The sequence below is a fragment of the Arachis hypogaea genome, chromosome 19, assembly GCF_003086295.3.
Source record: "Arachis hypogaea cultivar Tifrunner chromosome 19, arahy.Tifrunner.gnm2.J5K5, whole genome shotgun sequence".
NCBI classification, from domain to species: domain Eukaryota; kingdom Viridiplantae; phylum Streptophyta; class Magnoliopsida; order Fabales; family Fabaceae; genus Arachis; species Arachis hypogaea.
The window spans coordinates 87,066,405-87,138,493 of record NC_092054.1 but is presented as its reverse complement, the minus strand read 5'-3'; the positions used below and the strand labels follow the sequence as shown (position 1 = coordinate 87,138,493).

General features: G+C 38.4%; 1 protein-coding gene across 2 annotated transcripts; it reads left to right on the top strand.

Annotated features, from left to right (window-relative positions):
• The first annotated feature begins 29,018 nt into the window (after positions 1–29,018).
• On the top strand, positions 29,019–33,705 carry LOC112779735 (uncharacterized). Of its 2 annotated transcripts, XM_072227840.1 has the most exons (3): positions 29,236–31,351; positions 31,475–32,683; positions 33,203–33,705. In XM_072227840.1, exons 1-3 carry the CDS (start codon positions 29,776–29,778, stop codon positions 33,577–33,579), a joined length of 3,162 nt encoding a protein of 1,053 aa, XP_072083941.1. In that variant the 5' UTR covers positions 29,236–29,775; the 3' UTR covers positions 33,580–33,705. The 2 variants fall into 2 exon arrangements, with proteins under 2 accessions (XP_025679856.1, XP_072083941.1); XM_025824071.3 differs by having other exon boundaries at positions 29,019–32,683.
• The last annotated feature ends 38,384 nt before the right edge of the window (positions 33,706–72,089 follow it).

Below are 72,089 nucleotides of genomic sequence, written 5' to 3'. Positions count from 1 at the left end.
CACCAGCTTTGAGTACGAGCCATTTCCCTCTTACTCTTAAAGCCGCAGAGAGCTCTAAGCTGGCCATCTATTTCAAGCAAACCATATTCAAGTGAATAAGTAAAGTTATAGGTTAAGGATTGTACCCACTTGAAGCTTGTATTGAGTGGCAATGGCCTTGGGGTAGGTGTTTCTAGTGGTTTTGTAAGTTCTTCTCCCTTGGGTTCTTCTGTGAATTTCTCCATTTCCTTGCAAGTGTCTTCAAATGTAGTATCACCCTGGTCAAAGTCTTCTATGTTTTCCTCATCACTCGAGTCATAGATTGGAGGTTGAGAGAAATCTACCTCTGCATCATCTTCGTATTCATCTGGGGAAGATTCTTCGATCTCAGAGAATTCACTTGCGGATACAAGTTCATTACTAAGAGAGCTAGACTTGTGACTATCACTATCAAGGGAATTTGCTTCTTGGATTATTCCGTCTGATTCTTCATAAACGACTTGCCTTGGGGGTTGTGCGCTATCCTCCTTAGCATCAACTGTAACGTCCTTGACGGAGTTCTCTTCAGCTCTGCATTCCCATGGAGGTTCAGCATCTCCTAGATCTTCAACCAACTCTTCTTCTTGAACAATGACAGCTTCTTCTACTTGTTCTAGTATGGATTCATGCTCTGTCTTGTCCACTGGAGTCTCTAGTATCTCCTTCATGCTACCCTCTTCATGAAATTGTCCACATGGGCCTGTGGTTGGTCCTTGAATGTTTGAGCGTCTAGAAACCCATTGGATTACTGCTTGCTCCAGTTGTCGAATGGTTGTTTGAAGTTTATTTACTGTTTCCTTCAGGTGAACCTCTGATTCTCGGGGTGATGGATTTGGATATGAAACATGGGGAAGTGGTGGTGCTTGGGAGTGAGTGGATTGGAATTGGGATAGGGACGGATCATACGGTGGCGAATGGTGAAAAGAAGCTTGTGAGTGTGGTGGTTCGAGGTTATCTTGAGAGGATGGTCTATAGGCACGGGGTGGGGCTTGTTGGTAGTTACAAGGTTGTCCACCATTTTTCCCAGCTGGGTATGCATTGTGGAATGGTCCTTGTCCATGATATCTCGGAGGGTGCTGTTGCCTAAAGGGTTGATTATATCCTCTTGGCTCCATCCATCCTTGATTGGTCTGACCTTGATGCATATTCCTGCTGTAACTTCTATTTCCTTCAACAAAGTTAGAACCAAACTCAAAGCGAGAGGGGTGAGAGTTCATGGTAGCAGATAAAATTAAAAAGAAAAAATAAAAATGAATAAACAAGCAAAAGAAAAATATTTACAATAACCAATAATAAGGCACACGTTAGCAGTTCCCCGGCAACGGCGCCATTTTGACGAACAGGATTTTTGCCAGTAAAGAATGTCATAAAAACAGTCGCGTTGTAGATATAGTCTCTAAACCAACAAAAATCCCTTTCGTGCAAACGTTTTGGTTGTCACAAGTAACAAACCCCTTAAAAATTGTTAACCGAGTATTCAAACCTCGGGTCGTCTTCTCAAGGAACTGCAGGGAAGTATGTTCTTATTATTGGCTATAAAGGTTGTAATCGGGGTTTAGAAGATGAGAAGCAAGTGATTTAAATGGCAATAAACATTAATAAATAATTGTAAAGCAACTTTTGGCAGGGTAAGAGAAATTGGAAGTCCAACTTGGTTATCCCTCTCAACAATAATTTAAGTTGAATCTTAATTCCTCTTAGTCAACCTTTAAAGCAAAAGAAAGTCAAGGGACTAATTAGTTTGACCTTCGAATCCTATTTATTTCCTAAGAAAAAGTTGGGATTATTGAAGTTCAGTTCAATTAGTAAGATAACGATTATCAATTATGCTGAGTTTGATAATGTTGAGTTACTGATTTCTTAACCAAGACCAAAAGGGGAAAAAGTAAAATTGCTAGAATAAAAATATCCTTAGATGGGAAGCGAAAATATCTTAATTCAAAGAGAACAATAATAAACTGAAATACCTCAAATAATCATTAATTCAAATCATAACATGGAAACGGTTCATAAGCCAATTTGGCATCATTTATAGATACGAATAAAAGCATTAAAGTAAAAGTAGATAGAAACATAGATTAAAGTAAATATTAAACCTGGATCGAGAGTCACTCTTAAAAACTAAGAGAAGTCCTAAATCCTAATCCTAAGAGAGAGAGGAGAGAACCTCCCTCAAAACTAAATCTAAATCATGGAAAGTGAAAAGTAGCGAGCTCTCTCTGAATGGATGCATTCCCTCACTTTATAACCTCTAATTTGTGTTTTCCGGGCCAAAAACTGGGTCAAAAACAGCCCAGAAATCGCCCCCTGCATATTCTGGTACGTTCAGGTCGCGGACAAGTGACGCGGAGGCGTCGTCCACGCGGCCGCGCGGATTGAAATTCGCAAATGCGACGCGTTCGTGTCGCCTAGCGTCAGAGCAACTATGGCATATTATATATTAAATCGAAGCCCCGGACGTTAGCTTTCCAATGCAACTAGAACTGCGTCATTTGGACCTCTGTAGCTAAAGTTATAGCCGTTTCAGTGCGAAGAGGTCAGGCTGGACAGCTTAGCAATTTCTCCAACTTATTGTATTCCTTCGACTTTTGCATGCTTTCTTTCCATCCTCTGAACCATTCCTGCCCTGTAATCTTTGAGAACACTTAACACACATATCAAGGCATCTAATGGTAATAGGAGAGGATTAATAATAAGTAAATATAAGATCAAAGAAGCATGTTTTCAATCATAGCACAAAATCAGGAAGGAAATATAAAACCATGCAAATATTATGAATAAGTGTGTAAAGAGTTAATGAAATCTACTCAATTGAGCACAAGATAAACCATAAAATAGTGGTTTATCAACCCTTCCCAACTTCCTACTCAAATAGCTACATATTGGTGGCTGTTGATTATGTCTCAAGGTGGGTAGCAGCCATAGCCACTGCAACAAATGACAACAAGGTTGTGATAAGCTTCTTGAGAAGGAACATCTTCAGAAGATTTGGAATCCCCAGAGCTCTCATTAGTGATGGAGGGACACACTTCTGCAACAAACAACTTGAGACACTCCTTCTCATATATGGAGTAAAGCACAAAGTGGCAACTCCATACCACCCACAAACCAACGGGCAAGCTGAAATCTCCAACAGAGAGTTGAAACGAATCCTTGAAAAAACTGTTGGAAGTTCAAGAAAGGATTGGTATAAGAAGCTGGATGATGCACTATGGGCCTACAGAACAGCCTGTAAGACTTCCATTGGGATGTCTCCATACCAACTGGTATATGGTAAGGCTTGTCACTTACCAGTTGAGCTTGAGCATAGAGTATTTTGGGCTCTAAAGATGTTAAACTATGATGAGCAAGCTGTTGGAGAAAAGAGATTAATGCAACTCAATGAGCTGGAGGAGTTTAGAAATCAAGCATATGAGAATGCAAAAATCTACAAAGAGAACACAAAAAGGTGGCATGACCAAAAGATAGCAAGAAGGGAGTTCACTGAAGGACAGAAGGTGTTACTCTACAACTCAAGACTCAAGTTCTTCCCTGGAAAACTGAAGTCTAGATGGTCAGGACCTTTCACCATACTCAAGGTGTTTCCCTATGGTCATGTGGAGCTCTTGGAGGACAAGACTCAGAGAACTTTTACTGTCAATGGCCATAGACTCAAACACTACTTGGGAGGCTTTTTAGAGGAGCAGAGAGTGAGCTACAAGCTCAGCTGAAGATGAAGGAATGTCAAGCTAATGACAATAAAAAAGCGCTAGTTGGGAGGCACCCCAACACTTTATCCTTTTTTGATTTAATTGCTTTTCTTAGAAGTAGTTTAAAATCTATTACTTTAGATAGTTTAATTTTCAGTCTCACTTTGAGGTTACAGTATCAAATTAGGATTAGTTTACAATTGTAGGTTAGAAAGTTTGATATTAACTTTGGTAGCTAGATTTTTTTTACACTCTTTTATTTCTTTCTATTCTGGAATTGCAACTTGATGAAGGCATAAATCATGATGAGTGAATGGGCTGAGAACTAGCTAAACTACTAAGTTTGGTGTGGCCTTCCACCCACTTAATCTAGGCTTACAAACAATTAATAGCCTGATCTTGAAGAGTAAGCCCAAAGATTAAGTTTAGTGTGGCCACCACCAAGAATCACCTAGCAGCCTAAGTCACCTTATTTGAAAGCACTTAATGCTTTGGGTAAGAACATGAATGTGATTTAATGAGTTCAGAGGAATTAGAATCAAAAGAAAATGAAAAGATTGATGTTATTCCACTCTTATAAACACATTAAATACACAATGATGAAACCAATTTATTGAGATGCTAAAGAATTAAGTTTGGTGTCCCAAGGGACACCCATCAGTTGCAATCCAATTAACTCTTGATGAGAAGGATTGTCAAGGGTTCTTTTGTCATTACTAATGGGTTCAGTTTCAATTTCAGGAGAGAAGATGGGGCCCACATGGAAACAAATCACAAAACAAGGAAGTCAAAGTGTACTTGCACTTTGGAACTCAACACACGCAGAAGACATGTGAGAAAAGAGTTGGCGCCTCTTCCCATGCTAGGCGCCACTCCCCAAGTGGGAAAACATTTAACCCTTTTTATTTCCCACCCTTCGTACCACACTATTCACCCATTATAAAAGCCTCACCTCCCCATCTCCTCTTCCACTTCAACAACCCCAATCACACACGAAGAGCATATAACCCTCGCCTTCCTTTCTCTTTTCATCTTTTACCATCTCTTTTCCTACTTTCTTTCTTTCTTTTTCTTGATTGGGACAATGAAGTCCTAAGCTTGGTGTTGGAGAAAAATATTGTTTTGCTCGTTCTTTCTTGCAACCACCACACGTTTTCACAATCCCATACATACTCTCTCAACCTAATGGCACCACCAAAAAGCTCAGCCTCAAAGAAAAGAAAAATCATGGAACCAACCTCTGGATCCTCAAGCTCCTTTAATGACTACAAGTTCCTCTCCGCATTTAAGCAAAATCAATTCTATGGTTGGGTGAGTGAGAGGGAAATCATTTCAGAAGTTAGGTTTCAACTAGGAAGGAACAACAAGAACAATTTGACTGGGGAGAGGTGCGAAGTGCACTGGACAAAATAGTAGAGCAAGGCAAATGGCAACAGAGGAACTTGGCCGAATTCAGACATCACTATGATGCCAGAACCATATCCAGGAGGCAGTATGACATCAATACACAAGCAAAGCTGAATCACTTGTGTAACACCGTGGCCGTTCTAAACCCAGGATACCCAACCTTCATGCAAGGAATGGAAGAGCTAAGTGCAAGACAAGAGGAAATCCTAGCCAAACATAAGAAAGATGAAAGGAATTATATGAGGAGGGTAGGATTTTGAAAGCCCAAGGATGCCAAAGCACAAGAAGGTTCCTCCAAGCCAGATGAAGGTGGCTCCTCCCTTTCCAAGAAGAAGGACAAAGGAAAGGGGCACTAAAGATGAAGCTGCTCAAGGTTGTTGAGTCCCATGGTTGACATTTTCTAAATTCTGAAATCTTGTTTAAGCTTTTGCTTTATTTACTTTTTGAAAAAATAATCATGCTAGGATAGTTTATATTTTATGTTTAGTTTTAATTCTTGTTTGAAGTCTTTATGAGTTTTTTTTCAAGAAAGAAAATGCCATGTATTCTAAGTCTTCATTTCAACATAAATAAAAATAGAGTTTGTCTCCATAAGAGTCACTGTGAGTTGTGCAAAAACAATGAGAGAGACCAAGGCCAAGAGAGATCATCAAACAAACTAAGAAATAAGTAACCAAGTGTAGGACCTTGGATGAACTAAAAAGAAAATGAGTCATGGAAGAGCAACTAGTCCTAGAAGGTACAACAAGGGGAAGGTTAAGGGGTGTTCCTTGAATATCCATAGAACCAAGATGTAGTAAGCAATAAAGGCCCAAGGCTCTGAGCATCAACTACTGGGATAAAAAAAGAAACATTAAAAAGCTCAAAAAGAATTAAAGATCTTAGTTGATGCTTGTGGTGAAGATGTGTCAAGAAGAGACCTAGGCAAGTAAATTCTTAGGGGTGTCTCAACACCTAGTACCCTAAAACCAACTGGTTTGGGAGTGCTAATTGAAAGCTTAATTAAAGGGTTGTCTTGAGACAAAACACTTAGACTCGTGGTCAAGAAAGCAAAACAACCCTTACTACTTCAAGGTGACAATCAATAGAAAGGACCCCTAAAGCCTATACCTGAAAGAACCCTCAAGGATCTAAGAGCTTTTCATGACATTAAAATATTCATACATGTGTTGAACACTTAGTCTTACTCTTAGTTGTATTGCAATCACTCAAAGCCAAGGCCTCAAGTTATAAAGGTTTACTCACATTAATTTGCTTGGGACAAGCAAAACTTAAGTGTGGCGTTGTGATGACTTGCATCATCTACCCTTCTTTCTTGTATAAAGAAGACCATAAAGGAGCATAAATCTCATTTGGTCAGTACAATTCATGCATTATTTGATGAATATTATGGTACACTACTTTGAAATGAGTTGTGCTGAATTTCAGGTGAAGAAGGCATCAAAAATGGGTAGAAGACAAACAAGAAGCTGGGCGTGTGAAACTGGCGTGCCACTTGGGAGCAAACGCCACAAAAATGCACTGGCGTGGCACGCCAGGAGCTAGGCGTAGCACGCCAGTACTAAAGTCCAGAGAAGAATTCCAAGCATGCATCAGGGCGTGGCACGCCAGGAACTGGGCGTGGCACGCTAATGCATTTTTCCAGAGAGCTATAAAGGAGGACACAAAAGGGGCGTGGCACGCCAAGCTGGGCGTGGCACGCCTGTCCCATCAATTACTATGGGCGTGCTACTTGAGCAAAGGGGCGTGGCATGCCAACTCACCATTCCAAGAAGTACCTCCACTATGGCGTGCCACTTGGTATCGAAGGCGTGGCACGCCAGCCCCAAGAAGTCACTTGGGCGTGCCACTTGAGAACCCAGGCGTGGCACGCCAAGCTTGAAGAGTTCACAAATCCATGGGCGTGCCACTTGAGCAGCATGGCGTGGCATGCTGGTACAATGATGGGATATTTTTGTGGAAAAACGAATTTCTCCAAAACACCCTAAACTAACCGGCAAGTGCACCGGGTCGCATCAAGTAATAATAACTCACGGGAGTGAGGTCGATCCCACAGGGATTGAAGGATTGAGCAATTTTAGTTTAGTGGTTGATTTAGTCAAGCGAATCAAGATTTGGTTGAGAGATTTGTGATTTACAGAATTTAAATTGCATAGAAAGTAAAGGGAATGGGTAATTGGCATGAAATTAAAGAGAACTGAAATTTAAAGTGCTGAATCTTAAAGAACAAGAAATTAAATGGCAGAAACTTAGAACGCAAGAAATGTAAATTGCAGAATCTTAAAGTGCAAGAAATGTAAATGGCTTGAATTGTAAAGGAAATTGGAAATTGGATTTGCAGAAATTAAACAAGGAAAAGTAAAATTGCAACAAGCAGAGAAGTAAAGGATGACTGGAATTGAACCGGATCTTAAGACAGAAATGTAAATGAGCTTGAAAACAGTAAACAGAGGATATAAAATTGGAATTCAGATCTCAGGACCCAAGAGACTAGATAACCAAGTCTAGATCTCAATGCCTTCCTAGCTCCAACAAGAACAATTGCAAAGAAATTGTAAATTGCAAAGAAAGTAGATGAAGAAGCAATTAACCGAAACTGAAATTTAATTAAGCAGAGAATTAAACAAGATCCCAAGGTGAGATTGAAACAGAAGTTCTTCAATTCTCCACCCAAGATCTGAAGCAAGAAAATTAAAGAGTGCTAGGCAAGAACAAGGAAGAAGAGAGATCAATTCTCCTCCCCAATTCTCTTGAATTAAAACAACAATGCTAGAATGTAAAAGTGAATTCCCAATCAAAACCAGAAAAGAAAGCTCTATATTAAAACTAAAAAGGGAAGCTCCCCGAAAAACTTAAATCCTATGCTATTTATACACTTTCTTCAAATGGTCTTCAAGCCTTCAATTGGGCCTTTGCTCTTGATGGAATTGGGTTGATAGAGGCCTTGGTTGATTGCTCTTGGAGTTTGGAGAAGAACCGAATTGAACCGGGTTTGGAATCATGAAAGCTTGAGTAAAAGTTTGAGTAAAAGTTTGAGGCTAACTTTTACTCCAACTTTTCACATCAGCCACCCTTCTTTGCTGATACCAACGTTGGGGCAAAAGTTAGGGGTCAAACTTTTGCTCCAACGTTGACCTCCCCTTGCATACTCATGGCGCCAACGTTAGCCAAAAAGTTAGAGGCTAACGTTGGCGCAAACGTTTGCTCTCCAGGGTGTGTTTTTCATGCGCCAACGTTAGCCAAAAAGTTAGGGGCTAACGTTGGCGCAAACTTTTGCTCTCCAGGGTGTTGATTTGTGATGCCAAAAGTTAGCCAAAAAGTTTGAGGCTAACTTTTGCTCCAGCTTTTTGCCCAAAAGTTAGCCAAAAAGTTTGAGGCTAACTTTTGCTCCAGCTTTTTGCCCAAAAGTTTGTACAAAAGTTTGAGGCTAACTTTTGGTCCAGCTTTTTGTTCCCTGGTTCATTTTCAATTAATCCAAAAGTTTGAGCTAAAGTTTGAGGCAAACTTTTGCTCAAACTTTTTGTCCTCTCTTCCTCCTAGCCATTCCTTCTTGCTTCAACCTTTCTCCAAGCTTTCTTCACCTATCATTAATCAACCAAACACATCAAAGTTATGCTCAAAATCATGAGATATTCATTCTTTCATAATATGTGACAATTATAGCATAAAACCTCATGAAATTGCATTAATTCATACATGATTGATTAAATCAAAGGAAACATGAAAATTTACCCAATTGGCTTGCTTATGGCTCAAGAAAGTGCATAATTCAGTTGAAAACAAAAGAAAAAGGCTAGTGAAACTAGGCTTAGATGACTTGTCATCACAACCCCAAGCAAGAAATGATTTATTGAGAAGAAAGAATGAAATGGAAGAGGATGTTCATGCTAGTAGAGTGTTATTGGTAGTTCATGGGGTTTTATGTGGACATGTACACACTCACCTCTTATTGATTCTTAAGCTTAGAAAGCCTCCTTCAAGCTTCAAGTAACATACTGCTATGACCTCTCATTATTCCTTTGGCTATTATCTTGTTCATAAGCTTTATTTGAGTGTCATGTGTAGCAAGTTCATTTCCTTTTCTTTATACTTGACACATTATTCACTATAGACACTTGGCTCACATTCCTTCTTAGAACATTGATGCCCAGCACCTCTTTGGGCTACTAAATGCCTTGTAGTTAGGTTGCTCTTGATAGTGGACTTTCAGCTGATGATCCCGGGTTAGTTAACCCAAGTCACCGAGTGTTGATGCACTCCAAAGAACTTAGTAGTCCAAGCAGATCCTAATACAAAGACACCACAGGCATATATTCTAAGGTTCAAGCTATTGGTGTCCAGCTTTGTTTCTTTTTGTTTTCTTTTGTTCTGCCACTCTTTGGCTATTTCTTTTTCTCCACTTTTTTTCTTTCTTTTTGTTTTTCTTTCTAACCAAGGATTTTTATTTGATTGAGATTCATAGACAGTAGGCCACTTTCTACTTAGAAGGAGACATCCTAGTTCTCTTATTCACTAAAAGTGAGCTATCATACAATCACACATACATACCACCACTTACTTTTTTTTTTGTACTTCTATCTAACAGAGAACTATCTCACTTCACATTCAAACATTTCTTTTATTGAATTGAAAATGCAGGGGACAAAGCATGCGTTTTGTTCAGTGAAAGTAAACATACAAGCACACACATAGACTAGCTTACTTATTCTAAGAGAAATTCTACTTGTATTAGATGAACACTTTATCAAAACACAAGTCAAAACATTTTTCAACAGTAAGAGTTAAGTATAAATACAACCTATTGGTTTGCAATTCCTTTGTCCTTCCTTCTGTTGTGCCCTTTTATGTTATGATGCATAGTGTCTTTAAATGGTGGTGAATTCCCTGCATAATTCTCAAAAGTTGCTTGCTTCTCAAGCCCTTAGATGACCAGTTAGTATGCATGAATTGAGTGTGGCTTGTGGATTTAATTTGGTGTGGGAACACCAAACTTGAGTTCTTGCCACTTCTCTGGATACAGCAGGTTATCTCTAGGCAAAATCTGGTGTCCTTGCTAAAGGTTATGAAGTTAAGACTAAAAAGCAGTTAAGTGGTTGAATAATCTGTTCGATTGCTTGGAACTAACAATGTGCAGGAATTTAGAATGTGCTTTTGAATGAGGTTTTGGTGGAACACCAAACTTAGAATCCTCCATTCTCCCTTAAGTTGTTTTTGGTGTGCAACACCAAACTTAGCTCCTTGCAATACATGTCAATTATTCAACATTTTTATTGAAAAAGCTATGAAAAGAAAACTACCTCAGGTTGGGTTGCCTCCCAACAAGCGCTCTTTTATTGTCACTAGCTTGACATCCTTCAATTCCCTTCAGGAAGGCTGTAGATTCTGGACCTCTTTTTCCTTATCCCATCGTCCTCCCAAGTACAGCTTTGCTCTGTGACCATTTACTGTGAATTGATTTTTTGTTGCTTCATCTAGCAGTTCAATGCTCCCATGAGGAAAAACCTTTGTCACCAAGTATGGGCCAGTCCATTTAGACTTAAGTTTGCCAGGGAAGATCTTAAGCCTTGAGTTATATAGGAGCACTTGCTGCCCTGGCTTGAATTCCTTCTTTGTGATCTTCTTGTCATGCCACCTCTTAGCTCTTTTCTTGTATATCTTAGCATTCTCATAAGCTTCTATCCTGAATTCATCTAACTCATTCAGTTGCAACAACCTTTTTTCTCCTGCAGCTTGGGAATCAAGGTTGAGGAGTTTAGTGGCCCAAAAAGCTCTGTGTTCAAGCTCTACAGGGAGGTGGCAGGATTTGCCATACAATAGCTGAAAGGGTGACTTGCCAATAGGAGTTTTGAAAGCTGTCCTATATGCCCATAATGCATCTTCTAGCTTCCTAGCCCAATCTTTTCTTGTGCTTTCCACTGTTTTCTCTAGGATCTTCTTTAATTCCCTATTTGCTAGTTCAGCCTGGCCATTAGTCTGAGGGTGGTAAGGTGTAGCCACTTTATGGATTACTCCATATTTGTGGAGGAGCTTCTCCATCTGTTTGTTGCAAAAGTGACTACCACCATCACTGACAAGACTCTTGGGCACTCCATATCTTGTGAAAATGTGCTTTTTAAGGAATTGGAGGACAATCTGTGCATCACAGGTGGTCATAGCTATGGCTTCCACCCACTTTGAGACATACTCCACTACGACTAAGATATATTTGAAAGAATAGGAAGGGGGAAAGGGCCCCATGAAATCAATTCCCCATAGATCAAACAATTCCAGTTCCAAGATGAAGTTTTGAGGCATCTCATTCCTTCTTGTTAATCCTCCTGCTTTCTGGCATTCATTACATTGGTGAACATATTCTCTGGCATCCTTGAAGATAGTTGGCCAATAGAAGCCGCTCTGCAATATCTTTGCAGCTGTTTTCTCTGGGCCAAAGTGTCCACCATAAGCTGAACCATGGCAGTGCCACAGGATATCCCTCATTTCACTCTCAGGGACACACCTTCTAATTACTCCATCAGAACATCTCTTGAACAGGAAGGGTTCATCCCATAAGAATTTCTTTCCCTCATTGATTAACTTCTTCACTTGTTGCTTAGAAAAGTCTTGAGGTATCTTTCTTCCCACTTTGTAGTTTGCTATGTCAGCAAACCAAGGTGCTTGCTGGATCTGCAAAAGGTGCTCATCTGGGAAGCTTTCGTTCATGGGCTGAGATGCTTGTTGAATTGTTTCATGTGGTAGCCTCGACAAATGGTCAGCAACCCGGTTTTCAGTGCCCTTCCTGTCTCTTACCTCAATGTTAAACTCTTGTAAGAGCAATATCCACCTGATAAGTCTTGGTTTAGCATCCTGTTTTGACATCAAATACTTAAGTGCAGCATGGTCAGTATAAACCACAACTTTGGATCCTATCAAGTATGATCTAAACTTATCAAAAGCATAAACTACAGCTAGCAACTCCTTCTCCGTTGTTGTGTAATTTCTTTGGGCCTCATTCAACACTTTACTTGCATAATATATGACATGATGTAAGTTTCCCTTCTTTTGCCCAAGTACAGTACCAATTGCAAGGTCACTTGCATCACACATGAGTTCAAAGGGTAACTCCCAATCTGGAGGTGTGATGATTTGTGCTGTTGTGAGTCTGTTTTTTAAAGTTTCAAAGGCTTGCTGGCAGTTTTCATCAAAAACAAAAGGGTTATCAAGCATTAATAGATTACTCAAAGGTTTAGCTATTTTTGAAAAATCCTTGATAAACCTTCTGTAGAATCCGGCATGCCCCAAGAAACTTCTAACAGATTTCACATTAATTGGTGGAGGGAGTTTTTCTATGATTTCAACCTTTGCCTTATCAACCTCTATCCCTTTTCTTGAAACTTTATGGCCAAGAACAATCCCTTCGGGTACCATGAAATGGCATTTCTCCCAGTTCAAAACTAAATTAGTTTCTTGGCACCGTTTCAAAACAAGGGTTAAATGGTTTAGGCAAGCATTGAAATTATCACCAAACACAGAGAAGTCATCCATGAAGACTTCTAAAAACTTTTCGACCATATCAGAGAAAATGGAGAGCATACACCTTTGAAATGTGGCAGGGGCGTTGCAAAGCCCAAAGGGCATCCTCCGGTATGCAAAGACTCCAAATGGACATGTAAAGGCAGTCTTCTCTTGGTCCTTGGGGTCCACCACGATTTGATTATACCCAGAATATCCGTCCAAAAAGCAATAATAGGCATGGCCGGCCAACCTTTCCAGCATCTGATCAATGAATGGGAGAGGGAAATGGTCCTTCCTGGTGGCATCATTCAATCTTCTATAGTCTATGCACATCCTCCACCCAGTCACTGTTCTAGTAGGGATCAACTCATTCTTCTCATTAGTGATGACCGTCATTCCTCCTTTCTTTGGTACAACTTGAACCGGGCTTACCCATGGGCTGTCAGATATTGGGAAGATTATCCCTGCATTCCACAACTTCATTACTTCCTTCTAGACAACTTCCTTCATTGTGGGATTTAGCCTTCTTTGTGGTTGAACCACTGGTTTGGAATTATCTTCCAAGAGGATCTTATGCATACACACTGCAGGGCTGATTCCTTTCAGGTCATCAATGGTCCATCCTAAAGCATCTTTGTGAGCTTTGAGTACATAAAGAAGTTCTCCTTCTTCCTTCTTTGTCAGGGATGAATTAATGATTACTGGGAAGCTCTCCGATGTTCCAAGGAATGCATATTTGAGATGGGTGGGTAATGGTTTCAATTCTTGTTTTCGTACTTCTTCCTTCTTGTCTTGTTTTTCATCTTGCTCAATAGAAGTCTCAGCTACTTGTTCCTCTGTTGCCTTTTGATTTCCTTCTTGCTCTTGAGGACTTTCTTCCAGCATTTCTTCCACCAAACTCTCTATCATGTCCATTCTCACATAATCCTCTTGCTCAGGAATGTGTTGCATTGACTTGAAGACGTTTATGACCATTTGTTCATTGTGGATCCTGAAGATCATTTCTCCTTTTTCTACATCAATAGTGGCTCTTGCTGTGGCTAGAAATGGCCTTCCCAAAATGATTGAATTGTTTCCTTCCTCTTCAGTATCCAAAATCACAAAATCTGCTGGGAAAATAAACTCCCCAACCTTCACCAACAGATTTTCCACAATTCCAGTGGGTGTTTTGATTGATCTGTCAGCCATGACCAATGACATCCTGGTGGGTTTAAGCTCTTCTATAGCAAGTTTTCTCATCATTGAGAGAGGCATTAAGTTGATGCTGGCACCAAGGTCACAGAGAGCTTTGTTGAGAATTATTCTGCCAATGGTGCATGAGACTACAAAGCTTCCTGGATCCTTGAGTTTTGGTGGAATGCCCCTTTGAATCAAAGCACTGCATTCCTCGGTGAGTAACACGGTTTCCTTCTCAAGCCAACTTCTTTTCTTGTTGATAAGCTCCTTCAAAAACTTGGCATACAGAGGCATTTGCTCAAGTGCTTCAGCCAAGGGAATATTGATTTCCAGCTTTTTGAAAATCTCAAGGAACTTAAGAAAATGCTGGTCCTTAGTTTCTTTGTTGAACCTCTGGGGATATGGCAGTGGAGGTGTGATGCTCTTTCCTATTTGCTGCTGTCCCTGAGTTACTTCTTTTGAACCGTGTGGTTGGTTGTCCTTCTCTTTGAGTTTCTCAGTGCTCTTGTTTGGCATCACAACTTGATTCTTGGCTTCATCTTCCTTTGTTTGCTCCTCATCTTCTATTGGTCTTTTGCTGCTCTCTGCTTGCTTCTTTGTAGTGTCATTGTTGCTCACCAATGTTCTCCCACTCCTTAATTGTATTGCCTTGCATTCTTCCTTAGGATTTGGAATTGTGTCACTCGGCAGAGAGCTTGAAGGTCTCTCAATAGAGATCTGCTTGGAGATTTGCCCCATCTGCCTCTCTAGGCTCTTTATGGAGGCTTCATGGTTCTTGGTTGTCATTTCCTGGTGTTTCAACATTTTATCCATCAAGGTCTCCAAGTTAGTGAGTCTTTGAGATTCAGGTGATACTTGAGGTGGGTTATGAGATGTGGGTGGTGGATGGTAGGCATTTTGGTTGGTGGGTTGGTTATTGGATTGGTACTGGTTGGGGTTGGGGTAGTTGTTTTGAGTTTTTCTGTAGGGGTTCTGGTTAGTTTGCTGCTGGTTGTGGTTTTGGTTGTTTCTTGGGTTGTTTTGGTTTGAGTTTCTCTGCCATGGTTGTTGGTTTTGGGTGTGATTATCTCCCCATCTGAGGTTTGGGTGGTTCTTCCAGGATGGATTGTATGTATCACCATACACTTCATTTGGTCCTTGGTTGTGCATATACTGTACTTGCTCTTGTTGTTGTTCTTCTTGAGTTTCTTCATTCTGCCCCCATGTGGATGATGGTTGGCTTGTGTTAACTGCTGCAACTTGGAGGCTATCAATCCTCTTGGCCATTTGCTCAAATTGTTGTTGAATTTGCTGCTGCATCATCTTGTTTTGAGCCAAGATTGAGTCCACTCCTTCTAGCTCCATTGCTCCTCTCCTTTGTGATGGTTGGCGATTTCTTTGGTGAGCAAAGAAATATTGATTGTTGGCCACCATGTCAATAAGATTTTGAGCTTCTTCTGCTGTTTTCATCAGTTGCAATGATCCTCCAGCTGAGTGGTCAAGTGATTCTTGAGCCTTTAGAGTGAGTCCTTCATAGAAGTTCTGTAGCTTGTCCCACTCAGTGAACATTTCTGGTGGACATTTCCTCAGCAGAGCCTTGTATCTCTCCCATGCTTCATACAGATTTTCAGCATCCAATTGTGTGAATGTTTGCACCTCAGTTTTCAGCCTGATGACTCTTTGAGGTGGATAGAATTTGGCTAGAAATTTAGTCACCAAATCATCCCAGCTAGTGATGCTTCCTTGAGGAAAAGTTTCAAGCCACTGTGCGGCCTTGTCCCTTAATGAGAACGGGAACAGCAGAAGCTTGTAGGTCTCAGGATTCACGCCATTGGACTTGACAGTGTCACAAATCCTTAAGAAGGTAGATAGATGTTGATTTGGATCCTCCAATGGTCCTCCCCCAAACGAGCAGTTGTTTTGGACCAATGTAATGAGCTGTGGCTTCAATTCAAAGTTATTTGCATTGACATTAGGGGTGAGAATGCTGCTTCCACAATGTCTAGCATTTGCAAAGGTATATGAGGCCAAAACTCTCCTCTGGGGTGGGTTGTTGTTGTTATTGTCTGCTCCACCAGGTGGATTGGTTGAATGTTCCTCCATATCTTGGAATTCTTCTTCTGATTCCTCTTCTCCAACAATATTTTTCCCTCTTTCAGCTCTTCTTAACCTCCTGAGAGTTCTTTCGTCCTGTTCATGAAAGGTGGGTGTGGTTCTTCTTGTACCTGACATACAAGCAGAACATAAGAAACACACAAACCAGTGACACTTCAATCTACTGCTAGAATGAAGTTTTAGTTAGCTTAAGCAAAAATTCAAACAGTTAGCGGGTTAATTGAAAATTAGAGAAACAGAAAATAAAAATGCTAGATCTAGATCACCACCTCACTTAATCATTGTCAATCTAATCAATCCCCGGCAACAGCGCCAAAAACTTGATGGGATATTTTTGTGGAAAAACGAATTTCTCCAAAACACCCAAAACTAACCGGCAAGTGCACCGGGTCGCATCAAGTAATAATAACTCACGGGAGTGAGTTCGATCCCACAGGGATTGAAGGATTGAGCAATTTTAGTTTAGTCGTTGATTTAGTCAAGCGAATCAAGATTTGGTTGAGAGATTTGTGATTTGCAGAATTTAAATTGCATAGAAAGTAAAGGGAATGGGTAATTGGCATGAAATTAAAGAGAACTGAAATTTAAAGTGCTGAATCTTAAAGAACAAGAAATTAAATGGCAGAAACTTAGAACGCAAGAAATGTAAATTGCAGAATCTTAAAGTGCAAGAAATGTAAATGGCTTGAATTGTAAAGGGAATTGGGAATTGGATTTCCAGAAATTAAACAAGGAAAAGTAAAATTGCAACAAGCAGAAAAGTAAAGGATGACTGGAATTGAACCGGGTCTTAAGACAGAAATGTAAATGAGCTTGAAAACAGTAAACAGATGATGTAAAATTGGAATTCAGATCTCAGGACCCAAGAGACTAGATAACCAAGTCTAGATCTCAATGCCTTCCTAGATCCAACAAGAACAATTGCAAAGAAATTGTAAATTGCAAAAAAAGTAGATGAAGAAGCAATTAACCGAAACTGAAATTTAATTAAGCAGAGAATTAAACAAGATTCCAAGGTGAGATTGAAACAGAAGTTCTTCAATTCTCCACCCAAGATCTGAAGCAAGAAAATTAAAGAGTGCTGGGCAAGAACAAGGAAGAAGAGAGATCAATTCTCCTCCCCAATTCTCTTGAATTAAAACAACAATGCTAGAATGTAAAAGTGAATTCCCAATCAAAACCAGAAAAGAAAGCTCTATATGAAAACTAAAAAGGGAAGCTCCCCGAAAAACTTAAATCCTATGCTATTTATACACTTTCTTCAAATGGTCTTCAAGCCTTCAATTGGGCCTTTGCTCTTGATGGAATTGGGTTGATAGAGGCCTTGGTTGATTGCTCTTGGAGTTTGGAGAAGAACTGAATTGAACGGGTTTGGAATCATGAAAGCTTGAGTAAAAGTTTGAGTAAAAGTTTGAGGCTAACTTTTACTCCAACTTTTCACATCAGCCACCCTTCTTTGCTGATACCAACGTTGGGGCAAAAGTTAGGGATCAAACTTTTGCTCCAACGTTGGCCTCCCCTTGCATACTCATGGCGCCAACGTTAGCCAAAAAGTTAGAGGCTAACGTTGGCGCAAACTTTTGCTCTCCAGGGTGTGTTTTTCATGCGCCAACGTTAGCCAAAAAGTTAGGGGCTAACGTTGGCGCAAACTTTTGCTCTCCAGGGTGTTGATTTGTGATGCCAAAAGTTAGCCAAAAAGTTTGAGGCTAACTTTTGCTCCAGCTTTTTGCCCAAAAGTTAGCCAAAAAGTTTGAGGCTAACTTTTGCTGCAGCTTTTTGCCCAAAAGTTTATACAAAAGTTTGAGGCTAACTTTTGGTCCAGCTTTTTGCTCCCTGGTTCATTTTCAATTAATCCAAAAGTTTGAGCGAAAGTTTGAGGCAAACTTTGGCTCAAACTTTTTGTCCTCTCTTCCTCCTAGCCATTCCTTCTTGCTTCAACCTTTCTCCAAGCTTTCTTCACCTATCATTAATCAACCAAACACATCAAAGCTATGCTCAAAATCATGAGATATTCATTCTTTCATAATATGTGACAATTATAGCATAAAACCTCATGAAATTGCATTAATTCATACATGGTTGATTAAATTAAAGGACACATGAAAATCTACCCAATTGTCTTGCTTATGGCTCAAGAAAGTGCATAATTCAGTTGAAAACAAAAGAAAAAGGCTAGTGAAACTAGGCTAAGATGACTTGTCATCATACAACAATCCAGAGAAAGGGGCTAAAGGCAATTGAAGACTGGGCATGCCACTTGAGCAACCAGGCGTGGCACGCCAATGCACAAAGGACCAAAAGCAAGGATTGGGCGTGCCACTTGGTATCGAAGGCGTGGCACGGCAACTACTGGAACCAAGATAAGATCATGGGCGTGGCACGCCAGCCTTTAGGCGTGGCATGCTGGTATAAGTTTCCAGAGAGGATGAAGGAGGCCAATTACATGGGGCGTGCCACTTGGTATCGAAGGCGTGGCACGCCACTCACCATTCTTCACTTAGGCGTGCCACTTCAGCAACCAGGCGTGGCACGCCAGTGTCATTCAGAGAGCAAAGAAGCATTGGGGCGTGCCACTTGAGTTCATGGTGTGGCACACCAAACAGAGGAACCACTCACTCACAAAATGGGCGTGGCACGCCAGACCCTGGGCGTGCCACGCTAGTGTAACTTTCCAGAGAAGCTTAGCCAAGCATAGAGCAAGTGCGTGGCACGCCAGTTCAAGTTTCTAGAGGCAAAGAGAAGTGAGAAAGGCAAGGGGCGTGCCACTTGAGTTTGAAGGCGTGGCACGCCAAGGTTGTTGTAGGGACAAAGCGTGCCACTTGAAGGGCTGGGTGTGGCACGCCAAGCTAGAAATGAAGGGCACGTGACACGCCAGAAAAGCGCCAGCCACACGCCAGCTGAGAAGTCACTCTTATTGAGTGTTTTCTTTTTCCTCCAAAATGTAATTTTCCCTTTTCACTTTTTTAATTCTTTTATTTTACTAGGAGTAGTATAAATACCCCCAAGGAGTACTGAAGAAGGGGGTTAAGTAGTCAGTTTTAGATCCACTTTTACACTTCACTTTTGAGTACTTTTTGAGCTATGAGTAGCTAACTTCCCTCTCATTGAGAGAGGGAGCTCTGTTGTACTTGATGGATTGATAATAGTGAAATTCTTCTTCTCTTCATTTTCTCTTTGATTTGCTAGAAGGAATTTCGTTCTTAATGCTTAGTATTCAATTATCTTGGGAAAGAAATTGAATGCAATTGGGTTTCATGGGAACCTTGGGAAAGGAAACATGAAACCATGCTTGAAATCCCTTCTCACACTTGAGTAAAATCTGGGTTTTGATGTTTGGATATGTTACATATAATCCTCCCTCTACTTGGACCTATAATGGTGTGTGGTATAATCAGGGACCAAGCATATCTCTCTTCATGAGCAATTAGACCAAGGAATTGGCTATTGATCAAGATCTGAGAGATTGAGTCACCAAGGGATTGGGGTTCAATCAATCATGATTGCCAAGAGGTCAATGAGTTGCATGATTGAAGAGAATATAAGCTAGATTTGATCCAAAGAGACAACATCTCCCAATCTCAATGAATTTCCCCATTCTTATCTATCCATTTCTTTACAGGTTATTTTTACATTCAGCAATTCCCCATTCCAATTTACATTCAAGTCATTTATGATTCTGCACTTTACATTCTGCCATTTATATTCTTGCACTTTATTGCTTTTCTTTATATTCTAGCCATTTACATTTATGTCATTTACAAGTCTGCACTTCACAATCTTATTGATCCGCTTGACTAATTCATCAATTGATTAAAACTGCTCGAATTTGCCAATCTCTGTGGATATGATCCCACTCCACTGTGGGTTATTACTTGACGATAATTTTGGTGCGCTTGCCAAAAGAACTAATTCACCAATTTTGAATGGGGTGTGAATTAGAGACATCAGGAACTCATCAGTTGTAACAACCCATCCACCTTGCTCTTCTTTGCATGCACCAAGGACGGTGCAATCTTTAAGTGTGGGGAGATTGTCCGACCGATCTCCATGGGTAACAATTTCCATTTTCAACACCAGTGTTAGATTAGTTGTTGCATTGCATGATAGGTTGCATGTTAGTTAGAATTTGTACATATTTTTACCACTTCTTTCTCATTAGGACTACTTGGTTATGGTGATGATTTCTTTTTCAAGAAACTATTTTAGGGTAACCTACCAATGTGAAAAAACTTTTTGTTGAACTTGCTTGAAGAATTTATTTTGGAACATGGTTTTTGAGCTAAGAACACAAGCTTGTGAGATTTGAGCCTAATTGTGTGGTTACATCTTATAACCACTTATTTTCCTTCTTGTGTGCATTATTCTCTTTCTATGATTGTAATCTTTGATTTGTTTGATTCTCTATGTCCATTATTTTGTGTATTCATGCATTTATATGATTAAGGCCATCGTTTCACTAGCTCACTTACCCAAATAGCCTTACCTCTTATCATCCATTTTTAACCAACTTTGAGCCTACGATTAACCCACTTGTTCATAATTTTAGAACATTACAAGCCTGAAAGCGGAAAACAATAAATGTCCTTAATTTGGATCTTTGATTAGCTTAGGCTAGTGTGTGTGTGTATCATTCAAGTGTGGAAAAACTTGGGACATTGGTTGGGATAAAAGGGTGTATTGTATTGTTGTTGGTAATATTGGGAATTGGGTACATGCTCATGTGTTAATTAAATGTAAAACCATATGCATTGATACTTTTGTATATACTTTATTGCAAAAAGAAAAAAATGAGAAAATAAAAAGAAAAAAAAGAAAGAAAAAATATATGTAGATATCAAAAGAAAAAGAAAAAGAAAAATAAATAAAAAGAAAAGAAAAGTAATAAAAAGGGGACAAAATGCCCCAAGTGAAGCTCAATAATAATCAATGCATATGTGTTATGATTAAGAAAAAAAATGCATGAGTATGTGAAAAAGTGAAGAATGGGTGGTTAGGTTTGTTTAGAATTGTATAGGTTGCTATATAGGTAAGGTGGGAAGTTTGAGGCAATCAAAGATTCAAATTTTAGGTCCACTTGACCAAATATGTATCCTTACCTTGACCCTAACCCCATTACAACCTATGAAAAGACCTCATGATGAATGTATGCATGCATCGAATAATTGTTGATTGTTAGATGAAAAACAAACCTTGGAAAGCATGATTGGGGAGAATTGAAAGAATCGACCCTATACACTTGAGCGACTAGAGTGCAAACACTTCCGGTGAGGGTTCGACGCTCAATTCCTCGATTTTCGGCTTTCATGAGCTTTCTTCTTGCAAGTCTACTTGAACTTTATTTTTATACTTGAATTGGTAGGATTCATGAACCGTTATATGATCTTGGCCCTACTTTTGCATGTATGTCTTAGAGATTGATTTATTTTTAACCAAGTAGGTAGAATCATTTTGCATTTAGTTGCACTCATATAGATAGATGCATTTAGGTTATTTGCATTGAATAAATGTCCAAACCCCTTCTCTTATCCTTCTTGGTTTAGCATGAGGACATACTAAGGTTTAAGTGTGGGGAGGTTGATAAACCCCTTTTTAGGGTTTATCTTGTGTTAAATTTAGAGCATTTTGATAACCTTTCCTCACATTATTCAATGAAATAGCATGATTTTGGGATTGTCTCCTTATTTGTGCTTAGATGTGAAAACATGCTTTTTAGACCTTTAATTTGATGATTGTTATCTTCCTTTAATTCCACTAGATGCCTTGATGTGTTTGCTAGTGATTTCAGATTGAAAAGGGCTAGGAAAGGATCAAAGAAGTGGAAGGAAAGCATACAAAATGGAGAAATCATGAAAAGCCAAAGATTTGGAAAAAGCCTATGGGCGCACGCGCGCACTATGCGCCTACACGCGGATTGCAAAATGCTCCAGGGACGCGTATGCGCACTGTACGTGTACGCGCACTGTACGCGTACGCGCCGAAGGTCGCACGTGATTTTTAAAGAAGAACTCGTGCCTGGCGATTTTGGAGGGTTTTTGGTCTCATTTGGAGCTAAGTTTTTGGCGGAAAAAGGCTAAATAGACTAAGGAATGAAGGGGAAGGCATGATCATCACTTCACACATGACACATTAGATCTAGTTTTAGTTAGTTTTAGAGAGAGAAGCTCTCCCTTCTTTCTAGGATTAGGAATAGGATTAGGATTAGGTTTAGGTCAATAATCTTATATCTAGGTTTTAATTCATGCTCTCATCTACTTCTACTCTTCAATTTCTTGTTGTTACATTCATCATTCTTCTATTCTTTTGTTGCAATTTCCTTTATGTTGTTTCTATGCTTTGTTATAGATCTACTTTTGTTCATTCTATTTTTTTTCAATTCAATTTGAGGTAATTCATGATAATTGTGTTTCTTTTTATTGTTGTTATTAATTCCTTGCAATAATTGTTGTTAGATTCTATTCTTGTTGTCAATTTACTATGTTTTCCTTTTGTACCTTCCAAGTGTTTGATGAAATGCTTGGAAGGATGTTAGAGAAGAATTTTATGCTCTTGGCTTGGGAAGGTAACTTAGGAACTCTTGAGTTACTAATGTCCAAGTAATTGATGATTGGGAGCCATTAACGCTAGATCTCATTAATTGAATTGGTGGAGAACTAAGACTTATGGACTTGGATTGATATAGCTCACTTGACTTTCCTTTACTATTAGTTAGAGGATGACTTAGTGGGATTGATCCTTGCCAATTCTCATGTTGTGGTTAGCAATAAGGATAGAGATCCTTGACCACCAAACCTTGTCAAGACCGCTTTATCATTTACATTTCCATTGTCATTTACTTTTCTTGTTCCTTAATCAAAACCCCAAAATATACAACTCATAACCAATAACAAGAACACTACCCTGAAATTTCTTTGAGAGACGACACGAGATTCCAATACTTCGGTTTATAAATTTAGGGGTTTGTACTTGTGACAAACAAATTTTTGTATGAGAGGATTATTGCTTGGTTTAGAAACTATACATTACAACGAGACTTCATTTGTGAAATTCTAAACTGTCAAAAATTCCGATCATCACAATCCTCGTGGGATCGACCTTCACTCACCTGAGTTATTACTTGGATGACCCGGTGCACTTACGGGTTAAGCTGTGGAGTTCATAATTTGCGTACCATATAGCCAAATCTGACATGTCTGGTAGCTAATCCTGACACTGTCTCTTTGTTGCGCATTAATATCATTAGAGGGAATACGTGCCCTGTCACCATTAGAGGGATTATGTGCCCTATCACCATTAGAGGAATTATATACCCTGCTGTCACCATTGGAGGGAATAGGTGCCTTGTCACCCTTACAACCAAAGAGAAAACACAGACATACTTGTCATCAATCATCCTAAACGATGTCTCATTTATCATATTCATTCAATTTTATAATCAAACTTAGTTTTCTCATTCTTCTTCCTCATCTCTTTTCCGGAGCAAGTGGACAACGACACTGCCTCTTACCCGGGGTCTTAATTCTTAATCAAACTCAATTTCATTTTCAAATCCATTTCACAATATCATTGAATTCATTCAAAAATCATACTTTTAAAAATCAAATCTCATCATCTTTCATTTAAATTCAATCATCATCATTCCTCCCATAGTTGTCAAACTCGCGAGTTAACTCGTAAACTCGTACGAGTTTACGAGTTTAGGTAGTAGAATCAAGTTAACTCGGACACAAACTCATTTCTGGGTAGACTCGGGTAGACTCGGCTAGACTCGGACAGAATCGGTCAAACTTGCGAGTTTGAGGGCGAGTCAGCGAGTTTGATTTAGGAGCCCATTTTCGCCAAAACGACGTCGTTTTGGGCCAAAAAAATGGGAAAGGGCTTCGTTCATGTAAGGAAACCCTAATCCCAAACGATCAAACCACACTAACACACAGAACAGAGAAACACTATCTTCTCCAAGACTCCAAGCCCTCACTCTCTTCTCCAAGCCCATCGTGCCGCCATCCACCATTGTCTGCGCCACCACGTCAGAGGCTGGACGGATCCCACGCCATCTTCTTCCTCGTGGTGCAGCACTGCCACCGTCGTTCATGTCCACTTCTCAGTCCTCACTTCGTCGGTGAAGCTGAAGGCTGACGACGACGCTGAAGGTTCCTCAACGCTTCACGGCACTTCTGTTCTTCCCCTCGTTCCTCACCTTTGGTTTGTGTTCCTCGCCCTCTGTTCTGCCTGAGCTGAAGGTTGCCTGAGCTGCCTCTCTTCTTCTTTGGTTCTATCTGAGCTTCCTTTTCCAAGGTAATTTTGTTCCGCAAATTTAAATATCAATAATTTCGGTTCTGCCTAAGCTTTCATCGGTTTTGCCATTTTGGTTCTGACTTCTGATATTAATAGTTTAATTTTTTAGTTTAAATTCTGGTCATATGGTGTGATGAATGATGAAATTGGTTATTGAAATTTGATGGAAAAAAAATTAAACATGCTTTAATAAGTTAATAATGTATCAAAAATTAAATTGATGCTTTAATAGTTTAATTAGTGTTAGATACTTAGACTGTTAGTTATTTAATTAGTTATTTTTTGTTGAAGAATTTGAATATCTGAAACTGAAATACTGAAACTCTGAAATGTTAGGGTTAGTTTAGTTTGTTTTTAATAGCTGCTTCTTGTAATTTGTATTTTGTTACTTGTTTTTCGATGTACATGTTGTAAAGTTGGCTCATGATTTTGAAAGCTTTGAGCTTTTCAATATTTTAACTTGTTTATTAGCTCTTAACCTTGTTGGGGTGTGCAAATTTGACTGTGCTTGCACAATGGTCCTTCCAAATCCAATTGGTTGAGTTCTTAGATAATGTTTGTCTCATATTCCTTATCATTGCACTCATCATGCTTCTAGTTGCTGAATTTGCTTTGCTTTTATGGAAAATGAGGTGGAAAGAAGAACTTTATTTGGAGGATGCATAGATTCGTGTTTAGAGTTTAGATGTCAGTTTGCTTTAAGTACAGTTGCTCAATCTTTTTACTTGTCATTACTCATTCCCAATCAAAGCATGTTTGTGTAACTCATATAACTGATTCTACGTAGAATCAGTTTTACAAAAGCATACTAAAATATGAAGGCTCACGTGCATTTATTTTCATATAAAATTCATAACTAAGAATTGTTAGATAATTTGACAAGTTTAACTAAATTTTTATTTACTGATTCTCAATTATTAATTTCACATAAAAATAACTGTTTATAAGTTTCTACCTTAAAAATATACCAAGTTTTATATGACTTTGTTCCTTCTGTTATGGAATTTATTTATTTTTGAAGTTTCTCTTTTCTTTTTTCTTGTGAATTGATATGCTAAGCTATGTTTGTATTGCAGGTTGTCAGTGCACATGCCTCACATAGATGCAGATGCTAATCCATATAAGCATCAATTGTTGGTAGATAGTTAATGATTGGAAGGAAGCTAACATGAATTGTATTATATTACAATACTTAAAAGAAATGAGATAGTTTCAGCTAACACCAATTGTATTATATTTAATTTGTAGTTTAGTTTGTTTTTAATAGCTGTGTTGGTTATAAATTTATCAACTTTGATAGTGGACTAGTGGATAACTTGGCAATTGAATCCTGAAATCTGAATTTGTTATTTATCATTTATTCATTTTATCAACTTTGATAACTTTGCAACTGAATCTGAATGTTGATTTAGGGACAAAAATACAAAATGTCTGATGAAGATGGTGAAGGTGATGATGTTGATGTCATGGAAGATGAAGATGTTGGAGGATTTCAGTTTTAGTCTTTTATTTTATTAGAACATTTAATTGTTGCTTTGTTATTTTTTTTTGTTTTTTGGTTGTGTTATATGAAGTTTTGATTGTGTGATTGTGTGTTTTATGTTGAACTAGATGCATATTTGTGATTTGTGAAGGATTTGAATGTGTGATCTAGAGTACTTGTTATAATTGTAGTATTATGTTAATTTATTATGTTAAAATTGTTAAGTTTGAGTGCCTATATTTGAGTAAATATATATATTATACATGATATATATATTTTTTATAAAAAATTTATAACAGGTAAACTCGTACGAGTCTACGAGTCGAGTTTACGAGTCGAGTCTAGGTCAGCTCCACGAGTTTACCTAGACTCGCGAGTTTGACAACCTTGATTCCTCCCATCCGTTCATTAATAATTTAAACTCAAAACATATTCTTTTCTTAATAACTCAGAAACAAGTCATATAATCCTTAAATCTCAATCTTTCTAAAAAACCACATTAAACGATGTCTCTAATTTTTATAAAAATTTGTACAACATCTCCTCTAAATTTAGAGTATGCCACTTTTACGGGTCCCATCAAAACCACATTTTCCAACCCATTCTCAACTAGCTTCAATATCAAACAATTATAATGTCAAATCATTTTCAAAATCGAACCAATTCCAATACTAAATCTTTTTCAAAACCAAACCAGCTCTAATATTAAATTATTTATAAAATTAAACTAATTCAAAATCAAACTGCTTACAATATCAAATCATTTTCATATCTCAATTCATTTTCAATATACCATTTTCCAATGCCGATTCATTTTCAATATCAAATTAATTCCAAAACCAAAAAAATATTTTTTCATAATATTCAACCAAATTAATTTCTTATCAACAACCGCATACCACTCAAGCAATCGGTAATTCAATTCAACAAACAACCATGTCTATAAGATAAACTTAATCACAAGAATACGTCTTTCACGACTATATCAATTTAAACAATTCTATAATATAAAATAAATTTTTAAGAAAAAACCTAACCTCAACTAATCGAAATCCGAAAGCTATAAAACGCACAAAACATCTTTTCCCCCTAGCCCCAACAGCGGCAACCGCAACCACAACTTCATCTTATTTCTGCGGCAACAGCGGCAGCTTTAATCAAAACATGCAAAGACCGTAACTCAACCCTACGTTACCAAAACCTCAGAATCTTTAATCAAACCTAATAGAATGCTGACTTTTCAAGGGTTCCAGAACGAAATGCTTACCTAACTGAGGAAAATCGACTGAACCGAACAGCAACTGCTCAATCGGTGGTCACAGCGGCCATCACGCCGTTCCCAGCATCCAGAGGTGCGGTGGTGCGGTTTGAACTAAACCAAGAGAAGTGGCAGCAACCCCAAGCAGTTCCGGCGAGCTCCAGCGGTGTTGACTTACTCTGATGATGACCCAACAGTGGCAACGGCGACAGGAGCTTTGATAGCGGCTGTTGTGGCTCGGACTCCACGCACGGTGACAACCCTCCGCGGACCCTCCCTCTCTCCAACCCATCTCTCTTCCACGACGGCGCAGCTGGCGGCGATGAGGACGAACGGCACAGGTGACCGATTCGGGGCTGGCCAGCTGTCAGAAACTTCTCGCGTCTCCCTCTCAGTGATAACATCGGCGCCCTTCTTCCTCTCCTCCATTGGTCTCTCTCTTTCGTTTGGCTTTTCTTCTTGCCGGTGACACAGTGGTGGTGAAAGTGATAGTGACGTATACCGGCGCCGTTTTCCTTTCCTTCCACCTCTCTCTTTCTTCTTCCTTGGTCCCCGCTTTTCCGTTCGACTTTTTCTTCCCCTGGGTGCGTGTGTTGTGTTTTTCTTTTAAGAAAGGAAATGGCGATTAGCGTAAAAGGGTTAGGGTTTGATTTGGGAATTAGAGTTTTGTGTATGAAATTGGGAATTTTTAGTAGTTTAGTAATTTTAATAAAATTAGGGTAATAAAGTTATTGAAAACAAATTTTAATCCATTAATAATATCTACAAAAATACTATTTAATTATCAATTTACAAATTTATTTTTAAATAAACACTCTAATTTAATAACTAGAGATAATTAAATTAATTTTTTTAAATTATAAAATAAAATTTAAAATCTAATTATTCAAATTAAAACGGATAAAACTCTCATTATTTTTCAATCACTAATGTTTTAAATCAATATTAAGAAAGTATTCAATTAGTATAAACATCTTTGAAAATATATTTTTGAATAAATAAAATAAATAATTAAATAATTTATTATTTAACTTTAAAAAATTCGAGGTCTTACACCAGTAACTGCTGGTTAGCCTACTTATGGCCTTCCTCTAGGTTATACTCCACCAATAGTGGGTATGCTCCACCAAATAGTTTTGAGAATTCATCAAGTTTTGGTGGTAACCCAATGCCCTCCATTATATTCTGAATTTTCTTGGAATTATCAATTGGGTTCTACATAGAATGCTTCTAGTTCAATGGCTGCTTTTCGACAACATGTTGATAAAAGTCATCACGATCTGGTCAATTTATTGATCCAGCAGATGACTACAACTTTCAACCCTATGATAACTAATTACAAACTAAAATTCGAGCGCCTTGCTAGGCAAGTGGAGAGAATTACTCGAATTGTTGATTATCATGAGGGAGATCAAAATTTGCATTTGAATCAAGAGGATGGGATGAATATGCCCAGAAATATGGGAGATGATATGCATTTCCGGAGTATAAATTGATTACCTGAAAAAGGCCTTCCCAATTATAGGACCACTTATCATAAAATTTTACTTTCTTTCCATCAGTAATATAACTTTGAGAACTAATTCACTCACTTGAAAACACTTTTCTTTTACTCGTTGATTGTAAATACGAGCAATACTTCTTTTTTTTATGAATGAGATTTTCAAGTGCCAAAATACGTTCATTATCTAACTCATTTAATTCATCGAACATTGCATTTCAATAATCTTCAATTGGCAACTCATTTTGCCTCATTGAGATTAATTTCTAAGGATAATACTGTATCATGACCATAAACTAATTTATAAGGAGAAGTATTCGTCGATCTTCACGGTAAATTTCGATAAGTCCATAATACTTGACAGTCCCATACCAATTATAATAATAATTTGTCCACAAGTATGATACACTTTTCCTCCATAGACATTTTCCTCGCTCTGTAAGTTAACACATAACATAGCGTTCTAGGAGAGAATTCAAATTCGGCCAAACGAAATAAAGAGAATGATAACTATATTTTGTACAACAAAAATTTGGAAATTGTAGACAATATAATAAGGTGGGGAAATTTGAAAAAGTAGTTTGACAAAAGGAGACAAATTTTGTGGTTCAATTGTTTATGTACCATCAAGCATGTACCTACCGGCCATTTTAGGTAGAATTCAGGTTGAGGAATGAGGATGTGCCGCTAGTTAAAACCCCACTTATCTTCAGGTTAATTGGTGTATAATAGAGATTCCATTTCAACTTTATGGAATGAGTTTATGTCGTCCTCTTATATCATATATCATATCATATATATCTTGAAAAGCTAAGCGTGCCATCCCATCATTTTGTTAACAGCCACTCCCACAGTCAACCAAGGCTTTGTCCTTTTACTTTACTTTTCTTTTTTCTATCAATTCTATATTTTCTCCCTTTTGATTTTGATTGGAACCAGTTGGTATCAAACCAAAGAGGCACCATTTGAAATTTTGAAATTCCAAAGACTACTGGATGGAGAAGCTCTATAATATTATTATGGAGTGTGTGGAAAGAATACCAAATCTATTCATTCATCCTTTGTCGGCCATCACAAACCTTAACATATGTAAAGGATCTCTTAGTCTCTCAGATGAACTTGTCGTTCAAAGAAAGTGGTGTCTTTGAGTCCTTAATTTATCCACTATTATGCTAGAATGTATGTTCCCGTTATTATGGCAAGTATCACTCTAGCTGTATTGTCCATTACAAAAATTTGAATCCTTTTGTGAATCTTATAATTTGCTTCATTTCCCATTTCTACTTAGAGCAGAAGAAAGTATGCACCTTTAGTATAGAAACGTGTACATAGTTTGCATCTGCAAGTGCTCCTAGTAGATCAGCATATGGAGAATAATTCACGTGCTTTGTTTTTGATGCTGATATTTACTCTTTCAACTGTTGTGTTATATTGTCCTTCAGAAGGACTCAATGCAGAGGGTGAATACCTTCTTGAAATGAAAAGGAAATTTTCCGACAAATACAGGCACCTGGAGAATTGGAACTCAAGTGATTCCACGCCTTGTGGGTGGAAGGGTGTGAACTGCAGCATGGTAAGCAATCCAGTGGTGGTGTCTCTTGACTTGCATTCGATGAACCTCTCCGGATCCTTGGCTCCCAGCATTGGTAGTTTGGTTTACTTGTCTCACCTTAACCTCTCTGGAAATTCCTTGACTGGGATTATACCCAAACAAATTGGAAACTGCTCAAGCTTGCAAGTTCTTGCTCTCAACAACAATCTTTTAGAAGGCCGAATTCCTGTTGAAATCGGCCAGCTTTTGGATTTAACAGAATTGTATGTTCACAACAACAGACTGTCTGGGCATTTTCCAGTGGAAATTGGTAACCTTTCTTCACTCACAGTATTTACTGCATACACCAATAATCTCACTGGATCTTTGCCAAGTTCTTTCGGCAACCTTAAGAGCTTGCGACGCTTCCGAACCGGTCAAAACATGATATCAGGAAGTCTACCCCAAGAGATAGGTGGATGTCAGAGCTTGGAGTATCTTGGTTTAACTCAGAATCAGATAAGTGGTGAAATTCCAAAAGCACTTGGGCTGCTCAAGAACATAAAATTTTTGGTCCTTAGGGAAAACAACTTCAATGGGGCCATACCCAAGGAGCTTGGAAACTGCACAAATTTGGAGGTTCTGGCTCTATATAGGAACATGCTTGTGGGATCAATCCCCAGGGAGCTGGGAAACCTTGTGCTCCTAAAGAAGTTGTACCTTTACCACAATGAGTTGACAGGAGAAATTCCAAGAGAAATTGGGAACCTTACTCTTGCTACTGAGATTGACTTTTCAGAGAACATGTTGACCGGAAGAATACCAGCAGAGTTGGCTAAGATTCCAGGGCTACAATTGCTTCATCTCTTCCAGAATGTGCTAACCGGTGTCATCCCAAATGAGCTCACAACTTTGAAGAACCTGACTGATGTTGATCTCTCTATCAATTATCTCAGAGGTACTATTCCTATTGGATTTCAGGACTTGCTCAACTTGACCACCTTGCAACTCTTCAACAACTCACTAAGTGGTTCTATTCCTCGAGCGCTCGGAGCCAACAGTCCACTCTGGGTGCTTGATGTATCATTCAACAACTTGGTGGGAAGAATTCCAGTTCATCTATGCCAAAATTCTAAGTTGATGCTGTTGAACTTGGGTTCAAACAAGCTCAGTGGAAGTATCCCTTATGGGATTTCAAGATGCAAGTCTTTGGTGCAACTTCGTCTCTTTGCTAACAACTTTCGAGGCAGGTTTCCTTCCACTTTGTGCAGACTTGTTAATCTTTCTGCACTGGAATTGGATCAAAATGACTTCACTGGTCCTCTTCCTCCACAAATTGGTAACTGCATAAGCTTGCAGAGACTTCACCTTTCCAACAATCGTTTTTCGTCTGAGCTGCCAAAAGAAATCGGTAACCTATCGCAGTTAGTGACCTTTAATGTCTCAACAAATTATCTTTACGGTAGATTACCTTTGGAACTATTCAATTGCAAGAAGCTCCAACGGCTTGATCTAAACCATAACAAATTTGTAGGTCCTTTTCCAGGTGAGATAGGAACTCTTTCTCAGTTGGAGCTTCTGAGGTTCACAGGAAATAACTTTTCAGGGCAAATTCCAGCGTCAATAGGGAAACTTGTGCGTTTGACTGAATTGCAAATGAGTGAAAACTCGTTCAGTGGTTGCATACCGGCCGAGTTGGGTGCCCTCTCGGCCTTACAGATCACATTGAATCTCAGTCATAATGAACTCACAGGCCAAATCCCCTTTGAGCTTGGGAAACTTAACATGCTAGAATCCCTCCAACTCAACAACAACCATTTGAGTGGTCAAATTCCATCCACCTTTGTGCAACTATCAAGTTTGTTGGCCTGCAACTTCTCAAACAATGATCTTTCTGGGCCTTTACCTTCCTTACCCTTCTTCCAGAACTCCACATCCAGCTGCTTCTTTGGAAATAAAGGACTATGCGGTGGAATTCTTCGCCCTTGCCCGAAAAATGCTTCGCCCTCTCCAAATAAACTAGGGAAGGTACTGGCTATAGCTGCAGCTGTCGTTAGTGCTGTTTCTTTAGTTCTGATTGTGGTAATTATATATCTCATGATACGTCCGGTGGATTCCGTTTCGCCACAGCTAGACGTCGACACATCACATGCTCCACCTGTTTCAGACATGTACTTCTTCCCAAAGGAGTTCTTAACATTCCAAGACGTGGTTGAAGCCACTGAAAATTTCCACTCCAAGTATATCATTGGGAAAGGTGGCACTGGTACTGTGTACAGAGCAGATATATCAACCAGTGACACAATTGCTATTAAGAAGCTAGATTCGAGTCGGGAAGGCGTGGTCTTAAATGACAGCTTCCGCGCTGAAATTTCTACCTTGGGAAAAATACGTCACAGAAATATTGTGAAATTGCATGCCTTCTGCACCTATCGTGGCTCAAAACTAATACTTTACGAGTACATGGCTAAGGGTAGCTTGGGGGAGTTATTGCAAGGAGCAACTTGTAGTCTTGATTGGCATAAAAGATTTAGGATTGCCCTTGGAACTGCACAAGGACTATCTTATTTGCACCATGATTGCAAGCCTAGGATAATCCACCGTGACATTAAGCCTAGTAACATACTCATTGATCATGAATTTGAAGCTCATGTTGGTGACTTTGGCTTGGCAAAGCTGATTGATGTGTCAACGTCTAAATCAGTGTCTGCAGTTGCAGGTTCTTATGGCTACATTGCCCCGGGTGAGTAATATTCATCCAAACATATTTTCCACTTATTAGTCAATCTTCCACTGTACTTGATTCCGTTATCCTTTCAATTTAGTTTATATGGTTTAAAAGTTTGGTAATCAGTCCTTATATTGTACAAAAACTAAGTTCATTATAGTTTAGCAATTTCTAACTAAGTTCATTATATAGTCTATATGGTTTTAAAATTTTGTGATATATACGTGTATAAAAAATTTAAGAAGAAAATGTCTTATCACAAAATTTTCAAATTAGAGAGAGGTGTTGAAAATATTTGTAATGTAACGATTTATTAGAAATGTTTACACCATCGGAACATGGTTGCTATTATTCTACTCAACGTTAAGGACTTGATTACAAATTTTTAAGCTATAGAAATCTAATTAAAAATTGTTGGAACCTTGATTCTTTTTCATTATAACTAACTCACAGCTTATGATTCTGGATATCTTGTTTAACATCTTTCAAGATATAAATTCTGTTGTATAATTGATGGTTCTGACATCTTAACAGAGTATGCATATACCGTGAAAGTGACTGAAAAATGTGACGTATATAGCTATGGTGTTGTCCTTTTGGAGCTACTGACTGGCAAGAAGGCAGTGCAACCAATAGATCAAGGTGGTGATCTCGTGTCATGGGTGAAAAATCATATACACAAACATTCTTTATCACTGGACATTTTTGATACTCGATTGAACCTGCATCTATTGGATAAAATACTTGTTGCTCAGATATGTGATGTCTTGAAAATTGCTGTGATCTGCACTGATACGTGTGCTTCAAGGCGCCCGAGTATGCGCAAAGTTGTGTCAATGCTTGTAAGTTCTAGTAATCGAGTAGAGCAACCATCTTCGTTGTCTTCTCCATGTGAAGAATCAAGATGCTAATAAACCTGAATAATTTGTGTAAAGTGTAAAGATTAAGGATAATTTGTTTAACATGGTACTAATTTCAGTGCATGTATTAATCTTTCGTAATAACAAATTTATAAAAGTATGCTTCCTATTTCTAAACTAGAATGAAAGAGTAAAACCCGTCGGTTTAGAATTTGTTCTCGGTTAGAGGAAAATAACTTCGTTGCAAGTATAGTTCCAAACCGACAAGTAATGCTCAATCAAAGTTTAATTTTTGGTTGTCACAAGTCCAATCCAATAAAAGTAACCGAGAGTATTAGTCTCGGATCGTCTTCTCAAAGGAATTGCAGTGAGGTATGCACATTATTGATTATGAGTTTTACGGGTTGGGTTGATAAAAGGGCAAGGAAGTAAAGCAAACAACTAAACAAAGCAAGTAATAAAGAGAGACATTCATGGCAATGATTGAGAATATAGGCTTTCTATCATAGTCATTAATCATATTACAATAATTATCAAGAGCTAATCTTATTTAGTCATCTCTAACATTGGAAGAAGGTACAATATTATTTTCACATAAGAGAAAGTCAAATAAGACTAGTTACCTCACTTTAAAAGTCCTAATCAACTTACTAATTGAATTAGCAAGAGATTAGAGCCAATGGAAATAATATTAACTAACAACTCTAGATCACCAATCTAAATTGGGTATTGATGACTCAAGATTGCCTAATTTCTCTTTCCAAACCAAAAATGTTCAAAAAGCTACTCTAACATCCAACCAAACATTTTTTCAAACACTTAGAAGGCATAAAAGGAAGACATGTTAAATTGCAAGAATAATAAATCTACAACTACCCAATACAAGAAAGGTAACAATAACAACTAAGGAAAGCAACATTAAACATGAAACATTAAAGAAAATTAAAATCAACAAGAGTCATGAACATAAAAGCAACAAAAAAAGAAATAGCAAATAAAACTAAGAGGGTAAGGATGTAGCGATAAGAAATTGCAAAGGAAAGTAAATGAAAACAAGAAATTAAAGCTAGATCTAAGAAGAATTTAACCTAATCTACCCTAATTCTAGAGAGAAGAGGGAGTTTTTCTCTCTAGAAACTACCTAAAGTATGGTCCTAAGCTAACTAATTGCTCCCCCTTTGACCCATCTTGAATTATGCATGAAATAGCCTCAGAAACGAGTTGGATTTGGGCCTGAAAAGCTCAGAAATCGCCCCAGCGAATTCACTTTAGTGAGGTCACGTGATCAGCGTCACGCGTGCGCGTGGACGACGCGTGCGCGTGGACGACGCGTGCGCGTGGACGACGCGTGCGCGTCGCTGGCAGATTCCCTCCTCACGCGTACGCATAAGTGACGCGTGCGCGTGGCTTGAATGTCCTCTTCATGCGTACGCGTGGATGACGTGTGCGCGTGGCCTTCAATTCCCCAAATGCTCATTTCTTCATGAATTTTCCACTTTGCATGCTTTTCTCTTCACTTCTTCCATCCAATCCTTGCCTTATGAATCTGAAATCACTTAACAAACATATCAGGACATCAAATGGAATTAAGGTGAATTAAATTTGGCTATTTTAAGGTCTAAAAAGCATGCTTTCACTCTTAAGCGCAAATTTAGGGAGAATTACAAAATCATACTATTTCATTGAATAAATGTGAGATAAGTTAATAAAATCTCCTAAATTAAGCACACATAAACCACAAAATTGAGGTTTATCATGAAACAAAAAACATCTTGCTCTAAAGATAATTTCTTTACCATGTTGATTAATTTTACATTTACTATGTATTTATGTTATAAAAAAATGAATTAATCATCACATTAGTACGTAGCTATATATATAGATGAAAAATTATTCAATAATTAATCTTTTGACGTTATTTAATTCAACAGAATTTGATATGTTTATAAATAAATTTTTATTATTGTCACGTGTTATATATTTGTCCCACAACATAAAATTTTGAATCTGTTCGTCTTCACCAAGAAGTTTTAGAATAGTTACGGATCTAGAAAATTTGACAATTGGGATAAAATATATAAAATATATTAATAATTTATTGGTTTAAGTACTTGTTAGGTTCTTATAGTTTAAGAGTTTATAATCGAATCATTATATTAGGTAAAAAAATTGTCCAAAAATGTGAATTTAACACTAAAAGCTATAAAAACTTAATAAAAACTAAATAAAAACTACAAAAAACTATATGAAAATGATGTCAAAAAGCGTATAAAATATCCGCTCATCACAACACCAAACATAAACTGTTGCTTGTTCTCAAGCAACTAAAAAACATAGTAGGATAAAAAGAAAATTAAGATACAATAAATTTCTAAGTTTCAAATGAAGCTTAGTTAAAAATCAGATGAGCGGGACTTAGTAGCTTTTTTCTTCTGAATAGTTGATAAATCCCATTTTTAGGGTTTATCTTGTGCTTAATCCAGTGGATTTTATCCATTATTCTCACACTTATTCATAGAAATCACATGTTTTACGTTTCCCTTCCTGATTTTGTGCTATGATTGAAAACATGCTTCTTTGGTCTTAAATTTACTAATTATTAATCCTCTCTTATTACCATTCGATGTCATGATATGTGTGTTAAGTGATTTCAGGGATTATAGGGCAGGAATGGCTTAGAGGATGGAAAGGAAGCATGCAAAAGTGGAAGGAATACAAGAAACTAAAGGAACTGCTAAAGCTGTCCAGCCTGACCTCTTGGTACTAAATCGACCATAACTTGAGCTACAGAGGTCCAAATGATGCAGTTCCAGTTGTGTTGGAAAGCTAACATCTGGGGCTTCGCAAAAATATATATTTTGCCATAGCTGCCCCGAAGCCAGGCGACGCGCACGCGTGGATCACGCGGACGCGTGACCTGGCAAAAACCCAATCCACGCTAACGCGTGGACGACGCTTCCGCGTGACTTTGCAGCGACCTGTACGTACCAGAAATTGCTGGGGGCAATTTCTGGGCTATTTTTGGCCCAGTTCTCAGCCCAGAAAATATAGATTAGAGGCTATAAAGTGGGGGAATCAATCCATTCATTCACACAACATATACAACATTCATATTCACAATTTTAGTATTTAGATATAGTTTTCTAGAGAGAGAGGCTCTCTCCTCTCTCATAGGATTTAGGATTTAGGATTTAGAATTTCTCTTAATTTTAGGATCGCTTCTTCATCCCAGGTTCAATGTTCCTTTAATTTATGTTCTCTTCTACTTTTATTTATTCTATTACTTTAGTTGCTCTATTTCACTTGGTAATTATTTATTTAGCCTATTTGGCTTATGAACTCTTCATGTTAAGATTTGAATATTCTATTTAATATAATTTGAGGTATTTCAGATTTAAGATTTATTTCTTTTATTTATGTTACTGCTGCTTCCAATCTGAAGGCATTTTTATTCGAGTAGATTTTCTTCCCCTTTTAGCTCTGGTTGAGTAATTGGTGACACTTGAGTTGTCAAACTCAGCTGGTGATTGAAAATTGGAAATTGCTGATTGATTTAGATCCCTCTAAAGCTAGTCTTTCCACAGGAGTTGACTAGAACTTGAGGAATCAAGTTAATTAGTCCGCTTGACTTTCCTTTATTTAGTAAGGGTTAACTAAGTGGGAGCGATAAACAATTCTCATCGCACCTGATAAGGATAACTAGGATGGGATTTCCAATTCTCATACCTTACTAAGAGTTTTTCTAATTATTAATTTATTTTCCTTGCCAATTTATTTTCTTGTTCCTTATTTTTAAAAACCCAAAAACATACCTTTTTCCATAACCAATAATAATTCATACTTCCCTGCAATTCCTTGAGAGACGACCCGAGGTTTAAATACTTCGATTATAAATTTTATTGGGTTTTGTTACTTGTGACAACGAAACTTTTGTACGAAAGGATTCTTGTCGGTCTAGAAGCTATACTTACAACGCGATTATTCTTATAAAATTCTTTACCGGAAGAAATCAGATTGTCAACAGTTTTGGTATCTCACTATCCATTGAAACTCAGAGATGTTGGCATCCTTAGGAACTTAGAGTCCAGATGATATTATTGACTTTCCTAGTTAAGCTTATTTTGATTCTTGAACACAGCTTTCAGAGTCTTGGCCGTGACTCTAAGCACCTTATTTTCCAGTATTACCACCGGATACAATAATCCCACAGACACTTAACTGGGTGAACCTTTTCAGATTGTGACTCAGCTTTGCTAGAGTCCCCAGATAGAGGTGTCCAGAGTTCTTAAGCACACTCTTTTTGCTTTGGACCACGACTTTAACCGCTCAGTCTCAAGCTTTTCACTTGACACCTTCACGCCACAAGCACATGGTTAGGGACAGCTTGGTTTAGCCGCTTAGGCCAGGATTTTATTCCTTTGGGCCCTCCTATCCATTAACGCTCAAAGCCTTGGGTCCTTTTACCCTTGCCTTTTGGTTTAAAGGGTTACTGGCTTTTTCAATTTGCCCTCCTTTTCCTGCATTTTTGGGTAGTAATGGATTTTTCTGCTTTATCATTTTGTTTGCAATTTTTTTTCTTTTTTGCATGCATATAATTTTTTTTCTTTTTCGCATGCATATAATTTTTTTTCTTTTGCAACATGCTTTTTCTTTTGCTTTTTGCTACTTTTTCTTGCTTCAAGAATTAATTTTCAGATTTTTCAGATTATCAATAATATTTTTTCTTTTTCCTTATTCTTTCAAGAGCCAATATTCATAAATTTCAACTTCAAATATGCATTGTTTATTTCATACAATCAGAAAATAAAAGCAAATGACACCACATCAAACTAATTAAACTAGTCTTATTTTAAACTTGAAATTCATGCATCTCTCAATTCTTTTCAAATAAAAAATTTTTATTTAAGCAAGGTGAGAGATATATGGAACATTTTACAACTTAAGGACATCAAATGCAAATGATCATGCAACTAGAACAAGAGAACAGGAAATAAAATAGATAGAAAATAGAAAAATAATAGACAAGGAGATAAAGAGAACGAATCCACCTGGATGATGATGGCTACTACTCCTCCTTGAGGATCCAATGTAATGCTTGATCTCTTCTATGTCACTCCTTTGTCTCTGTTGATGCGGCTGCTGATGCGTGAGCATCTTCTCTATCTTTTCCTAGTGAATTTGGATTCAAATTGTGGAGTTTAATCAAGATTTAAATATCTTTTAGCAACTATGAATGCTACTTTCAGTTGTTTGCGATTTCTGTTTATTTTAGGTAGCATTCGGATGGATTTGACGGAGTTTTGTAGTAGAAAAGGAAGAAAGTGAATGATGCTGTCAACCCCGACCTCCTTGCACTCAAATAAGAATAACTTGAGCTACAGAGGTTCAATTGACGTGATTCTAGTGACATTAGAAAGCTAACTTCCAGATCTTTCCAACAATATATAATAGTATACCTTTTTCTTCCATTCTACAAGGCCTTCTCCACGCTGAACTTGAGCTTTTTCAAGTTCAACGTGGAGCCCAACGCATCAAGGAAGCTGCACGCATTACTCAACGCTAAACTTGGAAATTCTCAAGTTCAGCGTGGATTCAAGGAAAACAAAGTTTAAAACACTGCCTCATCCACGCTGAACTTGAGAATTTCCAAGTTCAGCATGGACCTTAATGAATCAAGTGGTCCCCAATTCGTCCAAAGCTGCACGGATCAATTTAAAATAAGTTTGATTTAAACTTTTATTTTATTTATAATAAGAAAAAGATATTATTTAGTTTAGGAATTATACTTTTACATTAGTTAGGATTAGATATAAAAGGAAAAAGAATCAGCCCTTCGGGAATCTCTTCTCTTCTCTTCAACCTGATTCCACACTTTACAATTTTTCAGAATCCTTATTTTCTCTCTGAACCATGAGCAACTAAACCTCCATTGTTAAGGTTAGAAGCTCTGTCTATTGTATGGATTGATAATATTGTTTTTCTATTTTAATTCATGTACTGATTTATAATTCAAGAATTGTTTTCGTTCTTTATCTTATGAATTTGGGTGAAACGGAAGTATGACCCTCTTTCTAATTGAGTTCTTGTATAACTTGGGAAAGCTCTTTACTTGAACAACATCTTGAAAACATATTCTCCTAAATTTCTAATTATCTAGACTTAACGGGATACGTGACATATAATCCTCTTATATTTGCGTAATTAAGATTTCTGTGGCATATAACTAGAATTGAACTTCACCCTCTAATTGGAATTAAGTGACCAAGGAATTGGCGATTAATGAGAGTTAGAGGAGACCAAAAAGGTCCAAGGAATTAGGGTTTAGTCACATATAGTTTGCCATGAATTAAATCTTGCATGATTAAAATAGTTAGTAAGAAAAGTCAATCCAGAAAATAGATAACTCTGAAGCCTTAATTGTTACTCCATATATTATTCACAACTTGTTTACTGCTTGCTTTCTAATATTCTGAATTTACTGTTTAATGCATCAATCCTCGTGGGATCGACCCTCAAAACACCATTTTCTGTTTGTCTGACTAAGCCAATCACTTAACCATTGTTGCTTGATCCATCAATCCTCGTGGGATCGACCCTCACTCACCTGAGGTATTACTTGGTACGACCCGGTGCACTTGCTGGTTAGTTTGTGGTTATAAATTCCGCACCAAGTTTTTGGCGCCGTTGCCGGGGATTGACTGTGATTGACAACTACTGGTTGTTTGATTTCTTAGATTAGGCATTTTTGCTTTAATTTCATTTAACCTATTTCTTTAAATTTAAAAAAAAATATTTAGATTTATTTTATTTAATTTTTTTTCTCCTAATTTCTGAAATTAAGTTTGGTGTCCCCTTAGTTGTTTTATTCTTCCTAGTATTTTATTTATTGAGTTTAAATTTTACACTCCTTTTTGCTTATTAGTTGTTTTATTTTCTTAATTATTCAGTTTATTTTCTTTATATTATTTTTCTTTTATTTTTGTTTTCTTTTATATTTTACTTTATTTTTATTTTTTATTATTTTTATTTTTCTTTATCTTCTTTCTTCTTTACTTGCCTGTTTACCACATGGTGCGTTTAATTCTATTTGGTGTTTTATGCTAAGAAAAATAATGGAGAGAGATCACATGGGTTACTACTCACACCCAAGGAGTGATTCATATTATTGTGGATGGAATAACTACCCGGATTTTGGTTGGCAAGGTCAAGAGCAAAAAGATTTCAATGTCCCATATCCTATCCATCAAGAACCACCATCTCCATATTTATATCAAGAACCACGATCTCCCTATTCTTACCAAGAACCATCATCTTTTTACTCTTATCAAGAACCATCACCTCCTTCTTATTCATACCAAGAGCCAACATCTCCCTACTCATACCAAGAACCATCCTCCTCTTTTTATTCATATCAAGAGCCACCATCTCCTTATTCATATCAAGAACCATCAGCTCTTGAGCTTCTCAATAAAGAATTCATACATGATATAAGGACGAGTGTCAAAAATGTAGAGAAATATGTGCAGTTGATTATCAAGTCCCAGGAAGAGGAACAAGCAAATTCCTTCCCAAGAGATATAATGCAAGATCCTATGGAAGAAAGTGAGGGAATCAATCAAAGGAGTTCATACTTTAGTGAATTAGAGAATTTTCCACCCTCACACATGGAAGAAGAGGAAGATGCAAAAACAAAGGAGGAAGATGCACAAATAAAGGAGGATGATACACAAACAAAGGAGGAAGCCATGCACACTCCATGCGTGCACATTCCAATAATTTCGGAGGAAGCCATACAAGTCCCTATAATTCTATGCATGCAAGCTCCTGAGAAGAAAAATATGAATGCACTACCCACATTTGAATTGAAGTCTTCTCCCCCCAACACTTAAATATGCTTTCCTTGGTCCTAATGAAGCAGAAAGTGGCATAGAAGGTGAGTTTATTGAACCACCAATTCAAGAAATTCTTGATGAAGGGTACATTCCAACCATCACACAACACCCAAATTTTGAAATCAAAGAAGTGAAGGCAACCAAGGAAAGCACTGAAAAGGGAATTGTGACCAAGAAATAGAAGAAAATATATATGAAGAAGAAAAGGTCAGCAAAAAATAATCCAACCTCTACCGCAACAAGCAAAGTGAATCAAGCTAATCACAATAAAAGAAAGCTTGTTAGGAGGACTTTATATCAGGGGGCACTAATCTTCACCTCCCCCCCTTGGAGTCATTTCTTTTAACCAACTGGAAGAAGAGGAAGAAAATTCAACAATCAAGTGTCAAGCTAGTGACATTAAAGAAGCGCTTATTGGGAGGCAGCCCAACTACTAGTATCATTGATTTTGCAGTTGCTTTGGTTTTAATTTTATAGTTATTTTGATTTTAGCATTATATTTATTTTAGTTTTGGTTTTAAATTACTTTATCTATTTTTTTAGAATTTTTCTTGTTTTACATGTGTTTTGGTCATGCAGAATGATTAGAATAGGAATAGGAGCAATTAAGAAGAATTTTTGACACCCTATTTTTAGATTTTCTTTGCTTGAGGACAAGCAAACTTTTAAGTTTGGTGTTATCACTTCGCTTTTGGCCTTTTCTGTTTATTTTAATAGCACCAAAGGGAGATGAATGTTCTTCATAGAGGAATGAGATGGCCACTAGCATAACTGAGGTGGTTGAGTTCCTTTCATTCTATTTCTCTTTCGTTCTTATTTTGTTGTCTTCTATTTTCTATTGCTTTGATTGCCTGCATGATCTTTAGTACTTTCAGTTCTTAGATTTAGTTTCATTCTGTAATTTGCTTTTAGTTAAAAAATAATTATCTCATGTATTGCTCACTGAGCTTGAATTCAAAAGAAAAAGAAGTGATGCATTGCATGAGAAATTGAGTTTATATTTAAAAGTAATCTTATTTACTTAAATATGGTGGTATTATTTGTGATTCTGAATGCATGACATGAATAGTACATATTTGAATTTGAATCAAAGGATGTTGATGTATAAGGAACAGGAATTTAGAGAACTATTATGAATTCTCTGAAGTAAACAAAAGCTTAATCCTTAAAGCAAAAGAAACAACAAAAGAAAAATAAGAGCAAGGTCCAAGGCTCTGAGCATCAATGACTAGGGAGGTCTGACATGATTAAAAGCTCAAAGAGTTGTTTTCCTAGTCATATGCTTGTGGTATAATTGTGTCAAGTAATCCTTGAGATAGAGCACTAAGAGTCAAGATCAAGTGCATTTAGCAGAGTATGCCCAAGGCTTTGAGCACTACTGTCTGGGAGTAACTGAAAGAAAAATCAGAACTTAAAGAGAGTTCCCCAGTTAATTGCTTGTGGTGTTTTTGTGTCAAGTAAAGCTTGAGACAAAATATTTAAAGACACGGCTAGGCTCAGGGTGCAAAGCACCCAAGAAAAGAGAATTAAAGGAAATTTGTTGTGTTCAAGGATTAAACTGAAGCATAAAATATTAGAGAATTCATAATATTATCCGGATTCTAATTCCGAATGACAGTAACATTCTTCTGATTTAAAGGATAGTGAGATGCCAAACCTATTCGGGATTGTAGTTGTAAACCCTACTTTAAGAAGAGACATGAGCTTAATTGAACTCTAACTCTCATGCAAATTCATATCCTAGGCCTATATTAGTTTTGCTTTCTTGAGGACAAGCAATAATTCAAGTTTGGTGTTGTGATGCGTGAGCATCTTCTCTATATTTTCCTAGTGAATTTGCATTCAAATTATGGAGTTTAATCAAGATTTAAATATCTTTTAGCAACTATGAATGCTACTTTGAGTTGTTTGCAATTTCTGTTTATTTCAGGTAGCATTCGGATGGATTTGACGGAGTTTTGTAGCAGAAAAGGAAGAAAGCGAATGATGCTGTCAACCCCGACCTCCTTTCACTCAAACATAAATAACGTGAGTTACTGAGGTCCAATTGATCTGATTCTAGTGGCATTAGAAAGCTAACTTCCAGATCTTTCCAAGGATATATAATAGTATACCCTTTTTTTTTCCATTCCACACGGCCTTCTCCATGTTGGACTTGAGCTTTTTCAAGTTCAGCGTGGAGCCCAACGCATCAAGGAAGCTGCACGCATTACTCCACGCTGAATGTGGAAATTCTCAAGTTTAGCGTGGCTTCAAGGAAAACAAAGTTTGCAACACTGTCTCATCCACGCTAAACTTGAGAATTTCCAAGTTTAGCGTGGACCTTAATGAATCAAGTGGTCCCCAATTCATCCAAAGCTGCACGAATAAATTTAAAATAATTTTGATTTAAACTTTTATTTTATTTATAATTAGGAAAAGATATTATTTAGTTTAGGAATTATATTTTTACATTAATTAGGATTAGATATAAAAGGAAAAAGAATCAGCCCTTCGGGAATCTCTTCTCTTCTCTTCAACCTGATTCCGCACTTTACAGTTTTTCAGAATCCTTATTTTCTCTCTGAAACATGAGCAACTAAACCTCCATTGTTAAGGTTAGGAGCTCTGTCTATTGTATGGATTGATACTATTATTTTTATATTTTAATTCATGTACTGATTTATAATTCAAGAATTGTTTTGGTTCTTTATCTTATGAATTCAGGTGGAACGGAAGTATGACCCTCTTTCTAATTGAGTTCTTGTATAACTTGGAAAAGCCCTTTACTTGAACAACAGCTTGAAAACATATTCTCCTAAATTTCTAATTATCTGGACTTAATGGGATACATGACATATAATCCTCTTATATTTGGGTAATTAAGATTTCTGTGGCATATAACTTCACCCTCTAATTGGAATTAAGTGACCAAGGAATTGGCGGTTAATGAGAGTTAGAGGAGACTAAAAAGGTCTAAGGAATTAGGGTTTAGTCACATATAGTTTGCCATGAATTAAATCTGGCATGATTAAAATAGTTAGTAAGAAAAGTCAATCCGGAAAATAGATAACTCTGAATCCTTAACTGTTTCTCCATATATTATTCATAACTTGTTTACTGCTTGTTTTTTGATATTCTGAATTTACTGTTTAATGCATTTGAACTCAAAACACCATTTTCTATTTGTCTGACTAAGCCAATCACTTAACCATTGTTGCTTGATCCATCAATCCTCATGGGATCGACCCTCACTCACCTGAGGTATTACTTGGTACGACCCGGTGTACTTGTCGGTTAGTTTGTGGTTATAAATTCTGCACCAGCTACACAAGTTTATGTTCATGCTCTCTAGTTTGCTCCATCCTTTTCTCTATATTTAAGAGTGGTAGAAATCACAAAGCAAAGCTTTTGCAACACCAAACTTAAGAGTTTTGCTCGTCCTCGAGTAAATATGATCAATAGGGAAGAAGAAGGTGGGATAGGTGGAGCTTCTATGGGACCTCTTGGTCCTGAGAGGCTAGAGAATTCAAATTCTCTGTTTCTCTGTACTGGCATTTGAACGCCCAGGGGCTGCTCCTTGGCTAGTGTTCAACACCAGCAATGCTCCCCTCTTGGGGTGTTGAACGCCCAGCAGGGACACCCTGGCTGGCGTTCAACTTTAACACTCTTTTCGGAGTGTTCTGTTTTCACTGCTGTGAATTCCGTCTCTTGACTAGTGCATATGATCATAACTCTAACAACTAAAATAAAAACGAAATGAAAGAAAATAAACATGGTTGAGTAAGGTTGGGTTGCCTCCCAACAAGCGCTTCTTTAATGTCATTAGCTTGACGGACAACTCCTTTCAAGAAGGAAGATAGTCATAGAGGAATAAATCCTCACTCCTTACTGGGAGCTTCCTTCGTGTGCTCTGATGGAGTAGCGTAATACACTCAAGAGATAGGATTTTGTTCACTGTGATGTGAGAACCTTAGTTGATATGGAATTTCATAAATGAAATCTCGTTGCAAGTATAGTTCCAAACCAACAAAGAATCCTCACATACAAAAATATTGGTTTGGTTTTATCACAAGTACAAAACCCTAATAAGAATTAACCGAAGTATTTAAACTCCGGGTCGTCTCACAAGGAATTGTAATGAAGTAGTCAATTATTGGCTATGAAGGTGTGAGGGGGTTTTTATTGATAAAAGGAGCAAGAAATTAAATGACAAGAAGAGTAAATCGAGCAAGTGTCTAAAGGAAGCAAGTAATAAAGAGAGACATTCATGGCAAAGATTGAGAACATAGGCTTTCTATCCTAGTCATACAATAACAATAATTAACAAGAATTTATCCTATTTCGTCATCTCTAACAACGGAACAAGGTATAATGTTATCTTCACATGAGAGAAAGTCAAACAAGACTAGTTAATCTCAATCCAAAAATCCTAATCAACTCACTAATTGAATTAGCAAGAGATTAGAGTCAATGGAAATAATATTAACTAACAACTCTAGATCACCAATCTAAATCGGTTGTTCATGACTCAAGATTGCCTAATTACTCTTCCCAAGTCAAGAATGCTCAAAATCTACTATAACATCCTTCCAAGCATTTTGTCAAACACTTGGAAGGCATACAAGGAAAGCATAATAAATTGCAAGGAAGAATAAAATTTAACAACTACCAATTGCAAGGAAAGTAAATTCACAGCTCAAATCATCAATAAAAGAACATCAAACATCAATTGCATTAGTAGAAAATTCAAATCCAACAACTGTACATCAATCCTAAACAAAAAGGCATGAAAGGGGAGATTAACAAGAAAACTAAGAGAATCAAAGTGTAGAAGCATGAAATTCTAAAGGTAGCGTTTGGTGGAGAGACAGAGACGAAAAGACTGAGACTGAGAGACAGAGACTAAGAGACAGGGATTGAAATAAATCTCAGTATTCTGTTTGGTGCAAAATGGGAGACAAGAGTTGAAACAAGAATGAAACTCTAATTTAATTTGCACATAGGGTAAAATTGGAATTAATTAATTGAAATATTAGTATTTTAGGTATAAAATGTTATTAAAGTTTCAGTCTCCATCTCTAAAAATTTCAGTCCCCTGTGTCCCTACTTTTTGGAGGTACTGAAATACTGAAATTTTAGAGACAGAGACAGAAATTTTAGTACCAGTGTCTGAACTAACAAACACGATACTGAGTCTCAGTCTCTCAGTCTCTGTCTCAGTACCTCAAAACAAACGCTACCAAAGAAAACAAGATTAGAACAATAATCAAAACCTAGATCTAAGATGGAAATAAGCTTAAGAACCCTAATTCTAGAGAGAAGAGGGAGCTTCTCTCTCTAGAAACTAAGCTACATGATGCAAAAACTCCAAACAATTGCTCCCCCTTTGCTCAATCTTCAATTCAGCATCAAATACCATCAGAAACGAGTTGGAATTGGGCCTTGGAAGCTCAGAAATCGCCCCCAGCGATTTCACTTTAAGTGGGTCACGTGCCAAGCATCACGCGTACGCGTGGGTGACGCGTGCCCGTCGATGGCAAAAACTCATATCCACGCGTAAGCGTGCAGGGCGCGTGCGTGTCGCTTGCAAAATCTCTAATGCACGCGTACGCGTGCATGACGCGTACGCGTGGCCCTCAATTCTTCAAAAGCTCATTTCTTCATGAACTCTCCCTTTTGCATGCTTTTCTCTTCATTTCTTCCATCCAATACTTGCCTTATGAACTTGAAATCACTCAACAAACACGTCAATGCATCGAATGTAATTAAGGTGAATTAAAATCACCAGTTTTTGGGCCTAAAAAGCAAGTTTTTACACTTAAGAATAATTTAAGGGAGAATTACAAAACCATGCTACTTCATTGAATAAATGTGGGAAAAGGTGATAAAATCCCCTAAAATAAGCATAAAATAAACCAAAAAATTGGGATTTATCACACTGCCTGAGGCAGGGTTGGGCTTACAGTAGTATGCTGGGGTCCCTTTTTGTCCCTTTCCTCTTCCATGGTGAAAAGCTCTCAGTAGGGATATTCTTGTTTTTCCAACCCCAAGGTATCTTCCTTTTGGCGCCTTCCTCCTTTGTGGATAGTGTACATGCGACACCAAACTTACGTTTGGTCTTAGGAGGGATTGAATTAGTTCCATCCAAGGGAGGAGGCTTGGATGCTTAATCCTTTATGCAAGTGCCTCCCTTGTCAGGGGGTAATGGAATGTCAATAACCTTGAATACCATCCAGTCCTTATACAAGGTAATCCTTGTTTCCTCTTGGATTCCCAGCTTCTCCATTACTATACTTGACCCTAGGGCACACAGAGCCTTCTCAAAGGTCATGGTGCCTATGGTGCAAGGAATCAGAAAGCGTCCAGGATCTGGAGGCTTCTGAGGTAGCTTCTGCTGAACCAAAGCATTAAGGTCTTTGGAAAGCAATGAAGGTTCTTCCTCCAAAGGCTTTGTACCAAACAGTTTGGTATTCAGCTTCATGAGAGCTCCTAGGTACCGAGCAACTTGCTCTTCCTTAGTGTCTTCATCCTCACCTGAGGATGAGTAGTCATCAAAACTTATACACTGCAGAAGTGCATTCAAAGGAACCTCACTGGTCTTTATGATTTCCTTTGGCTCTGAGATAGAGGGTTCTTGAGTGGGCTTTAAGCTCTCAAGGGGTTTGATTTCACTCGCGTTCAACGCAAGCTCTGTCAACTTATTTGGTGTTGAACGCCCTTGCTGTCCACCCTGAACGCCAGTCCCTCTAGCGTTCTAGGCATTGAACGCCCAGCATGGATGTCCTTGCTGGCATTCAACGCCAGCTTTCCTGGGTCGGTGGGCATTGAACACCCAATGAGGAGTTGCTCACTGGCGTTCAGCGCTAGAATGGCAGCATGGTAGGGCGTTCAATGCCTAGTGATACACGAAAACTTGTCTCTCAACAAATTTCCACCGGCAAGTGCACCAGATTATTGTCAAGTAAAAACTCACAATAGAGTGAGGTCAAATCCCACAGGGATTGATTGGTTGAGCAATTTTAATTGAAGGAGTGTTCTAGTTGAACTGAATCAGAATTGAATTATTGCAAAATGTAAATTCATGGGAAACTTAAAGAGCAAGAAATATAAATGACAGAATTTAAATTGCAGAAACTAGAGAGCAGAAAGTAGAATTCAGGAAATTAAAGTGTCGAAACTTAAATTGCAAGAAATTAAATGGGAATGGGGATTGAGCATCAAATTAAATAGCAGAATGTAAAAGAATGGGTAAGATCAGAATGAGGGGATTCATTGGGTTTTAGGAGATATTGAATTCTCCAGGTCAAATCATTTTCATCTCTTCCTCAATCAATGCATTCATTGACTTTGCTTGGCAATCTTAGGTGATTGGATCCCAATGTCTTGGCTCACCAATCTCTCTAAGCTTGAACAATTACCCAATGTCTTGATTTAATTGCTAATGGGAAGAGATGAAGTTTGGTCACTGATTATATCACACAAATTTATAGATCAAAGTATTGGAAGGATTACATGTCCCGATATCCATCCAACCCCCAATCTAATTGGTGCACGAATTGTGAATCACACTTTTCCCAACTCGTACCACTAACCAGCAAGTGCACTGGGTCGTCCAAGTAATACCTTACGTGAGTAAGGGTCGAATCCCACGGAGATTGTTGGTTTGAAGCAATCTATGGTTATCTTGTAAATCTTAGTGAGGAAGTCAAATATGTTTATCAGTTGAATTGCGAATAACCAAGAGAGCATAAATTAAAGGTTACTTGTTATGCAGTAATGGAGAATATGTTGGAGTTTTGGAGATGCTTTGTCTTCTGAATCTCTGCTTTCCTATGTCTTCTAATTCGCGCACGCACGTCCTCCTATGGCAAGCTGTATGTAGGGGGTCACCGTCGTCAATGGCTACATCCCATCCTCTCAGTGAAGAATATGCTCACATGCTCTGTCACAGCACGGCTAATCATCTATCGGTTCTCGATCATACTGGAATAGGATTCTTCATCCTTTTGTGTCTGTCACTAACGCCCAGCACTCGCGAGTTTGAAGCTCGTCAAGGTCATTCGATCATTGAATCCTACTCGGAATACCATAGACAAGGTTTAGACTTTCCGGATTCTCATGAATGCCGCCATCGGTTCTAGCTTATACCACGGAGATTCTGATTAAGGAATCTAAGAGACACTCATTCAATCAGATATAGAACAGAGGTGGTTGTCAGATACACGTTCATGGTTTGAGGAAGGTGATGAATGTCACGGATCATCACCTTCATCACAGTTAAGCGCGAATGAACATCTTAGATAGGAACAAGCGTGTTTGAATGGAAAACAGAAATACTTGCATTACTTCATCGAGACACAGCAGAGCTCCTCACCCCCAACAATGGAGTTTAGAAACTCATGCCGTCAAAGAGTACAGAGTTCAGATCTAAAAATGTCATCAGATGCAAAATAAGTCTCTAAAAGTTGTTTAAATACTAAACTAGTAGCCTAGGTTTACAAAAAATGAGTAAACTATGATGGATGATGCAGAGATCCACTTCTGGGGCCCACTTGGTGTGTGCTGGGCTGAGATTTAAGCAATTCACGTGCAGAGGCCATTTGTGGAGTTGAACGCCAGTTTTTGTGCCAGTTTGGGCGTTCAACTCCAGCTTTTGATCCTTTTCTGGTGCTGGACGCCAGAATTGGGCAGAGAACTGGCGTTGAACGCCAATTTACGTCATCTATCCTTGTGCAAAGTATGGATTATTATATATTTATGGAAAGCCCTGGATGTCTACTTTCCAACGCAATTGGAAGCATGCCATTTCGAGTTCTGTAGCTCCAGAAAATCCACTTTGAGTGCAGGGAGGTCAGACTCTAACAGCATCAGCAGCCCTTTCTCAGCCTGAATCAGATTTTTGCTCAGCTCCTTCAATTTCAGCCAGAAAAATACCTGAAATTACAGAAAAACACACAACTCATAGTAAAGTCTAGAAATATGAATTTTTCCTAAAAACTAATGAAAATAGACTAAAAACTAACTAGAACATACTCAAAACTATATGAAATTAACCCCAAAAAGCGTATAAAATATCCGCTCATCACAACACCAAACTTAAACTGTTGCTTGTCCTCCAGCAACTAGACAAATAAAATAGAAGACTAATAGGTTGAGAAGCAATAATATCTCAGACTTTTTGAGTGAAGCTCAGATTCTAATTAGATGAGCGGGACTAGTAGCTTTTTGCTTCTGAACAGTTTTGGCATCTCACTTTATCCATTGAAGCTCAGAGTGATTGGCATCTATAGGAACTTAGAATTCAGATAGTGTTATTGATTCTCCTATTTCAGTATGATGATTCTTGAACACAGCTATTTTATGAGTCTTGGCCGTGGCCCTAAGCACTTTGTTTTCCAGTATTACCACAGGATACATAAATGCCACAGACACATAATTGGGTGAACCTTTTAGATTGTGACTCAGCTTTACTAAAGTCCCCAATTAGAGGTGTCCAGAGTTCTTAAGCACACTCTTCTTTTTGCCTTGGACCATGACTTTAACCGCTCAGTCTCAAGTTTTCACTTGATACCTTCACGCCACAAGCACATGGTTAGGGACAGCTTGGTTTAGCCGCTTAGACCAGGATTTTATTCCTTTAGGCCCTCCTATCCACTGATCCTCAAAGCCTTGGGATCCTTTTTATTTGCCCTTGCCTTTTGGTTTTAAGAGCTTTTGGCTTTTTCTGCTTGCTTTTTCTTTTTTTTTTCGCAAGCTTTGTTCTTTGCTGCTTTTTCTTGCTTCAAGAATCATTTTTATGCTTTTTCAGATTATCAATAACATGTCTCATGTTCATCATTCTTTCAAGAGCCAACATATTTAACAGTCTTAAACAACAAATTCAAAAGACATATGCACTGTTCAAGCATTCATTTAGAAGACAGAAAGCATTGCCACCACATTTAACTAATTAGAATTTCTCTTATTAAAACTCGAAATTTTATTGCCTCTTATTCAAAAGATCTACTACTTTATTCATGTTTGCTGATGATGAGAAAAATAAACTATAGCTTAATTGGAGATAAAATCAAAATAGATACTAATTACTACTATATGACTCCTAAGGTAAACTTCTATAAGGACACTGTCACAGAGTTAAGGCAGGAATTGGAAATTAACAACCTTTATTCTGGGGGAACGAGGGTTCCTCTGATTCTTGGGGTGCTTGGTCCTGCAAGAGAAGACTTTTGGCGCTTCAATTCTCTTAAGTCACGCCCTTGCTCCTCTTGTTCTTTAAACATATAGGTCAGCATTTGACTGTGTTCCTTCTATTCTTTTATTATTTGCTCCATAGCTTCCCGTATCTTAGTAACAGACGTCTCAAGATACTCCCAGTATTCAGATTGAGGGATCTCTGGGAGGAATTCCTGTGCTCTCTTCTTGATGGGATCATCCTGTGCTTGTTGTTTTTCCATTGATGCTTTGGTGATTGGCTTCTCAATTGAGATATACTCAGTTATTCCCATTCTTACTCCAGCGTCCTTGCAGAGTAGAGAAATCATGCTTGGATAAGCCAACTTGGCCTCTTTAGAATTTTTGTTAGCAATTTTGTAGAGTTTAGCTGAAATCAGTTGATGAACCTCCACTTCCTTTCCTATCATGATGCAATGGATCATCACTGCTCTTTTAACTGTGACTTCAGAACGGTTGCTAGTAGGCAACAGAGAATGCCCAATGAAGTCTAGCCATCCTCTGGCGACTGGTTTGAGATCCTCTCTCTTGAGTTGAATTGGGACACCCTTTGTGTTGGTGGTCCACCTGGCTCCAAGGATACATATGTCCTCTAGAATCTTATCCAGGTCAAAGTCTGCTCTCGTCATCCTCCTGTTGAAGGAGTCTGGATCATCCTTTAGCTAAGGTAGCTTTAAGATCTCCCTGATTCTGTCAGGGTGGGTATGAACAATCTTTCCTCTGACCACGGTCCGATAGTCATAGAAGGCAGTTCCAGATAGTTTCTGCTTGTCAGTTTGCCACATATTAGCATAGAAATCCTGGACCATGTTCCTTTCCACTTTCGTTTCAGGATTAGCTAGGACTTCCCAGTTCCTGATTCGAATTTGCTCCTGGATCTCCAGATATTCATCTTCTTTCAGATCGAATCTAACTTCCGGGATCACTGATCTCAGACCCATTATTTTAAGATAATGGTCTGAATGTTCTTTAGATAAGAACTTCCCTTGATTCCAAAGTGGTTTTGGAACGCTCTCTTTCTTGCCTCTTGGAGTGGGTTGTTTTCCTTTAGGAGCCATGATCTTAGTGATCTCGGATAAACACACCAAACTTAGAGGTTTGCTTGTCCTCAAGCAAAAGAAAAGAAAGGAGAGGGATAGAAGGAGAGCTAGGTGCAATTGTTGATGGAGGAGGAGGGAGGCCGAACCCAAATTTAAAGGGATAAGGGGGTGGGTTTTCGAAAAATTGGAAAAGATAAGATAAAAAGATTGAGTTGAAAAAGATAAGATAGAAGATATAGTTTAATTTTGAAGAGATATGATAGATTTTTGAAAAAGATAAATCTGAATTTTGTAAAAGGTAATATGGAGATTTGAAAAAGATATGGATTAGTTGAAAAGATTTTAGAGTGAAAAAGATAGATTTGTTTTCAGAAAAGATTTGAAAAGAGTTGGATTGAATTTGGAAAGAGGGATTTTTAGAAATTAAGGATTTTAGAAATCAGGGTTCTTAACATGTTCATGTAAACATCATGCATTAAAACATAAAATTTGAAATTAGAATGGAAATACATGTGGAAAAATGAATTTGGCTCCTCCTTGCTATCCTGGCGTTTGAACGCCCAAACACTGCCTGTTTTGGGCGTTCAGCGCCCAAATACTGCTCTCCTGGGCGTTCGACGCCCAGCTGCTGCCATTACTGGCGTTCAACGCCCAGTGGGTGCCCGTTTCTGGTGTTGAACGCCCAGATTGCTACCATTACTGGCGTTTAACGCCCAGCGGATGCCCATTTTGGGCGTTGAACGCCCAAAATACACTTTTACTGGCGTTTTCTTGCCAGTGAGCTCTTTTTCTCTGTTTTGTGTGCCGAGGTCTTCTGTAAATGATTCCTCACCTTAGTGTCAGTGAACTTTATATAAATAAAAATAACAAATAAAAGAAATAGGGCAAAATGCTTAGAGGATTGTTGCCCCATGGCTGGGTTGCCTCCCAGCAAGCGCTTCTTTATTGTCTTTAGCTGGACCTTACTGAGCTTTTAATCTAGCTTCAGCCTTGGGCATTCTTGCTCAATGTTGCCTTCAAGATAGTGCTTGATTCTCTGTCCATTGACAATGAACTTCTTATCAGAATCAATATCTTGAAGCTCCACATAACCATATGGTGATACACTTGTAATCACGTATGGTCCCCTCCACCGGGATTTCAGTTTCCCGGGGAATAGCCTGAGTCTAGAGTTAAACAACAGGACCTTCTGTCCTGGTTCAAAGATTCTAGATGACAGCTTTCTGTCATGCCATTTTTTTTATTTTTCTTTATAAAGCTTGGCATTTTCGAAAGCTGTGAATCTGAATTCCTCTAGCTCATTTAGCTGGAGCAATCATTTTTCTCCTGCTAATTTGGCATCAAAGTTTAGGAATCTGGTTGCCCAGTAGGCCTTATGTTCCAGTTCCACGGGCAGGTGACATGCCTTACCATACACGAGTTGGTATGGAGAGGTCCCTATAGGGGTCTTGAATGCTGTCCTGTAAGCCCACAGAGCATCATCCAAGCTCCGTGCCCAATCCTTTCTATGGGTATTTACTGTCCGTTCCAGGATTCTCTTTAATTCTCTGTTAGAGACTTCAGCTTGCCCATTGGTTTGTGGATGATATGGAGTGGCCACCTTGTGGCAAATTCCATACCGAACCATGGCAGAGTAAAGCTGTTTATTGCAGAAGTGAGTTCCTGATGACATGTCATCATGTCATGTTTTTCTATGCTTTTTCATACAAGAAATTTATGATTAGTGCTTAAATATTGCATTCTTTGGTGCTTAAATGGTATATTTCTTTGATCTTTTGATTTGATAAACTTTGTAGGAAATAAGAAGAAAAAGAAGCAAAAAGGGCACAAAATAAGCTAAAAAGAAGAAAAGAGGAATTTTGGGCACACTTTGAAGTTGGAGCACACTTTGGAGGCTTAGGCCACGCTTCTAAAAGCGTGACCCATGACCAAATCAAGTAAGAGAAGCGTGGCCCAAAGGAAGAAAAGCGTGGCTCAAAACAAAGAGCAAAAGAGGACAAAAAAGCTTGAGCTAAAGTTTGCCTCAAACTTTAGCTCAAACTTTTGGAGGAGCTTGACTACACCCTGGAGGGAGCAAAAGCTTGCGCCAACGTTTGCCTCAAGCTTTTTGGCAAACGTTGGCGCCACACACCTCACAGCCTGAAGGGGTATACTTCCAACAAGAATAACTTGAGCTACAGAGCTCCAAATGAGGTGATTCCAAAAGCAATGGAAAGTAGGAATCAAGAGCTTTCCAAGCATATATGGCACTGCATGGTGGACACTAAAATTGAGGAAGAAAACTGCCCCGCAATGTGCATAAACGAACATGGTGGCAACCTGCAGTAAGGCCAACTGACCTCTGCACCTTCGACGGAGTATAACTCGAGCTGTGGAGCTCCAATTGATGCGCTTCGAAAGGCATTGTTAAGTAGACATTCAGGGCTTTCCAACAATGTATAATAGTATGGGGTGGACAATATGTTTGAGCCTCCAGAACTGGCGTTTTCGACCACGTTTGAGGCAAACTTTACCTCAAACGCTGCACACCAAGGCCAGCGACCTTGTCCTCTTCAAATGAGCATAACCTGAGTTGTAGATGTCCAATTGAGGTGATTCTAATTGGGTTAGAAAGCTGACATTCAGAGCTTTCTAACCATATATAATAGTCTATAGTGGGCATGAAATTTGCAACGTTGACAAGCAGACAAAGTAGTACCCCAACATGCATGCAAGAAGGCCCAACGTTTGGCTAAAAGTTTGACCTCAAACTTTAGCCCAAACGTTGGTAGTAGCAAATAAGGGCAGCTGGTATAAAAAGTTTGAGTAAAAGTTTGCCTCAAACTTTTACTCAAACTTTTACTCAAACTTTTAAGATTCACAACCCGGTTCACATTGGTTCTCTCTCCAACTCCAAGAGCAATCAACCAAGGCCTCTATCAACCCAATTCCATCAAGAGTAAGGGCCCAATTGACACCACTCAAAGGCACAAGATATAGTTAGAATAGAAATTTCATTTTAATTGTAATTTGTTTTGAATTTCATTTTTATTTTATAAAAATGCCTATAAATAGGTATCTGTTTCATTTTATTTGGGGGGGGGGGGGAGCTCCACTAGGGAGCATTAGGAATACATAGCTCTCTCTCTTTAGTTTTCTTTTCTTTGTTTTTAAGTCTTGGGTGGAGAATTGAAGGTGTTCTGTTTCATTCTCCCTCTGAGATTTCTCTCTGTTTACTTGCTGCATAATTTGAAGGAATTGTGATTTGAATCAAAACTCTCTTTACTGCTTTCCTCTCTATTTTCTTCTGCAATTATTCTCTGTTGGATCAAGGAAGGAATTGAGATCTAGACTTGGTCTCTAGTCTCATCCAACCCCTGAGATCTTCAACCTCTCATTCAGATTTTGCAATTGAGCCAAGTTGCTTTCTGTTTTGATTTTTCAAGTGATTTTCCAAATCTGTTGAAACTGCTACATCTTTTACTTCTCTGTTTGATTGCTATTTACACTTCCTTGTTTGCTTTCTTTAATTTCTCTGCACCCAATTCCCTTTACATTTGATGCAATTTACTTTTCTTGTCATTTAAGATTTTTCCAATTTACTTTTCTTGCAATTTAAGTTTCAATGCAATTTACTTTCTGCACTTTATAATTCCTTGTTATTTATATTCTGTTGCTTTAAGTTTCACCCAATCTCACTTCAATGTTAGCTTGACTAAACTAATCATCCACTAAAGTTGCTTGATCCATCAATCCCTGTGGGATCGACCTCACTCCCGTGAGTTTTATTACTTGATGCGACCCGGTGCACTTGCCGGTGAGTTTTGTGTCGGATCGTTTTCCGCACATCAGTGCCCCCATCACTGATTAGTACTCTAGGGACACCAAACCTGCTAAAGATATGTTTCTGGAGGAACTTTAGCACTGTTTTAGTATCATTGGTGGGTGTGGCAATGGCCTCAACCCATTTTGATACATAGTCAACTACTACCAGAATATAAGTGTTTGAGTATGACGGTTGGAAAGGTCCCATGAAGTCAATTCCCCATACGTCAAACAACTCAATTTTCAAGATTCCCTGTTGAGGCATGGCGTAACCATGAGGCAGATTACCAGCTCTTTGGAAACTGTCACAGTTACGTACAAACTCTCGGGAATCTTTATAGAGTGTGGGCCAATAGAAGCCACATTGGAGGACCTTGGTGGCTGTTCGCTCACCTCCGAAATGGTCTCCATATTGAGATCCGTGGCAATGCCACAGGATCCTTTGTGCTTCTTCTCTAGTCACACACCTACGGATAATTCCGTTTGCACATCTCTTAAAGAGATAAGGTTCATCCCACAAGTAGTACTTTGCATCAGTAATTAATTTCTTCTTTTGTATCCTGTTGTATTCCTTGGGTATGAACCTTGCAGCTTTATAGTTTGCAATATCGGCAAACCATGGTGCTTCCTAAATGGCAAATAAATGCTCATCAGGAAACGTCTCAGAGATCTCAAGAAAGGGGAGGGACGTCCCTTCCACTGGCTCTATCCGGGACAGATGATCAGCCACTTGGTTCTCTGTCCCTTTTCTGTCTCTTATTTCTATATCAAACTCTTGCAGAAGCAATACCCATCTGATGAGCCTGGGTTTTGAATCCTGCTTTGTGAGTAGATATTTAAGAGCAGCATGGTCAGTGTACACAATCACTTTTGATCCTACTAAGTATGATCTGAACTTGTCAATGGCGTAAACCACTGCAAGTAATTCTTTTTCTGTGGTTGTGTAATTTTTCTGGGCATCATTTAGAACGCGACTGGCATAATAAATGACATGCAGAAGCTTGTCATGCCTCTGTCCCAATACTGCACCAATGGCATGATCACTGGCATCACACATTAGCTCAAATGGTAATGTCCAGTCTGGTGCAGAAATGACTGGTGTTGTAACCAGCTTAGCTTTCAGCATTTCAAACGCCTGCAGGCACTCTGTGTCAAACACAAATGGCGTGTCAGCAGCTAGCAGATTGCTCAGAGGTTTTACGATTTTTGAAAAATCCTTTATAAACCTCCTATAGAATCCTGCATGCCCCAGAAAGCTTCTGATTGCCTTAACATTGGCAGGTGGTGGTAATTTTTCAATTACCTCTATTTTTGCTTGATCTACCTCTATTCCCTTGTTTGAGATTTTATGCCCAAGGACAATCCCCTCAGTCACCATGAAGTGACATTTTTCCCAGTTTAAAACTAGGTTGGTCTCTTGGCATCTTTTCAGAACAAGTTTCAGGTGATCAAGACAGGAGCTGAATGAGTCTCCATATACTGAGAAGTCATCCATAAAGACTTCTAGAAATTTTTCCACCATATCAGAGAAAATAGAGAGCATGCATCTCTGGAAGGTTGCAGGCGCATTACATAGCCCAAATGGCATCCTTCTATAAGCAAACACTCCAGATGGACATGTGAATGCTGTTTTCTCTTGATCCTGGGGATCTACTGCAATCTGGTTATAGCCTGAGTAGCCCTCCAAAAAGCAGTAATAATCATGACCTGCTAGTCTTTCTAGCATCTGGTCTATGAATGGTAAAGGAAAATGATCCTTTCTGGTGGCTGTATTGAGCCTTCTGTAGTCAATACACATGCGCCACCCTGTAACTGTTCTTGTAGGAACCAGTTCATTTTTTTCATTATGAATCACTGTCATGCCTCCCTTTTTTGGGACGACTTGAACAGGGCTCACCCAGGGGCTATCAGAAATAGGATAAATAATCCCAGCCTCCAGTAATTTGGTGACCTCTTTCTGCACCACTTCCTTCATGGCTGGATTTAGCCGCCTCTGTGGTTGAACCATTGGTTTGGCATTATCCTCCAATAGAATTTTGTGCATGCATCTAGCAGGGCTTATGCCCTTAAGGTCACCTATGGACCACCCAAGAGCTGTCTTGTGTGTCCTTAGCACTTGAATAAGTGCTTCCTCTTCCTGTGAATTTAAAGCAGAGCTTATGATCACTGGAAAAGTGTCACCTTCTCCCAGAAATACATATTTCAAGGATGGTGGTAATGGCTTGAGCTCTGGTTTAGGAGGTTTCTCCTCTTCCAGAAGAAATTTCATAGACTCTTTCATGTCCTCTGAATCTTCTAAATCAGGCTGAACATCTTTAAAGATGTTTTCCAACTCTGATTCAAGACTCTCAGCCATGTTGATCTCTTCTACCAAAGAGTCAATAAGATCAACTTTCATGCAGTCTTTTGATGTGTCTGGATGCTGCATGGCTTTGACAGCGTTCAACTTGAACTCATCATCATTGACTCTCAGGGTTATTTCCCCCTGTTGGACGTCAATAAGGGATCGTCTAGTTGCTAGGAAGGGTCTTCCTAGAATGAGAGTAGCACTCTTGTGCTCCTCCATTTCCAGCACAACAAAGTCAGTGGGAAAGGCGAATGGCCCAACCCTGACAATCATGTCTTCAATCACGCCTGATGGGTATTTAGTGGATCTATCAGCAAGTTGAAGACATATCCGGGTTGGTTTAACTTCTTCAGTTAAACCAAACTTTCTGATAGTGGATGCAGGTATTAGATTGATGCTTGCCCCAAGATCGCATAAAGCTGTCTTGGTACAATTATCTTCCAATATACATGGTATCAGAAAGCTCCCGGGGTCTTTAAGCTTTTCAGGAAAGCTTTTCAGAATGACTGCACTGCATTCTTCAGTGAGGAGAACTCTTTCTGTTTCTCTCCAATCCTTCTTATGACTCAAGATCTCTTTCATGAACTTGGCATAAGAAGGTATTTGCTCAAGTGCCTCTGCAAATGGAATCTTTATTTCAAGAGTCCTGAGATAATCTGCAAAGCGAGCAAATTGCTTATCCTGCTCCTCTTTCCGGAGTTTTTGAGGATAAGGTATCTTGGCTTTATATTCTTCAACCTTAGTTGCTGTAGGTTTATTGGCTACAGAAGTGGTTGAAGAAGCCTTTTTAGAGGGGTTGTCATCAGCACTTGTGTGTGTCTGATCCCTCACTGGCAATTGAGTGCCAGAGTTCGAAGCTAGAGTGACGTGAGAAGCCAACTCCTTGTCTGTTCCTGGCGTTTGAACGCTAGAATTGTGCCCATTTTGGGCGTTCAGCGCCAGATCCTGCCCATTTTGGGCGTTCAACGCTAGACCCTTGCCCATTTCTGGCGTTGAACGCCAGTCCTGCTTTGTTTCTGGCGTTGAACGCCAGTTTTGGCCATGGTCTGGGCGATCAGCGCCAGCCTTCCACCAATTTTCTGGTATTTTAGCGCCAGAATTATTTTTCCCTGGGCTCTTACTGTCCTCAGGTGAATTTTGGGTGGTTTGCTCATTTCTTAGCTTTTTGCTGCCTTGAGGTGGGGTATTTAATGTTTTCCCACTTCTTAGTTGAACTGCTTGGCATTCTTCTGCTATTTGCCTTGACAGCTGCTGCTTTGTTTGCTTAAACTGTTCGTCCATATGTATATTAGCCATCCTTGTCTCTTGTAACCTGTCTTTAAATTCGGCTAGCTGCTTTGTTAGAAAGTCCAATTGCTGATTGAATTCAGCAGCTTGTTTTACAGGACTGAGTTCAGCAGTTACTGTTTTAACCTCTTCATTCATGGAAGGGTTGCTGCTTAGGTACAGATGCTGATTCCTGGCAACTGTATCAATGAGCTCTTGAGCCTCTTCAATTGTCTTTCTCATGTGGATAGATCCACCAGCTGAGTAATCTAGATACATCTGAGCTCCTTCTGCAAGCCCATAGTAGAAGATGTCTAACTGAACCCACTCTGAAAACATTTCAGAGGGGCATTTTCGTAGCATCTCTCTGTATCTCTCCCAGGCATCATAAAGAGATTCATTATCTCCTTGTTTAAAGCCTTGGATGTCCAGCCTTAGCTGTGTCATCCTTTTTGGAGGGAAATATTGATTCAGGAATTTTTCTGTCAGCTGTTTCCATGTCCTTATGCTGGCCTTAGGTTGGTTATTCAACCACCTCTTAGCTTGATCTTTTACAGCAAATGGAAACAGTAATAGTCTGTAGACATCCTGATCTATTTCTTTATCATGTACTGTGTCAGCAATTTGTAAAAACTGTGCCAGAAACTCTGTAGGTTCTTCCTGTGGAAGACCGGAATACTGGCAACTTTGCTGCACCATGATAATGAGCTGAGGATTCAACTCAAAGCTACTGACTCCAATGGAGGGTATGCAGATACTACTCCCATATGAAGCAGTAGAGGGGTTAGAATATGACCCCAGAGTTCTCTTGGACTGTTCATTTCCGCTTAGGTCCATGATGGAGAAAGGGAGATGATGTAAAATAGAAAAAATATTTTTATTTATTTATTTCGAAAATAAAATAAATCAAAATAAAATAAATAAAAATGAGTAAAAGATTTTCGAAAAAGTGAGGAGAAAGAGAGTGGTTAGGAGATTTTGAAAAAGATATGATGATTTTTGAAAAAGGTTTTAAATTTTGAAATAAAAATATGAATTTTTTAAAGGAGAGAGAAAAACAATAAGATAACACAGGATTTAAAATTTTTAGATCTGAGGTTCCTTATTTTCGAAAATTTTGGGGGGGGGGGGGAAAACACCAAGGAACACCAAACTTAAAATTTTTAAAAAACCAAAATAAATTTTCGAAAAACACAGAAAAATCAACAAGAAAACACCAAACTTAAAGTTAGGCACTGATGGTGTTTTTGCGGAAAAACTAATTTCCAAAACACACAAATCACACCGGCAAGTGCACCGGGTCGCATCAAGTAATAAAACTCACGGGAGTGAGGTCGATCCCACAGGGATTGATGGATCAAGCAACTTTAGTGGGTGATTAGTTTAGTCAAGCTATCATTTAAGTGAGATTGGGTGAAATTGTAACCAACAGGAAGTAAAGGACAATGAATTTAAAGTTGCAGAATGTAAATTAGCAAGTAACTTAAGGGGCAAGAAATGTAAATTGCAAGAATCTTAAATTGCAAGAAATGTAAATTGCATGAAATTAAAGGGGAGTAGGTGCTAGAAATTAAAAGGAAGCAGTAGATCAAGTAACTGAAAAGTTAAATTGCAAGAAGAATAAAGGAAATTGGGTATTGGGATTCATGAAATCAAACACGGAAGTGTAAATAACAATCAAACAGAGAAGTAAAAGATGCAGCAGGTTTAATGTAAATTGAATTGAGGAATCGAACAGAAAATGAAATGCAGCTCAATTGCAAAATCTAAATGAGAGGTTGAAGATCTCAGGAAATCAATGAGACTAGAAAACAAGTCTAGATCTCAATTCCTTCCTTGATCCGTTAGCAAACAAGATGCAGGAAAATTAAAGATGAAAGCGATGAAACGAACTTTGATTCAAATCTCAATTCACTTGAAAGTTTGCAGAAGAAGAAAACAGAGAGAATTCTCAAGGTGAGATTGAAACAGAATTTCTTCAATTCTCAACCCAAGATTTAAAACAAAAGAAAAACTAAAGAGAGAGAGCTCTGTATTCCTAATGCTCCCTAGTGGAGCTCGCCTCCTATTCTCTCTATTCGGGCTTACTTTCTAAAATGAGAATGATGCCTTATATAGGCATTTTTACAAAATGAAAATGAAATTCAAAACAAATTACAATTAAAATGAAATTTCTATTCTAACTATCTCTTGTGCCTTTGAGTGGTGTCAATTGGGCCTTGCTCTTGATGAAATTGGGTTGATAGAGGCCTTGGTTGATTGCTCTTGGAGTTAGAGAGAGAACCAATGTGAACTGGGTTGTGAATCTTAAAAGTTTGAGTAAAAGTTTGAGGCAAACTTTTACTCCAACTTTTCACATCAGCTGCCCCATTCTTGCTGATACCAACGTTGGGGCAAAAGTTTGGGGTCAAACTTTTGCTCCAACGTTGGCCCCCTAGTACATATATGTGGCGCTACTTTGTCCTCTTGTCAACGTTGCCAATTTTATGCCCACTATAAACTATTATATATGGTTGGAAAGCTCTGAATGTCAGCTTTCTAACCCAATTGGAATCACCTCAATTGGACATCTACAACTCAAGTTATGCTCATTTGAAGAGGACAAGGTCGCTGGCCTTGGTGTGCAGCGTTTGAGGTAAAGTTTGCCTCAAACGTGGTAGAAAACGCCGGTTCTGGAGGCTCAAACATATTGTCCACCCCATACTATTATATATTGTTGGAAAGCCCTGAATGTCTACTTTCCAATGCCGTTGGGAGCACATCATTTGGATCTCTACAGCTCGAGTTATACACCGTCGAAGATGCAGAGGTCAGTTGGCCTCACTGCAGGTTGCTGATGCCAAGGCATCTTAGGCTAGTTTCACTAGCATTTTTCTGTTAGTTTTAGTTGTTTTATGCATTTTCTTGAGCTTAAAGTAACCAAGAATGGTTAAATGAATAACAAAGCAATGAACCATCCAAACAGTATGATTTTGATGCAAATTCCATGAGTTTTTAGTTATATTACTTGAATGCTATGAATGGAAGATTTCTCATGAAATTTTGCAAGACTTTGATGTAGTTGTTTGGATGATTTCAGGGAAGAAGAGGCTAGGCAAGGAAGCAACAAAATCAATAAAGGAAGCTTGAATATCACATATGGAGTTTAAGTTCCAGTTTAAGCTTAAACTGGAACTCAAACTACCAAGCCATATAATGCTGGGAACTATCAGTGGCGTTTAAGCTCCAGTTTAAGCTTAAACTGGAGCTTAAACGCCAAAATCATGAAGGCTGAGGAAAAGCTGAAAGTGGCGTTTAACCTCCAGTTTAACCTTAAACTGGAAGTTAAACGCCAGAAATGAGAAATGCACCAGGGAGCCATTTTCACGTTTAAGCTCCAGTTTAAGCTTAAACTGGAGCTTAAACGTGTTCGACCATTCTCCTCCAGGGGTGCTTTCTTCATTTCCACGTTTAAGCTTCAGTTTAACCTTAAACTGAAGCTTAAACGTGTTCGACAATCCACACTCCAGACTTGCCTTCTTCCATTTCCACGTTTAAGCTTCAGTTTAACCTTAAACTGAAGCTTAAACGTGTTCGACAACTCCACACTCCAGACTTGCCTTCTTCCATTTCCACGTTTAAGCTTCAGTTTAACCTTAAACTGAAGCTTAATCGTGCTTGAATTATACCACCTCCAGGAGTTTCCAACGTTTAAGTTGCAGTTTAAGCTTAAACTGCAACTTAAACGCCACTAATGGAAAAGGTTTCTGGGCCAAAGATATTGCAGTTTAAGTTAGCATTTGAGCACAAACATTAACTTAAACGTACTCTGGTATGAAACCCAATTGAATATCATGGTTTATGGGATTGGGCCTGAAGAATTGATGAGTCTGGAATTTCAAATTGTTGAGTCATGTGTCATTACTTGATTATCACTAAGTTGGCTCAATGAATGTTACAGAATTGGATCAGCAGCCTCATCAGGATTATGGATCATAAACCCAAAGCAAAAGGAAATCAGGGAAAGGCCTCAAAGCCCAAGAAACACAACAGAAGCTCAATTTAGAAAGTGTATAAATAGGATAGAATTTAAGTTGGTTGGCACAAGGGGGAATTTGGGGGATCACTTTTTCTAGTTTTCATACTTTTTGTAATTGAATTCAGAGCTATGACTCACTAAACCCCCTTTCATTGGGTTAGGGAGCTCTATTGTAATTCAATGAATCAATAATAGTTTTTATCTTCTTCTTCAATCTTTTCTCTTGAATTTTGTTAGAAAGCTTCTCGATCTAATTCCATTGGTTAGTTGTCTTGGGAAAGAAACTATCCATAATTGGAATCCTTCGGAACCTTGGGAAAGGAATGGAGGATTCATGCTAGAGAAGCTTTCTCACAGTGAATTGGATTGGGGTTTGGATGGATATTGTGACATGTAATCCTACCAAATTGTGGTTCATGAAACTGTGTGGTATAATCAGTGATCGAGCATCATCTCTTCTTATGAACATTTAAACCAAGGGATTGGGAATTTGTTTGTTTTTAGAGAGAATTGGTGAGCCAAGGGATTGGGATCCAATCATATAAGATTGCCAAGCAAAATTCAATGAATGCATTGGTTGAGGAAGGGATAAAAAAATGTTTGATTCGGAGATCTCAATATCTCCTGAAACCCAATGAATTCCCCATTTCTGACCTATCACTTCTCTTTACATTCTGCAATTAAATTCATGCAATCACCCCGATCCCTTTTTAATTTCAGCAATTTAGCTTCTCGCTCTTTAATTCATGCAATTTTACATTCCGCAATTCTCATCTAAATCTTGATTCCGCTCAACTAGAACACACTTCTAATCCGAATTGCTCACTCAACCAATCCTTGTGGGATTCGACCTCACTCTATTGTGAGTTTTTACTTGACGATAACCGGTGCACTTGCCGGAAGGAATTTTTGCCGATCGTGCAATTTCCTTAAATCGTAGCATCAAGTTGCCACCATGTTCGTTTATGCTCATTGCGGGGTAGTTTTCTTCCTCAATTTTAGTGTCCACCATGCAGTGCCATATATGCCTGGAAAGCCCTTGATTCCTACTTTCCATTGCTTTTTGAATCACCTCATTTGGAGCTCTGTAGCTCAAGTTATTCTTGTTGGAAGTATACCCCTTGTATGCCTTGTGGCGCCAATGTTTGCCAAAAAGCTTGAGGCAAACGTTGGCGCAAGCTTTTTCTCCCTTGGGTGTGTTGGTGTGGCGCCAACGTTTGCCAAAAAGTTTGAGGCAAACGTTGGCGCAAACTTTTGCTCTCCAGGGTGTTGATTTGTGATGCCAAAAGTTTGCCCAAAAGTTTGAGGCAAACTTTTGCTCCAGCTTTTTGCTCCCTGGTTTGTTTTCAATTAATCCAAAAGTTTGAGCTAAAGTTTGAGGCAAACTTTTGCTCAAACTTTTTGTCCTCTCTTCCTCCTAGCCATTCCTTCTTGCTTCAACCTTTCTCCAAGCCTTCTTTACCTATCATTAATCAACCAAACACATCAAAGCTATGCTCAAAATCATGAAATATTCATTCTTTCATAATATGTGATAATTATATCATAAAACCTCATAAAATTGCATTAATTCATACATGGTTGATTAAATCAAAGGAAACATGAAAGTCTACCCAATTGGCTTGCTTATGGCTCAAGAAAGTGCATAAAACCTATTGAAAACAAATGAAAAAGCATAGAAAAAACATGACATGGTGACATGTCATCAGGCACAGGATTTAATAGAAAAATTATTTTTGAAAAAGGTTTTAATAAGAAAATAAGGATTCTGAAATTTTTAACACGACAATAGTATGATACTCTAAACAAAAAAAAATGGAGAAATTTTTCCTAATCTAAGCAACAAAAAAAACCGTTAGTTGTCCAAACACGAACAATCCCCGGCAACGGCGCCAAAAACTTGGTGCACGAATTGTGAATCACACTTTTCCCAACTCGTACCACTAACCAGCAAGTGCACTGGGTCGTCCAAGTAATACCTTACGTGAGTAAGGGTCGAATCCCACGGAGATTGTTAGTTTGAAGCAATCTATGGTTATCTTGTAAATCTTAGTCAGGAAGTCAAATATGTTTATCAGTTGAATTGCGAATAACCAAGAGAGCATAAATTAAAGGTTACTTGTTATGCAGTAATGGAGAATATGTTGGAGTTTTGGAGATGCTTTGTCTTCTGAATCTCTGCTTTCCTCTGTCTTCTAATTCGCCCACGCACGTCCTCCTATGGCAAGCTGTATGTAGGGGGTCACCGTCGTCAATGGCTACATCCCATCCTCTCAGTGAAGAATATGCTCACATGCTCTGTCACAGCACGGCTAATCATCTGTCGGTTCTCGATCATACTGGAATAGGATTCTTCATCCTTTTGCGTCTGTCACTAACGCCCAGCACTCGCGAGTTTGAAGCTCGTCAAGGTCATTCGATCATTGAATCCTACTCGGAATACCACAGACAAGGTTTAGACTTTCCGGATTCTCATGAATGCCGCCATCGGTTCTAGCTTATACCATGGAGATTCTGATTAAGGAATCTAAGAGACACTCATTCAATCAGATATAGAACGGAGGTGGTTGTCAGGCACACGTTCATGGTTTGAGGAAGGTGATGAATGTCACGGATCATCACCTTCATCACAGTTAAGCGCGAATGAACATCTTAGATAGGAACAAGCGTGTTTGAATGGAAAACAGAAATACTTGCATTACTTCATCGAGACACAGCAGAGCTCCTCACCCCCAACAATGGAGTTTAGAAACTCATGCCGTCAAAGAGTACAGAGTTCAGATCTAAAAATGTCATCAGATGCAAAATAAGTCTCTAAAAGTTGTTTAAATACTAAACTAGTAGCCTAGGTTTACAAAAAATGAGTAAACTATGATGGATGATGCAGAGATCCACTTCTGGGGCCCACTTGGTGTGTGCTGGGCTGAGATTTAAGAAATTCACGTGCAGAGGCCATTTGTGGAGTTGAACGCCAGTTTTTGTGCCAGTTTGGGCGTTCAACTCCAGCTTTTGATCCTTTTCTGGCGCTGGACGCCAGAATTGGGCAGAGAACTGGCGTTGAACGCCAGTTTACGTCGTCTATCCTTGTGCAAAGTATGAACTATTATATATTGCTGGAAAGCCCTGGATGTCTACTTTCCAACGCAATTGGAAGCATGCCATTTTGAGTTCTGTAGCTCCAGAAAATCTACTTTGAGTGCAGGGAGGTCAGACTCTAACAGCATCAGCAGCCCTTTCTCAGCCTGAATCAGATTTTTGCTCAGCTCCTTCAATTTCAGCCAGAAAAATACCTGAAATTACAGAAAAACACACAACTCATAGTAAAGTCCAGAAATATGAATTTTTCCTAAAAACTAATGAAAATAGACTAAAAACTAACTAGAACATACTCAAAACTATATGAAATTAACCCCAAAAAGTGTATAAAATATCCGCTCATCACTAATCCAATGTGAGAAAGCATTTCTAGCATGATTTCCTCATCCCTCTCTCAAGGATCAGAGAAAATCCAATTATGAATAGCTTCTCTGTCAAGACAACTATTCAGTTGAACTAAGATCGAAAGCTTTCTAACAAAATCAAGAGAAAAGATAGAAGAAGAAGATGAACACTATTATTGATCCATTGAATTACAATAGAGCTCTCTAACCCAATGAAGAAGGGTTTAGTTGTTCTTAGCTCAATTCAATTACAAAAAGAAAGAAAAGTGTAGAAAAGTAAAGAAAGAACATAAAGCTAAAGGAAAAAGTCCAAAACAGATGGAATTAGAGTTCGGAACTCCCAGAGCCCCCCTCAGGGCCTCCCGAGAGCTCCCGCAATCTTCAACAACTCTTCTATTTATATCTTCTTCTCATGTTCAATTGGATCTTCAAATACTTAGATGTGGGCCTTGGCCTTGATTGAAGCAGCTAGGAGTGATTCGTTGATGATGGATGTTGGCAACTGACATTCATGTTATGTATTGGTGCATTTTGGAATGAAATTAGCCTTAATGTTGGTGATCACGTTTGTATAAAAACGTTGGGTCAAACTTTAATTAAAAGAAAGAATTCTGGGTGTTGCCAACAATGTTTGAATCAACATTAGTGCACCAACGTTCGTGCAGTCACTCGTGCGCGTCTCCCATGCGTTTGCGTGTATGCGTCACTTAATCGTTCGCGTGCAAGGCCAAAATGCGCTTCCACGCGTACTTGTCATGGACGCGTATGCGTCGCCTCAAATGTTCCAACTTCTAGATTTTGAATTCTTATTGCAGCCGTTGGACTCAATGTTGGCTCACCAACGTTGGCCTTTTCACACGTGCGCGTCACTCACGCGTACGCGTGGATTGTAAAATTTCCACGCTTCACACGTACGCGTCGCATCTAATTTTTTTCCAATTTCCAGAAAGCAAACTATTTTGAAAAACGTTGGAGGAAACGTTGGCTCACCAACGTTCCCTCTAACGTTGGCACTAGATTCTTGCAGAACGTTTCATTTTCCCCTTTCCTTGCTCTTCCTCTGCTTCTTTCCACCTATCATCAACCAAACACATGCATCAAAGCCTTGCTAAATTCACAAGAAATTGCATTATTCTTAACACACAAGTAATTATGGCATAAATCTCATGAAAATGCATCAAATTAACAATGTTTGATTGAATCAAGGCATGTATATAATTCTCATCCAAATACTTACTTATTGCCTAAGAAGTGCATGAAACTACTCTAAAATAAAATAAAAATAGCTTGTGAAACTAGCCAAGATGCTCTGGCATCACAACACCAAACTTAAATCTTGCTTGTCCTCAAGCAAGTGATGGAACATAAGAAGAATGAAATGAAAATACAAGAGATACAAGTCCTTATTCAGAGAATTCAAATCCTTGGTTCATGGAGTTTCATGCATGGCAATTTAGGTTCATGTTCCTACTGGTTTCTAGGCTCTTATATGCTCTTGAATTCTCACTCTATTGCTTTCAATGAGACTCTTATTCTTGATCCATAACTTCTCTGTTTTTGTTTTCTTCTTTAGAGCTTATTGCTTTCTGCAACTAAGTATTTTGTGCTGAGACAACTCTTTAGGGTAGGCTTTCAGCCAACACTCTCGAACCAGTTGGTTCAAGGTGCTACGTGTTGAAACACCCCTAAAGACTTAATCACCCAAGTTTTTCCTCAGCACATATACACCACAGGCACATGGTTTGTCATTCATTCCTTAGACCTTGGTGTCCAACACCTTTTTGGGTATTTTGTGACAAGGTTGCTCTTGATAGTGGACTTTCTGTTGACAATCCTGGGTTAGTTAACCCAAGTTGTCAAGTGATGAAGCACTCCTAAGAACTTACTCATCCAAGCAGATCCTTGCACAAAAACACCACAGACACATGCCTCAAGATTCAAACTATGGGTGCCTAGCTTTATTTTCTGCTCTTTTCTTTCGTTTTCATTTTCTTTTTCTCTTTTTAGGATCTTATTACTTCATTTACGCCTCATAGAATGAACTTCAATGTCATAATTCAAGAGATATCTTAGTCTTGTACCTTATTGATAAACCAACTTAGCTAGCAAATACCACCACAACACTAGGACTTTATTCTGCATATTGGATTTCACTCTTGTCTTTCACAGCAAATTCTCATAATTCCTTTTATTAAGCTCAAAGGCACATCATACAATTCAAGCATGATGAAAATGAGGCATGTACTTAGGCCAGCAAGCCATAACAGCATAAAAACAAACAAACAGCAATTGACTTATAACTAACAGGACACAATTCAACGGGGGTACAATTGCACTTCCAATTAACAGATTTAAGCTCAAGATAGTCAAGTAACAGTACAACCTCTTTGAGTTCACTTGTTTCCTCCTTGTCATCACCATCTTTAGCTTTTGTGCCCTTTCTCTTTAGATGATGGTGTCCATTTCTTCCAAGAAATTGAGTGTCTTCCTGCAAAGATATTGAAAGTGGCTTGTTCTCCAAGCACTTGAGAGATGGTTAGCATGCATGTATGTTTGTGATTTTCTAAACTTAATTTGGTGTGTGAACACCAAACTTAGTTCCTTGCCTAATGTAGTGGATTGAATACATGCAGAGAACCTCATGTGCTTTTATTAATAAAACAAATTGTGAACTAGAAAAACAAACTATAAACTAGAAACTAAACACGTGTTAAGCAATTTCTCTTATTGTTTGGAGTCAGTGACTTGTCATTGAAGGGTTACAATGTGTTTTTAAATGAAATTAATGGTGGAACACTAAACTTAGCATCACACATTCACCCTTTGAATTGCTTTGGTGTGCAACACCAAACTTAGCTCCTTGCAATACAGAGAATCTACTTTACTCTTTTATTGAATTTAACTAGGAAAAGAAAACTACCTCTAGTTGGGTTGCCTCCCAACAAGCGCTCTTTTACTGTCATTAGCTTGACATTTTGTTCATGAATTTCTTCCTCTTCTTCCAGTTTGTTAAGAGGAATGACCTCAAGTGAAAAAAGGAGCCAGTTAATGCCCCTTGTTGTGAGTGTCTCTTTCCAGCAAGCTTTCTTTTGTGATTGGCTTGAGTGAACTTGCTTGTTGGATCAGAAGTTGGATTGTTCTTTGACCGTCTCTTTTTCATGGATATGATCCTTTGTTTTTTGGTCACAATCCTCCTTTTGGTGCTTGTTTCTACTGCCTTCATATCTTTGATCTCAGAACTTGGATATTGTTGGATAGTTGGAGCATCGATTTCATCAAGAGCTTCTTAAATTGGTGGTTCAGTGAACTCACTCTCTATGCAACTCTCAGTTTCATTGGAGTGTGGACTCACTTAATTGACTTTCTCCCTTTCTTCTACATGACGTTGCATTAAATCTTTTGGGAGTGAGTTTGCATGATCCTTTGTCACCCCTAGTAGCCTCTGTGGGTATGAAGCCTTAGGCTTATATACTCTCACAACCTCCTCCTTCTTCATATGAATCTCACTTGGTATGGGTGCCTCTTTTTCTTGTTCTTATGATTCCTCCCTTGTTCTTGACCCTTGAATGAACTCCTCTATTTCTGGAGAGAGTGAAGTGGTCTCTCTTTGTGATCTCAGCTCTTCAATGAATTGTTCTTCAGAATATGATTGTGCTATCTGTTTCATTTTTTCTTCAAGCTCTCTTTTTGCTATTTTCTCCTCTTCGTTTATCTTTATCATTTCTTCAAGGAGGAGTTCTATCCTAGCAAGTCTATCTTCTTCTCTCTTTTTTCTGAGTTCTTTAATGATGAGTTTCATCCTAGAAAGTCTATCTAAAGGAGGTCGAGTAGGTTGTGATGGTTTGTTGGGGATGGCTTGTGAATGGAATTGGTTGTTTTGTGGTTGTGTGTCCTGAAAGTGGTATGACTCTTGTGGGTAATGGAATGAGTTTTGTGGATGGTAAAATGAATTATATGGATTTGGGACAGAATCATGTGATGTGGCATACTCAAGTGATGAAGAATTTAGACATGTAAAACTTGGAGGTGAGGTTGGATAGTTGAGAGGTGATGGCTCTTGATGAATGGGTGTGAATGAGTGAAATCTCTTTGATTTTGATCTTCCCAGCCACAACTTGAGTAGTGATCAATTCCACCAAAAGATGGACCGTTTTATGGCTCTGGAAAGTACCCCATATCATGTTCTTGATACTCCTACCCACTATGAGCATAATAACATGAATCATTCTATGGTGGTGGAAAGTCTCCCATGAAATTTGATTGACCCAAATGTGATGGATGCCCTTCTTTTTTTGCAAAATGCTCTGTCTCAAACAATAATCACCAAAAGAAATTAGAATCTCCATTGTCATTAACGAAAGATTCTTAGTGAGGCAATATCACAAACAGCTAGTGATTAGTGTGGTAACAAGTAAACAAACAAAGAAAAAACAGCTTAAAGTGCAGAGTATAACAATAAACAGTTGAAATTGAAACTAATTAACAAAAGAAAAGAAAAATGTTCAATCTAGTTATGCTTCAATTTAATCATTGTCAATACAA

What these genes read in the sequence shown, in the direction of transcription:
- LOC112779735 (XM_025824071.3), top strand. Translation starts at nt 29,776, where the DNA reads ATGGAGAATAATTCACGTGCTTTGTTTTTGATGCTGATATTTACTCTT. An exon ending in TTATGGCTACATTGCCCCGG is followed by an intron (nt 32,684 to 33,202) that starts GTGAGTAATATT and finishes ACATCTTAACAG; the next exon opens with AGTATGCATATACCGTGAAA.